General features: G+C 39.8%; 1 long non-coding RNA gene across 1 annotated transcript; it reads right to left on the bottom strand.

Annotated features, from left to right (window-relative positions):
* Nucleotides 1–18,835: 18,835 nt before the first annotated feature.
* LOC141602554 (uncharacterized) lies at nucleotides 18,836–22,475 on the bottom strand. Its single transcript, XR_012524520.1, has 3 exons — nucleotides 22,325–22,475; nucleotides 22,157–22,224; nucleotides 18,836–18,922 (listed from the first exon to the last, which is right to left on the bottom strand). It is a non-coding gene; the product is annotated as an uncharacterized LOC141602554 (long non-coding RNA).
* Between the last annotated feature and the right edge of the window lie 49,614 nt (nucleotides 22,476–72,089).

A 72,089-nucleotide genomic window follows, 5' to 3' on the forward strand; every position in this document is an offset into this window, starting at 1 on the left:
GTAATGGCCTTCTTAGCGCGGTTGTGACGGGCATCAGGGTAGTACTTATCAAGAAAAGCCACCTTCATTTCCTTCCAAGTTCTTATAGATCCCGGATCAAGATAAAAGAGACAATCTTTGGCCGAATCCAACAAAGAAAATGGGAAGGCCCATAATTTGAATTGATCCTCCGTCACCCCATTCGGAATAGCACCTTCACACATCATGTGAAATTCCTAAAGGTGACGGTTTGGGTCACCCCGCATGGCCATGGAACTTAGGCAAGTTATGGATAAAGAAGACTTTGAGTTCGAAATTTGCATTGGCTCCTAGAGGGGGGTAGGTGATACACAAGGGTTGCTCATCATAATTCCTTGCTCGTATCTCCCGGATGGTTCTCGTGTCATTCGCCATAGGGGGATACTCTACTTCAATCGGATTTACTTCAATAGGTTCTTCTAAAGGTGCTTCTAAGGGTGCTTCTTCTACTCGATGTTCTCTTTGTGCTCAACCACGAATATGCTCTAAAAGCGTCCTCTTCCACGGGGGTTGATGAAGGAAATGTAGATCTATATACATACTAACATACTCATATATGTTAAAATTAATTTGTCATAAAATTAAAGGTGGATTTTATGCATGCAAACTTTAATAAAAGAAGATAAAAAAAACATTTTCTCACCATAATAATTTCGGTCATATTGGGCACCAACAAGATCTCCTTCTTGTTAGTTCTTGAGCTTTCCAATAATGGATGAACATACAAAAATCCCAAAGTAGAGATTCTCCAATTAGTAGCACCCAAGGCAATCCCTTAATCCCACAAACTAACATGTACTAGATGTTTATATTGTGGTTTACCTTAAATTTGATTACTAATACTCATATATTACTTTGATAAAATTAGTAATCTTACATGAACAATTTGGATTAAAATCTCATCTTTTTGATGAAGATTAAAGAGAGAGAAGAGAGAATATTCATGAACACTTGCATGTTAATTGAATGGTAGTGTAAGAATAAAAGAAAAGAACCAACAACCCATAAAGAGAGGGAGTGTCACGGTTTTTGGAGCCTCAAATGGCATCATTTCTTTTCCTTTTACTCTTCTCAAAAATAGTAGGTGTGTAAGATGTGTAAGACTAGTTGTAGGTAGGCATCATTATGTTTATTTTATCAATTAAAATAAAACAACCAAAACCCACTAACACACCCTCCATTTTCGGTCCATTACTTAAAATGGACTACCATTTTATTTTGTCAATTTGTCATTTGTCACACAATATGTCACATGTAGTATGATACATGTTATTAATCAATTTAATGCATATTTATCACATAAATATCATTTCATGAATTAATTAAATTACATACAACAAATTGACAAGTGATACTTGATCACATAAATAAAATGGGTCATATAGTTATAATTCACAACTTCTTGTAATTATAATTAACCATTCATTCTTATCTTTATTGTTTCTCAAACAATAAATAATTTTAGCAACAAATCATTTTATTACTAAAATGAATCTTATTTAATCCCATTACAATAAGATATCAATATTCTCTCTCACAAATCGAATTGTTCAATTTTAAGGAATTAATTAATCTGTATCGGTATACAACTAATTAACCTTTTCAATTAAGGGAATCGTCCTTTAGGTGTGACCTCAAGGGATCAACTGATCACCACCGTCGCACGACAGTAATGTCAAACTCTAGCCAGCCAATCATTACCGATATGTGTGGACCAGTTGACTATATATGTAATGTATCATCCCTTCCGTATTCTTGAAATGAGATTTAATAATGATATTTAAATCATATGATCGCACTATTGTTGAGGACACATTTCCCAACAATCTCCCACTTGTCCTCGACAAGTGTGCGTCACCAATTCTCTTGTCCTATTACTATCTCCCACTCAATGCAAGGTGTCTTTCGGGTCGTACTTGCAAGTGATCATATCGAGAGTGGTTTCCTCGATCCGGAGAATAAGCGATTGACCGGATTTATCCACTCGGATACCTTCCGAGCGTGGCCACGCATTTCCGATTAATTACTCCTCGAGTGGCCCCGAGATATTGTTTTAACCCGACAAGGGGGGGACAATTCCTATCGCACTTATTCCCTTCGACTAGCCACACCATCATAACCCAAAATATGCCCATTTGACCCCATTTACGAAGGTCGTAGTAACACAAATCAAAGTTAATCGAAATCGTGCCATCTTAGGCGACAGTCTTTAGTCAAAAGAATTGACTCATTAGAATACTATAGTAGCTCTCGCCACGACCAGGCTTTATAAATTTGCCAGAACTCTATAAGCGGTCTCTGCCCGACAAAGTGTTCCTAACAGTACGCCTATGTGATCGACTAGTCATCTCACATGACTCTATGGCACTTGAACTTGCCATCAATCGCATCACACTCTAGTCACTTCGAGACGTCACCTCATACAAGTGACTATGGGCGAATACAATGCTAATCCGTGTTCACTTTAACGGGGTTCAATTGTCTCTACAACCCGTTTGGATGTAACAAAGTATAATAAAAGAGTTTTAAAGTAAAACTCGAACGACAAATGCGATTATCACATATGAATAGTCAATGCCTGATTACTATTTCATGTTCTATAATCTAATTTGATCTTGTACGTAGTTGTTCATTTCAATTCAATTGAAATGACATGACTCATCACGTTTAGCCTTTGAGAAGGCTTTGGTCAGTAGGTTTTATCAATTTCTTGTACCTTACTTAACCTCACTACATACTCATTTTCCTTTGTAATGTATACATTTGCATTACAAAACTTTCTGAGTACGTGTCGAGATCCAATCAAGACATAGGCCCTCTAGCCTAAGAATAGCTCCCACTGTTTTCACAGTGTGCGGGGCTCATCCTTCTTGCACATCTCATGATCGCAAGTGTACTCAATTTCCGTTATAAATATCTCTCATTGTTCTTTATTACCTAGAACGATTCTAGAAAATCTACTTCTTAATAAACATTGCCACAATGGTATCTTATCCATCCTAATGTGTTTTGATTATGGTTTTGTCGGAAACCATGTGCAATCTCAATTGTCAATTGTCGCTTGTGTAACACCCTTACACAATATTGCATCATAAACACTTTGCATCATAGCCTTAATGCTTCTGCAAGCACTTAAGGGTAATCTTTATAGCTTACTTGGTAAAGATTACTTAAATTCGATTTTGAAAACAATTCATCATACTCAAAGCATATGAAGTGTTATACATCATTTATTTTTAATTGATTCGGCAGCGGAAGCAAATGAAATCAATCAAATATATTCAATTTAATTGAACTAGTCATGAATCTTATCAACATAAGACTTCTTAATGACGCTAATATCATGTGGATTTATCTTCATAAATCCGGATATTCAAGATGTATTATAATACTCCAAAAGTCTTAAATCATTCTCAATGATCAATATGTCATCCACATATCGGACTAATTAAAAATTCCGTAACTCCCACTAAACTCCATGTATAAACACAACTTCTCGACTTATCGAGAAATGTTTTATCACATGATCAAAATGTTGATTCCAACTCATTGATGTCCTACTTAAGATTCTCTCTTAAGTTTCACATTATCTTAGGATTGCAAGAATCTATAAAACTCATGACATGTATTGAATACATTCCTTCTATTGAAGAAGTGGGTTTTAGATTCACTTGCCGTGTATTTTATAATAATGAAACACAATCCCTAAGAAGATCCAAATAGACTTAAGCATTTCAACTGGTGCAAAACCCTTTGCAACCAATCAAACCTTGAAATTTCTCTTTATTAGTGCAAAAACCCTTTGCAACTAATCAAGCCTTTAATATTGGATTTTCATGGCTCTAAGCCTTATATTGAGTTGCGACTTAAACACTCTTATGTAAGTCATTTGTTGATTACTTTCCATAAGCAATCAACTTGAATCAAACAATTTCTTTTGTAAGTTATAAGCTCTTTACTTTCTTAAAAGTAGCATGAATTCATCATTTTTAACAAGTGACGAATTTAACCTCCTAGGTTCAAAAAGAAACAATGTCTTACACAAAATGTCTCATGTAGCCAAGAAAGACCAGTTTCTTGCGACATAACATTCTCTGTGGCATTCTTTGTGGCTCTTGAATAATTTCTCCCACTCTGTCTTCTAGAAATAAACTTGTATTTTAGAAAGACAGCTTCACGAGCCGCAAACCCGTCGTACTCGTGATAATTGAAGAGGGAAAAATGAGCATTTGTTTCTTGTGAAAACTTACAAACATGGTACTTTTACCATTTCATATCTTATATGATTCGATTTAGTGGAAAAATAATTTAGACAAAACGATAAAATCCCCAAAAGGATCAAGTAACTCAAAGTAACTTGATCGAAGTCCAAACCTTATCGAATAGCGTTTGATTTCTTATCCATCCACACATTATTTCATAATGCGTGCTAAGAGAGATTAACTTGTGATACTATATCACATTTCCTTGGCTTATATCAAAGTCTTCACTTTGATAATCCCATCACGACTAAATCGTGATTCCTTGAACTCTTGAACTTCTTCAAAGATTTCTCTATTTACCTTATTAAGTGAACACACTAGCGTCAACTTAAATCGTTGGTAAAAGAGAATGATCAACCTATTATGGATCAATGATTTATAACCTCGATCTCCTTTTCAACCAAAAGGCACGAGACATCTTGCTTTGAATACAAGATACGCATATACCATTAACAATATAATGGTTTCAAGAGTACTCGTTAACTCTTTGCGTTCATTATTCCAAAATTTTAAGGTTTAATCTTGGGTTACCAACTTGAGTCTAGCATCATCTTCATGATATATTATTCTAGTTTGGTTTAGAATATAATCACCTTGATGATGGGCTAGCCATACATCAAATTATGGTGTATAGGGTCACAAAAGTGAAACCTCTTTTGTATCTATAACAAATTGTATTCTTATTTAGAGTTTATGTACTTAATAGTCACAATTAAGTACAACACCAAACCCGAAAACTAGATTTAGTACACAATGACTCTATCTCTTGACTTCATTGTTGCTAGTCGTCATATTCTAATCATCCTATGTATCAAACATAATGATGAAAACCACCACCGGTTTCTAATATTGACGAAGTAATACTAGCAAAATTTATGTTTAATCAAATAAACATTTAACGAAGAAGGTCCCATTAGATGTCCTACAACTAACTTGTTGATTCTTCAATAATTTGGGATAGTTTCCTTTCTTGTGTCCAACATTAAGGACAATGGAAACTTTATCGGTCGGAATTGATAGGTTTAGTATCGTTATTCTCAACAACTTTACCTTTAACATTACCTTGTATCAATTCCATTTACTTCTTGAACCTCGTCCTCATCTTAACAGTTTAAGAGAATGCTCCCACTTATTTCAATGAGTCTTTGCTTTGAGAAGCAAAATTGAATTCACGAAGATCACTCTTCATTTGTTCGTTTTAGTCTAAAAACTTTCATTGAAGTGGTTGCGTTATTTTGGTCAATTACGAATTCTGGACAAAACTAATTACCAAAACAATTTATCGCTTCAAGGTACTTAATTCATTTAAGTACATGAAAAACAATCCATTGTAAGTAGATGTGTTAGTCAAGAATCAAAAACCTGTTTGATAATGAATAACTTTAATCTATACTCTTTACAAGAGATCCTTAGCAATGGTTCATATGAGGTTTTATAAGCAAATTCAAATTTTGTCTTTAGTTACGATGTTTTAATGGAGATTTGTATCAAAATCGAAATGATATCGTATATGAATTGTGGTAAAGAAATAGAACAATATAATTACGGAATAGTGGAAACAAAACATTTATCGTTATATTAATACTTGTAAATAACAAGTAAAGCATTTACATAGTGACCTCTACCCAACTATGATAAATGATTCCAAGACCCAAATTCATATCGACTTAGGCACGGGGTAGCCGATGCAACCTTCATCAATATAACTCGGTAGATTAACTTTTTAATCGATTCTACTTTTAGAACTCTTGGTCGATAAAATTACTCTAATGTTTATCTATAGCCCAAAACACATCAACAAGGGCACGGGTAGCCGATGAAACCCTTATCAATAACTTTTGTTGAGTTCAATCCAAATTTCGAATAAATGTGTCCATTATCCAAACCCACATTAACTTAGGCACGGGGTAGCCGATGCAACCTTCATCAACATGAATTCGGTGGATAGACATTTATCACCCACTTCCCCTACGTAACAAGGTTTGTACCCCGGGGTAGCCGAGCGCACTCCCTCGCGAAATAGGTTTTCATGGTTTCTACTATTTGGTAAGGCTATGTCTCAATTAATTGTTTTAGCGAGAGGTCATGTCAATTTATTATCTATCACGTTTTAAGTGAACTAAAGCGGTGAACTACGATAATTCGAATTGACACGGTCGATAAACTCGATAAAATAAGGATGCATGTTTAGTTATGGCGATTTAGCGATGCATGTGACATAAAATAAAATGCAAGCATAAAATAAATAAATCCTAGTATGGCCTTTCCTAAAATAAAAAAACTATTTAACTATTACAAATTCGGAAACCAACTCCATTGGTCCCTTGAACTTCGGTTGTGGCACGCATCTCGAGGTAACACCGTCTTTATGTATCGCCATTCTTGAAGAAATCCGTCTTTGGGAACTCCGGAATGAATAAAATTACATAATAAATTACATAATTTCCTATTATACATTTGTAACTAAAATAAAATAAATCTATTAAATTACAAAACGGTGATACGAGATCACAATAAAAATTACAACCGAATTGATATTCCCATACATTTCGGGAAATACCAATTAAAAACTAAGGCCATACTAAGTAAAATTACATAATTCAAAATTACATAAATTAAAATTATGACAATCATAAAGAAAATGCAGCATTATAATATGTATAAACATGCTCAATTTTATGCTAAATCGCCTTTAATTAGCCAATATCGTATATTACTTGGTTTTTACGGATTTGCGTGATTTCAACATTTTATAATCACAAAAATTACATAAATTCATATTTATGCATAAGTTAATTACCCTAACCTCTTAGGACTCAAAATTTAGTCTTCACTAATAATTTGACCATAATTAACCCATATTTTATAAAATTGTTCATAAATGGACCAAAAATTACAAAAATAAGCTATAAACTTCAAATAAATCACAAAATTTCAAATTTAAATTCATGAACATTATGGAAAAATACCATGACACTCATAATGTTCAAAAACTTAGGTTAAAAATTTCGAAATTTTTCCGGAAAAACAATGTTGCGGTTTATCGGTTTTAACTAAAATAATCATAAAATCATGGAAAAAATATATTCATTAACTTTTCAATTTTAGATCTGAAAAAGATAATAAAATGCAACATTAGACGTTTTTCCCAAGTCATAGATTATGTTTTATTAATTTTTTCACTAATAATGTCACTATTTATGCTATTTTTCTTCAAAAATCCATAAATCATGAAAAATGACTTCTTTATAGTCAATTATTTTACACACATCTTGTAAAATTGCATGTGACAACATATTAGTTTTCTATGACCAGATTCGAAATTTAACTCATATTAACCTATTTTTCACTTAAATCCGAGTTTAATAATGAAAAATCCATTTTTCGAGCATAACAAGTCCAAAAATTATGAAAATTTACAGGTTATCTCAAAATAATATATATGACAACATATCCAAAAATCAATGGAAAATTCGAAGTATAGCTAATTTTAGACCAAAAATGACATTTTTACTCATAAAATCACATTTAAATGCCATTATAGTAAATTATGAACAATAAAAATCCGTAAAATTAACCAAAATATCCTAAAACATTTTAGGACCAGAAATATTAACATGCATGGATTAATTTCGTGATATCTCATAATAACACAAATTTTACAAGTTTTATTTGTTATTCTTATAACTCGGAAAAACTTTTAACCGATTTGCATGCAAACAACCGTGGCTCATGATACCGATTGAAGGAAATGTAGATCTATATACATACTAACATACTCATATATGTTAAAATTAATTTGTCATAAAATTAAAGGTGGATTTTATGCATGCAAACTTTAATAAAAGAAGATAAAAAAACATTTTCTCACCATAATAATTTCGGTCATATTGGGCACCAACAAGATCTCCTTCTTGTTAGTTCTTGAGCTTTCCAATAATGGATGAACATACAAAAATCCCAAAGTAGAGATTCTCCAATTAGTAGCACCCAAGACAATCCCTTAATCCCACAAACTAACATGTACTAGATGTTTATATTGTGGTTTACCTTAAATTTGATTACTAATACTCATATATTACTTTGATAAAATTAGTAATCTTACATGAACAATTTGGATTAAAATCTCATCTTTTTGATGAAGATTAAAGAGAGAGAATAGAGAATATTCATGAACACTTGCATGTTAATTGAATGGTAGTGTAAGAATAAAAGAAAAGAACCAACAACCCATAAAGAGAGGGAGTGTCACGGTTTTTGGAGCCTCAAATGGCATCATTTCTTTTCCTTTTACTCTTCTCAAAAATAGTAGGTGTGTAAGATGTGTAAGACTAGTTGTAGGTAGGCATCATTATGTTTATTTTATCAATTAAAATAAAACAACCAAAACCCACTAACACACCCTCCATTTTCGGTCCATTACTTAAAATGGACTACCATTTTATTTTGTCAATTTGTCATTTGTCACACAATATGTCACATGTAGTATGATACATGTTATTAATCAATTTAATGCATATTTATCACATAAATATCATTTCATGAATTAATTAAATTACATACAACAAATTGACAAGTGATACTTGATCACATAAATAAAATGGGTCATATAGTTATAATTCACAACTTCTTGTAATTATAATTAACCATTCATTCTTATCTTTATTGTTTCTCAAACAATAAATAATTTTAGCAACAAATCATTTTATTACTAAAATGAATCTTATTTAATCCCATTACAATAAGATATCAATATTCTCTCTCACAAATCGAATTGTTCAATTTTAAGGAATTAATTAATCTGTATCGGTATACAACTAATTAACCTTTTCAATTAAGGGAATCGTCCTTTAGGTGTGACCTCAAGGGATCAACTGATCACCACCGTCGCACGACAGTAATGTCAAACTCTAGCCAGCCAATCATTACCGATATGTGTGGACCAGACGACTATATATGTAATGTATCATCCCTTCCGTATTCTTGAAATGAGATTTAATAATGATATTTAAATCATATGATCGCACTATTGTTAAGGACACATTTCCCAACAGTTGATTCACCGTGTTGTGGAGAACTAAACATAAACCTTCGCACTACACACACAAGTTAGAACTTCCACTTACTTATCCAAAACAAGGAGAAGAGAAATAAAAACTAACATGCAATTTAACAATCTAACCTTTAGCTATGTTGCCCTTCCCCGGCAACGGCGCCAAAATTTGATAGCAATAAACTAGGTGTCGTAATATACTAGAATTAACCTATCAAATTAACAATTTATAAACCAAACTCAACTCTACACTATGCAATTAAGAATAGTAGTAAAGGGAAGTAAGGGTCGAACCCAAGAGAAGGGATTTAAGACTAAAAACTTGAATTAAGACTAATTAAGATGGACAAAGCACAAGACTATAAACAAACAATGGTTATCAACAATGAACAACAATACAGAGACATATATGGAGAATTGGCATGGAGAAAACAGGTAACAAAATCAAGGAGATGTGAGTTTTCCTATGAGACAAGGTAACAAACACTTGGTATGCAAGTAACAATTATAAGAGGTGAATACTTGGTATAATCCTACAAGTTCCAACTTTTCTCAAAGCAAGACTCTTTTCTCTCCATTTTCATTTACCCAACAACAATCCTCAAGCAAGTGATTACCACTATCTAAGCCAACAATGATAATCCTACTTAGACTACAAATTCTAACATTAAAACCATGTAGGAATTGTAACCACGAGCATGAAGAACAAAACCAAGAGGAAAGTAAATGGGATATCACAAAGATATGTTTAAACCAACAAACCCAATGATATAATCAATTTCTACTCACAAAGGTTGATACTTTAAACCAAGATATCAAAAATCATGAGATGCTTCAACAAGTTATCACAAAAGCAAGAAACTTTGCAATAAACAAGCAATAGATGAACATTAAAGAGGCAAGGGTAATTACTTCTCACAACAAAACATTCATCATGTCATTAAAACTTAGAAATTGAAATAAATGAAAGAGTAGAGATTAAGGAGTCAATACAATGATAAAGATGAAAGCTTGCAATGGATTACACCAAGTAGGGAAGTATTTAGCCTTCCATAGTCTTCATAAAACCCAAAAACAAAGAAAGATTACAACTTGAATGGAAAATAGTCTTCTAAATTATTACAAGATTAAAACCCTCAAAATGAGATTAGATGAGATGAAAGGATGGTAGGTGAATGCTTTAGGTCTTCAAACTCTCGGGTATTTATAGGGCTTCACGAAAACCTAGAAAGATTTCCACTTAAGAAGCCCAAAAAGAAGATTAGAAAACCCGCATAGCAGAGCTGCGCAGGCTGCGCAAACACTGTTCTTGTCTGCGCAATAGTGCGCACCTGCGCACCGTGTTTGCGCAGGCTGCGCACAGGCTCGCATTTTTGGACTTCTATTTTCCACGAGCTAGACCTCTTCAATTGCCTTCATTTCTTCTAGTCTTCATTCCTACTTCTCCCAACTGGTTTTCGGGTTACAAGTGATCCTCTTGTGCCTTGTCTTGACCTTTGAAAGGTGCTCTATTGCCGCTCGGGTTCCATGCATTAAGGATTGAGTGCCCAACCGAGTTAAAGTGCACAAGTTACCACCACATAACCCATTGCCAAATGTTAGGAAAAGTGTACCAAAAGACCCATATTAAAAGACACGAGGGTGATAAAATCACCCTCTTAGACCGACACAATACATTACTATCATGGACCCATTTTGGGTAATTAATTTCAAAGTCGACCCATTTCGTTAAATAATTAGTCAAAATCGCCTATTTTAGCAAAAAAATCCTTATAGTCCATAGACCAGGTATGTATTGGTTAGTCGATGTCTTACTCGGGTTGGTTTTTTTCCTTGTCAGATTTTATCGGCTTCGCCTCGGGTTATGTTGAATCAGACCGGGTCGGTTTCGTGTGCTGTGATTTTTTAATATTTTCGGGTGTTAGACAGGTCCAATATCGGGTGAGTCGGATCAGTTTTGTCGACTCGGTTAGGGTTTTGCCAGGTCTACATGGTATCCAATTCAACCACTAGCCATGCTACTTTGCAGTTACGTACAATCAATGCACTGCATTTTGTTTGATATTACAACTCGGGCTATAGCCCTAGTAGCCACAGCCTGATTCTGCCCTTGCATTAGCCCTGAGGCAACCCAAGTACACTGATAACAAATTATAGGTTCTTTCTCAATTTTTTTTCAGCGAACTATTATAAGTAGCTTTCACATGTATCTTGAACAAGACCCATCACGCTTGTACCTATCACTGACGAACCAAGCATTCATGGTGCCATGAGAAACCTTTTTTGATAGGCATAACCCCTGCAATCGGGTGTGGTTTAAGCTCTGTCTCCTTAGGGAGCATGTCAGATACAACTCCAATAATAGAGCAAGTAATGGCTTCCACTTCTTCAAAACCTTGCTTCAAAAAGAGAGACCTCCACAAGGAGCCTCCAAGCATTCTCCTCCAATGCCTCCTCAAAGTCCTTTTTCCTCTTCGTTACCATGTCCATGTGTCCACTTATCTCCCATGCTGCTGGCCTGGATTCACTTGGGTGACTAGAAGCTCAGAGCTTACCTCACCCAAGGCTTGTTTCCAGCGTAACACTGGATTCAACATTGACAGAGAGAGCATGTCCGTAGTTAGTCACGTGAAATAGACAAGAAACTGAGTATTCCGAAAGAATTATGGGAAAGCTAATTAATTTCAACAGTCATACCTTTGTGCGGTGTCAAATGGACAGTCAAGAATTTGGGTATGGATTATGTAACCGATACTTAATTACTTATCAATCCAATACTGCTACTAAAATAGACGACACCAAAGGAGGTTGACATGACAAAAATGAAGCAATATAAGTGTAGTTTCTTAAGCATTTATGGTGGTTTTAAACAATTCGAAGCTTTATTCTAAAAGCTTAATTACTTATCAATCCAATCTGCCTTTCAGAATCGGCAATGAGGAGATTCTAAGGAATGTTAGTGTCTTGGAGGACTCTCGAAGGCCAGACCCCTGACTGGATACTGCACGAGTTCAAATATATTCACCCCGTGAGTAATAGTAGTGAGTTTCTTGGTAGGCGCCTTCTCAATGGGAAATGGTGTAGCCAAGCTGTTAAAGAAAAAACAGAAATTATTTTCTTGGCCAAAGCAGTAATGGAATCCAAACAAGGGCCTACAAAGTACCTGGATATGGAGATGGTTGATGGTAGCAAATGCACCCAAGCTGTTGTAAAGACTTGGGGCTTCTACGGCCATGTAAAGAGCAAGCAAGAAGCTCTCAAGGCCAATCGTTTGAGGCAAGCACTTAAATATGCATGGGATTCAAGACAACATATGCATATTCAATAGAACTGACCTGTTAGATGAAATATAAAACCCGGCCAAGATTAGTCTTATACCATCTGTGTCTACAAGTAAAAACTTTGCTTTGTGTTGTTCGAGAAAAATAGAAAGATTTACATCCACAAGAAAAGCAAACCAGGAAGTCTACTCAAGTACAATAAGAAGAAATAATAGAGCAGCAAAAGTGAAATAATACCTTAGTTTTCACAGGCTGTGACATCATAGCAAAAGAGACCCTTTTCCATCCTATCCTCCAGGGGCGGATCGGGGTCGGGTGGGGGGGGGGGGGGGGGGCATGTGCCCTCACGTTAGGGGAGAGAAAAAAAAAACTGGAAAAATGAGAGAGAGACTGCGATAAACACAACCCAAACATTGATAAACACAAACACAAACAAAACAATAAGACAATAATCGACTTACCAGTTACCACAATACCACCTCGACGCCCCCACCTGCCGCCGGCCTCCTCCTTGGCTCATCTTTCCTCCCATTTGTCATGGCGCGCGTCACCGTCTGCCTGGACTCCTTCTGCCTCACGGCTCACTCCATCACTCGCGGTAGTCGACTAGTCGGTATGTGTTCTTATAATCTTATTAATTCGATTAATTTGTTGTTGCTTGTTTTGATTAATTCGATTAATTTGTTCTTATTAGTTATTAGTTTGATTAATACGATTAATTTGTTCCCCAAATTCAATTAATTTGTTCTTGTTAGTTTGATTAATTTGTTCCCCAAAACCTAGATCCCAAATTTGTTCTTATTAGTTTGTAAAATTATTCATCTATTTGTGTAATTATTGGCTTGGGTTAGTGTAGATTGATTATTTGGTTAATTATCTCATATTTCTCAAACCTAAAGGCCTAAATCACTCACTTACATACTATTACTTGTGTATTGCTAACAAGTATGAAGTATTGCTTGGTGTATCTTGAATATCTTGTTCGACTAATCAAACGAAACCCTTATAATCAATAATTATATCAAATGACGAATGGGAGATACTCTAGCCTAATCTTCGGCACCAATCTTACTGATGTCATTATTGTGAGCTGTCTGTTTGTGGCATGTTTACTATTTGCTTGATGTAAACTTTCTTTGACAAAATACCGAACAAGGCTGCTATGTTTGATATTGGAGCTGTCTGTTTGTGTGCGTGCGTGTGTGTGTAAATTTCTTTGTACGCGTGCTCTCATATGTACATTTGGTGCTACTGGTTCTGGGAGGTCAATTTTTATTATGGTCAATTTCTGTGTACACTATTTTTTTTGCTGCTAGTGGCTTGTAGCAGTAGGACAATTGTTTGATGTTGCACAGCAAGGCAATTTATGTGCCAAGTTTCCCATAGCTTAATCGCAATCGGAATATGCGGTTTTACCCCCATTAATTTCTCGATCTCATTTTAATGTATAAATGTTGTCCGCAATTTTTTATTTAGTGTGCCCCCCCCCCCCCCCCCGACCTCAAATCTTGGATACGCACTGCTATCCTCCCACCGTCCTAACAGAATACTTATGTAAGATGATTTCCAAAGCTTCATTCATAAATCAGCGAAGCATATAGATAAGCTTATTTTTTTCATTTTCCCAAGCAGAAGAGAGTCAAGAAATGCAACAGGGAGGTCTCTGGCACCAGCGGAAACATCAGTCTTCTCAGGAGCTATCTTGTTCACCGTCTTGTCCGCATACAACAGGAGTTTTGCTTAATGTATAAAATTCAACAAAAAAAAATTATCAACGAGCCATCGTAATTTGAAGTAGTAACACGTTCCCTTGAGCTAAGCATGCACCCATTGATAACCTTTTTCTACAAGCATTGAAGACATGACCATTCTTACCACAATAGTTGCAAATAATGTATTCGGGAAGACCAACGTATTTCCTTCTTCTAAAATCAGTTTTAGGCTTCTGGATGTAACAGTCTGCCTGACTGTTCCATTTGAAGCCCAAACCAGCAACATTGCTACATCTCTCGGTTTGACTCGTGAGAAAGTTTAACACAGTTTGACTTCCTTCCCATTTCTCAGTGATGTTTTTGGCATTCACAAGTTCATTAGTCAAGTCATTGACTCTGGAGAGAAGATGCAAATTCTTTTCTCTTTCCCTTTTGTGTTCATCATTGTTCACACTTTCTATAGACAACCTTTTCTCAACTATGAAGTCATGGGTGTGATTATTGAGTTTAAACACGAGATATCCGATCTTTTCTTTGGACTCCTCATACTTAGATGTCATCTCATCGAGATGTTTGTTTAGATCAACGAATTTTTTTCGGATCTTTGATGGGGGGTAGATCTAGAAGTGCTACACTCTGGCATACCCTTTTGAAGAAAGGTAAGCCTTTCATGAAGAACCTCTATTTCTTTCTTGAGACTAACTACCTCACCTTTTAGACACTCGTTTTCATTAACCAAACACTTAAGTTTCTCATTGGACTCGTCTAAATATTTGTTGGAAGCAACAGTCCCAGACACTGTTTCTCTTAGGTCTATAATCTCAACCACAAGGTCATAGACTTCATTTTCGAGAGCATCTTGGTCCTTTAAAAGATCATCATGTTCCTTGGTTAGTGAGGAAAATTGCATCACCAAGGTAGTGTTGACATTTTCAAGGTCAGAGACGTCCGTGGGGGTCATCTTAAGACGCTCTAATTCTTTAGTCAAATGTGTGTTCAACTTGGTGACTCTTTTAACTTCATCATAAGCCTCAGAGGTGACAGTGACGCTGTCTGTTGCTTTTAGTTCATTTTTAAGGTTAAAGTTCTCTTGGTCAAGAAGCTTACATACTTTCTCTTTGGAGTAAGTTCTAGCCTTGGCCTTTAGATGATTTACCTCATTGTCGGAATCGGATTCGGAATCATCGGGTTTAGCCATGAGGCATCTTAGGTGTTCATTTTTTGAAGTTTTTGAGACTTTGTCCTTAAGATGACTTGTAAGACACATTTTAGCCTCTAGCTCCTCCTCGACGAGTTCCTCATCTTCCTCGGAGTCGGACATTCCCCAAATAGCACTCATGACTCTATGTTTATAGTCTCTTTTAACTTTATCTCGTCTTTCCTTGGATTTGATCTCATCACACTTGGGACATTCCTTAATTTGGTGAGTTTTATCACCGCATTTAAAGCATCCCACGGTGGAATTAGGTCGTTTCTGAGGAAAGCGTTTTTTCGAGTGAATATTAGTGAACCTTTTGTTTCCTTGACCATTGACTATCCCGGCTAGATTCCTTGAGAACATAGCAAAGTCGTCTTCCTCCTCATCTTCTCCATCACTTGGAGAGGATGTGAGGGCGAGACTCTTTCCCTTTGAGGACTCACTAGAATGCTTGTCGAGATTAAACTCATGAGCCATTAGTGATCCCATTAGTTCATGAAGAGATAGGGTTGACAATTCTTTAGCTTCCTCTATGGCGGTAACTTTGGGTTGCCACTTAGAGGTTAGACTACGAAGGATTTTTCGAATGATGTCCTCGGACTCGAAATTCTTTCCTAGACTCTTTAGCTCATTAATAATACAAGAGAAACGAGAAGAAAAGCTATTTATGGACTCGTCCTTTGACATTCTAAATATCTCATATTGTTGCATGAGAAGGTCAATACGGTGTTTTCTAACTTGGGAAGTTCCCTCATAAGCGAGTACAAGAGAGTCCCAAATAGATTTTGCCGTGGGACATCCAGAGATTCGACTAACTTCCCCCTCACCAACACAACGTTGAAGAATCGACATTGCTTTGGAGTTCTTTTCGGCAGGTTTAAAGTCATTTTCATTGTAATCCTTTTCCTCTTTTGTTTTGGTGAAACCGTTTAATATATCGGTTTCCTCAATGACAAGAGGTCTATTTTGGATGATGGTCCAACATTGATAGTCTATACTTTTGATGTAATGTTCCATTTTGAGTTTCTACCATCCAAAATTCGCACCGGTAAAGACCGGGATCTTGGAGTGTTTCTCGGAATCCATTACCCACGAATCAAACTCTTAAGGCGATTAGCCTCGATCAAGAGCACGAGGCTCTGATACCAATTGAAGAGTTTATGGATTCAAGTACCTAAGAGGGGGAGGGGGTGAATTAGGTACTATTTAAAAATTTTAACTTAAACTTTATTGAATTAAAGTAAGTTGTTGGTTGTAAAGTGATAGAAGAATACTTCGAATAATATTGAGAGATTAAACGAGTATTACAATGGACGTTTGCTGAAGTACGAAGGTAACAATAGTTCTAACTATTGCTATTTGTCTCAGTTTATGGAGTACAGACTGCAGACCAAATGTGACAGTATGAGGAACTGTTACTTCAAGAGATAAGCAAAGGAAATGCAAACATACTAAAGAGCAGCGGAATAAACAAATAAAATCAAACACGAGATTTTTGAATTGGTTCGGCAAGAACTCAAGTGCCTACGTCCAATCTACTTTTTATCGATTAATTTTAGTGATCTACTCCGACTACTAAAAACCCGTACAATAAAAGGACCAACAACCTACTTCCGTTGTGACACAAGTTCAAGAACTACTCCGTCCTAGAACAAGGTAACTTGCAACCTACTCCGGTTGCCAAAGAGTTATAGACTACTCCGTCCTAAACTCTACACACTAACTTAGAACGTTATATGGATCAAGTTTCCACAAACTTATTCTTGACAAGAATTGATATGGACAACTTTTACAAGATCAAACGGTTCATAAGTGAGAGAGTTTAGTACTTTAAAGTAACAATGGCTATGATTGTAACACTTGAAGACTTTTTAAGACTTTGCAAAACAATGACTCGGTTTTAAAACTTTGAAAACAATTTTTGCAAACTTGAATGAATTCACAGGAAAAAAGTCTTTAGGAAATGAAGGGATGAGGCCGCCTTTTATAGGGAGAGCAAGCAAGGTAGGTGTTAGTGTTTTTGAAAGTCAAAGATCAACACATGTGATGTGGTTCAACACTTTCCAAAACTTGCACAAAAGAAGGTACTTCTATTTAGAGGCAAAGCAAGAAATGGAGTTTGTAATTATCCAAAAGGAGCCTTTGGTTTTTCAGAAAACAAAGGGTGGAAAACAAGTCATAAGGTGACAAGTTTTCACGAAAATGGCAAAAAGCAAACCTTGTTTTATAAAAGACCAAGAGTCAAATTGGCACAAAGAGGAAACAATTTGAATTAGTAATTAGCTAAACTCTTTTCTAGAAACCCAATTCTTTGAAGAGAAATCTGAAAGTTTGTTTATAAAATCCGAGTTGCTTTAAAAGAATAAAAAGGATTTTCGAAAAGTGAAAAATAACTTTCAAGTGTTACGGATCATAGTGACAGTCCAGGCTATTGTCACTTTTAAGGATAACAGTAGTCTTAACTATTACTATTGCTTTTAAGTACTCTACTCCCTAAATTGTACATTAGATGACACAAGTGACTCTATACTTTGGGTGACCAATGATTCAACACATCTTAATCCAAGCTTGATTTGATCATAAATCCTGAAAAGGTAAACTAAGATAACACACATTAAATAGGCATGTTATCATCAATCAAAGGAACCCAACCAATTCCCCCTTTGATGATGACAAGCCCTAAAACGAATGTAAGAAAAGAGAGACCATTTTCAAGATTAATCAAGCAAGATCATATGAGAGAAAGAACTATATTACTTTATGGAGCTAGAACTTATATCAAACTTACCAAGGCAAGTTTACATTGCCCCAAAAATAAGAGTAAAAGTTGTGAAGGTTAGGCCTAGTTATGAGATAACCGAATTGCATGGATATTAAGAACATGAGTTTACCTTTTCCCCTTCTTGACATCATCAAAATGGGCAGGGATGTCAATGTCATTCAAGAGTAAACATATAAGAAAACACGAAAAGACACACACAAACATGACAAGATAACAAGGTCAACATAAACATACAGTTTAAACATAGTCTAACCATAGTTCACCAAAGCTAAATAGAGTTTAACATACACTACCAACAAAGAAATTAAGAGTGATCATTTTAAACCCCCGCAATAACGCGGAAAATATAACTTATAAAATGCGGAATTTTAGGAAATTTTTGAAACTTTTAAAGTTTATAAAGCGCGGGTTCATAAAAATATAAAAGACAAATAAAGAATGCGGAAATAAAGATTAAATTATACAAACGCGATAGTCAAAGGTGAGGGAAAATATATCCCTCGAATGACAAAAGATAAAAGGTGAGTCTAAACAATCCTAATAAACCAACTACTAGTCCAAGGTTTAGTAGTTCTCGCTAGCCCACACGTCTTCCCCACGTAAGCATCTTCACAACCTGTCATTCATGTAAACATGAACGCCACAGTCAGTGGGGAGTAACTCAAGGTTCTCCCAGCCACAAAATGTCAAAACACAGATAAACAAGAACATATTAGAACATCATAGATATAACCATTTGATGCAAGCATTGAGACATGAGACTAACATTCAAAACATGCGTAGTAAATCGTATATAAGGCATATGATACATCCATGTGAGACAATCCAACCAAAACGTCATAAATGATAATACAACTATAAACACGATAGAATATCATATGTCACGGATTAACAAGATTACATAATAATACATGTGAATGGAAACCTTAGCCATGAACTTGAAAACCAAAAAACATACAATACACGAAATAGGACTACTAACATCACATAATAAGCAAAGCATCCGACTCAGAGGCTACCTTTAAAGCATGTCCGAGATACAAATCCTTAAGTACCTTGGCTCAGTGGTTACCTTTAAAACATGTCCAAGGCACGACCTCTAAAGTATATGGCTCAGCGGTTACCTTTAAAACATGTCCAAATACTACAAACAAGTGTCCGACTCAGAGGTTACCTTTAAAACATGTCTGAGACACAACAAACAAGTATCTGGCTCAGCGGTTACCTTTAAAACATGGCCAAATACAACAAACAAGTAAAACAAACAAGCACAACAAACAAGCACATAGAACGGGATTATTAATGTCACATTCATACTTATGGCTTGCATCTCACCATAAGTACGGATGGAAGCATCAATCCCGACGACCTTATCGCAACTAGAGGGCCTATGGCTCGCCCCTAGCATCCGATAGGACCGTGACTCAGGGACGGGATGATTAATGTCACATTCATACTTATGGTCTGCATCACCATGAGTACGGATGGGAACATCACTCCCGACGTTCATACCGCAACTAGAGGGCCTCAGGCTCACCCCTAGTATTCCGGTAGAACCAAGACTCTCACAACCGAACAATACTAGACATTATCTAGAATACGACTCACTACAACTAACTATGTACAGTAAATATCTCATACATGTATTATATTAATAAATATTCCACTTCATAATTTAACATGCCGGTTAAATAAAATATAATAAGCGATAATGAATAACTTACGTTACGTGAAATTTACGGAATAAAATGTGAAATCCAACAAGTGAAGCATACCAAGTCCAATCAAATAAACCACACAAAACCAATTAGTTTAACATAACTAGCCCGACTAATATAACATAACGAATCCAATGAAATAAACACCACAAGCCCAATATATGGATTATAGTGGACCATCCAAAAACACCCTAGTGAGTCCAATAACTAATCATGTAAAACCCATTAAACTAGTCATGTTAAGTCCAACCAACAAATAACATGTAGCCATCAAATAGAGATGACATAAATATATATATACATACTTGAGACGGTACTATGCCAAAACTAGCAACTAACACCCAACATGGTCTATCCAACGCGATTTAGCATGAGACGGAATTTAAATAATACGTATTAACCAACTTGGCGCCGCAAGCACCCATTTTGGGACAAAAGTTAAGACGAAAAAATAATTAAATAACGGGATTCCACAATTATAAATCATGAGAGAAAATATATGTAAAGAAACGATATCCTCAAATTGCGCTATATAAAATACAAGATGAAAATAACGTTTCAAATAAATTAGACTAGCGCCAAAACAATACAAATCCACGACTCAAGGGCTGACTGGGCAGCCCCTTAACCGACCCCAAAACCAGCCAAATGATAGGTAGTCTACATTATTTCCCTTCTGGAAAATCAATATCCGCCTGCCAAAAGTGAGTTAAAATGCATGTGAAGGCAAACAAAACCAAATCCCAAAAAAACTCCCCTAGGAGTGACACAAGTATACCATTTGTAACCACCGACAACAAGAGCAGCCAAAACGCAACAATTCCCTCCTGTCCAGCCGTCTTGGGACAGTTTTCTAGGCCAAACCAAGGCGGATTTCACCCAAACAAAAGACCCAATCCAAACATTTACATGTACTTGAGTCAATAGCAAGAAAGTTGGTTCAATTTAGCATAAAGAAACCCGTCAAAATAGCCCGCGAAAACTGCTCGACAAAGTCCATTTTTACGATTTATAAAGTTCTTTTGTGACCGTCTTAAGACGAAATTTTAAGCATGAAAAGGGTAAAATTTCTCACATACCACCAACCCATTACATACTTGGATATACAAAGGAGGCGGGAATCAACTATTTGGTTCAAATCATCCGTGGAATCGACTAAAAAACAGTCCACAAAAGTCACTCATCATCAACTTATATATACATGGTTTTTCTAGCAAATTCATGAGGCCGTCTTAAGACAAGTTTTTAAGCATGTTACAAGGCCGAATCCATCCAAACAAAAGACCATATTCATTCATGTATATGCACACAAGACGTGAGTAATCAAATTGACTCGAACCAACAACAATTTCAGCTCACAAATCGCGTCCAAAAACACTCAAAACAGTCCCCTGTTTCACTTTTCATTTACCAGTTTTGCGTCCGTCTTAAGACAAGTTTTTAAGCATGTTACAAGGTGGAAATTAACCATACAAAGGAACCATATCATACTTGAATATACACTTGAGACGGAAGTAAGAGAGTTGGCTCAAACCACCAACCAAACATTGACCAAAAACTGTGTATAAGACTGACTCACATCCCCCTTTTTCACATTTTTGAGCAGCTTCATTAAGTCATAATGGTGAGCAAGAACAGAGAAATGAGTATTTTGATTTTATCAAAATGAAGAATTCGTTTACTGGCATCCTTTAGTCATTTAGGCAACTTTCCATGGTAACATATAAAAACACGAGTTCACTTCAGTTGTAAATTGCACAAAGGGATGGGTATATGACTATGTGCTACAAGCTTATTGAACTATATATATATCAATCAATCAGAAAAAGAAAATAAACGCAGGCATCAGAAAAGGACAAGTTTTAAGACGGAATTAACCCGATAATTTCAAGAATTCAAGTGTTCCAATCTCGACCAAACAACACCATTCTACTGAGTAAACACGGTCCAAAACCAGCACAAATTGTGACGGAATTTCACATATAAAACCCAGGCACTAAAACAATTATTCTGACACATTCAACCATTAAAAGAGAAAAGCACAAAGGACCCAACTTTATCACACAAGAGTATATAAAACGACCCATAAGATGGAATTTCGACATTTTTGTCGAGTAACCTATCACCGTTACCTTAAACGCTCCTTATTCTTCGAATAAAAGGTCCAAAAGGCACGAGTCTCTCTCTGGGTCTTCAAATCCTTCATCAAAGAGCAAGAAAAACGGGATAAAGAAGCTAAAAGACGACACTTTTATAAGACGGCGAAAAACGAAACCACCACAAAAACGAGACTTTCTTACCTTGAAAGATGAAGGAGGAAGTAAGGAGGAGAATGGTACAGAAATTAAGAGGAATGGTGAAGAAATGGGGCCGGGATCTGTATTACAAGGTCACGAAAAATGGGTTTATGAGCTCTGTTTCGTTTAAATGAGTTGCTGCTGCATTGCTTTGTTTTTGTTGTTGTGATACAGGAAACACGCAAAAAGGAAGGGGTTTAGAGGGGTGGGATTGGTCAGCTCATGTAAGAGAGATTAAAATATTTTTAATTTAGTTAGGTGTTGTCGATAAGAGAGAAAGTAAGTAACGTGTTGTCGATACGGGATAAGTTGAGAATAGATTAGTCTCACAAATGAAAATGTGACGGTCTCAGCTAGACGGAAAATTTGCCTTAAACATACTACTATAATTTAAGACGGAAGTTTACTATTATTAATATTATTATTATTGTCGCTATTAATATTATCCGACTAAAATACGTATTTTTATATAAATTCAACTTTAAGATATTACTTTTATAGAAATTATGTTTAAAATACAATTAATAAATTTAAATAATCTAAAAATATAAAATAAAGTAATTAAAAGGTTAAATAAATTATAAATATCAAAATGAGAAATTCGCGGGTGTTACAATCATCCGGTAGAGAAACAAGAAAAGAGGCAAGGCAAAATAGGCAAGGGTTAAACGGGTAAAAGGGTTTAAGGAGAGGAGGCTTGGTCACCATTAGATTCATCACCCAAGGGGTCCTCATCCAACGGGTCAGCCACGCCATCATCACCATGCTCCTTAGTTGAGACAAGAGTGGAGATGATATCCACTTCACCACGAATCACATCCATAGTGGAGGCAAGAGCCGAGAGAGCCGCATCCTTTTGACTAGCATCTTGTTTCACCCAAGCACTCAAATCAGCAATGGCTTGAAAGATTTCCCGTATACTACCCATTCCAACTTGACTAGAAGATCCACCCTCTGGATCCGACTTGATTTTCACAGAAATTAATTCATCATTATCTACTTTGATAAGCATCTTTCCCAATTGACCGTCACTCATTATATCACACATGTCCAATGACCCCATTCTAGAGCTAACTAACACCCCATGTGCCTTAAGCACGATTGACAACCACATTCCGTAGGGGTGATGAAGCACACTAGTGGAGGGTTTACGGAGTTTGGCCGAGATAAGGTCAAAACGCTTGAACATTAACCCAATTAAATTAACCTTTTTGTGGGTGTAATACTACGGATTTTCTTAAGCTGTATACTCGACCGAGTAGAGCCTACTCGGCCGAGTAGTGTTAATTGCGTGGTCTATTTTGGTTCTGCCGAGGAATGCTCGGCCGAGTATGAAGAATAATCGACCGAGTAGAGGATACTCGGTCAAGTATACACTTTACTCGACCGAGTATCCGGTCTGGCGAGTATTATTTAGCGGTTTGATGCGAGAGTGTTTAGGGTTATTTTATATTCAAATTCAGTTTCTAAAACGTCATTTCAACCCTAATCATTTTACGATTACTCTAATCACTCTCTAATCATCCCCCTAATCTCATTGTGTGTGCATTTGTCATGGTCCTTGCGTATGATCTCTCATTCTACTGTTGGTAAGTTTTATTCCCCATGTCATTTATGTTCTTTTAAGGTTACTGTATGTATTGAATTGGGGAATAGGGGGGATTGTACAATGTGTAATTGTGCTATGTGGTTATTGTATAGGAGAAGACTTCATAGAAGAGCCTTTCTGATTGTTCGGTTTCCGTTCTGCTGTTGATTGCTAAGGTAGGGTTTCTCCTACTCAGTACTGTTAATTGATTGAGATTGCATATGTTCATAATTGTTGTTATCTGCTGATCATCGGAGGATGGGTGTTGTGGTGACGGTGTTGGTGTGGTTGTATTGTGACGGTTGTGGTCTTGTGACAGCTGTGATGCTGTGTGTCTGTGATTGTGGTGGAGTCACTTGGAGGGTGGCTTCACACCCTAGGTCACCCTCCGTGTAACCCGTCACGGGAGAGGATGTGCACATTAAGGGACAGGGATTGTCAGTCGCTTGTTGATGAGCTGGACTAGGTGGGATCGGCTGCGGTCACCCACTGGCGGTGAGGATTACCTGTTGCGATGGGTAATCTGGCAGGGCTACACACTTCGGTGTGTAGTCGGTTACTGTGTGAGATCGGGAGAGTGGAGGCGGAGGATGATCAGCTGGTTACCTCGTTTGTTTGTCTTATATTGATTGAGTAATACTGACCCCGTTGTTGTTTGTGGAATCTGCTGTGATCCATTCGGGGATGGTGATCAGGCTTGACAGGTATTGCTAGTGGTGAGCTTGGGGCAGTCATGGGAGCGTTGTCATCACCAGTCGTAGCATCACCGTCCGAGTCTTAGTTTTGATTTCATTAGTTGTCAGACATTGGAGTTGTTTTATTGAATCAGTTTTGGATTTTGGTTTGATGTAAACTTTAACACTTTATGGTATTTTAATAAATGTGCTCAGTTCAGACGATTTTGATATGTACTAACCTCGGGCAACCGAGATGGTAACACACTTTCATGGTAGGGTGGTCCTGGTAAGGTACCTTGGTATGAGGGGGTGTTACAAAGTGGTATCAGAGCCGAAGATTCCGGCACCTAAACAAATGAATCTAATGAACTTAGGGAGTCTAAATAAAATGAACCCGGGGAGTGTTATTTGGAGCTACCGCAAAGACTCGGGAGACGTTCCGGAGTCGCAATTTGGCCCTCATAAACTCGAGCCGGTCACATGGGGAAGTGTGTTGAGAGTTGTGTCATATATGTGCATGTATGTGAAGATACATGGTGATAATAAGTGATGGTTGGAAATTTATATGTGGAATTCGTAAGTATGGTGAATGGAAAAGTAGTAGAAGGGACGGGTATGTGAAATTTGGTGAATTGGATTTGGCATGTGAATGATTAGTATGATTGTGTGTTTATACGTGGCATTAAAGTTCCTGTTGTTACATGTTTGATGAGGGCATAGAAAGCATGATAGGGGACTGTATATTGTTTTAACCCGTCTTTGGTATGACTCGGTCGAGCAGGGCAGGCACTCGACCGAGTAGGGAGTACTCGGCCGAGTAACCAAGCACTCGACCGAGTTTTGTTTGACAGTGAGTAGCAATGGCTACTGTATGTGTTTACTCGACTGAGTAAGTAGGTGTACCCGACCGAGTAGTGATTACTCGGCCGAGTGATGTTTGTACTCGACCGACTATGCATTCTGGGTATTTGATGTTGGCTACTGGAGTCGAATACTCGACCGAGTAGTCCTTACTCGACCGAGTATTGTCTTATACTCGGCCGAGTGTTTCTTTGGAGGAGGATTGATACATTTTGAGCCGTAGGCTTTTGTGCTTACATTTCCTTGTTTCTTATCAGCTCGAAATGCCGCCCAAAAGAACCCCCGCACAGATCCAAGCTTCTGAGATGTCCCTTGATGAGGTTGCTTGTATGATTGAGCAACAAGAGGCTCTCCTTGAAGCTCTTAAAAATTTGGGGAAGGGGAATGAGAAGCCGATGGATGCTACTCAGCTCAGCATCATCATTGCTCGCTTCAACCCTCCCACATATGAAGGGGCGGGGGAACCAAAGCTGCTCGAGAAGTGGCACCGTGAGATTGAAAGTCTCATGGAAATGGTTAAGTGTCCCGAAGACAAGATCGTTGAGCAGGTAGTATACTACCTGAGAGGTGAAGCCGGTGTGTGGTGGCAAAACGTCAAGGAAGATGCCAGAGCCTATTACCAGGCTGGGGGTTTGGGAGCTATCCCGTGGTCAGGGTTGAAGAGCGCTATGAGAGAGCAGTTTGTGCCGGAGCATATCCGACACAAGATGAGATCCGTGTTTGATTCCTTCACCATGTCAGAGGAGATGGCAGTCACTGAGTAATATCATCGATTCCTAGAGCTATCTCGCTATGTTGAGGACATGCAGTTGGGACAGAGGGGTTTGGCTCTTCATTTTGAGAAGGGTTTATCTGCCAAGATCGTGAGCCGTATGCCAGCTGTGGTTGCTACTGACCTTAAGGAAGTGTACCTAAGAGCGGGCCAAGCTGAGAGAATGGTAGATCTCTCAAGAGAGATCAATGAGAGGACTGTTGCTGAAAAGAGGAAGGCTGACAGTGGAAGCAACAGTCAGTCGGGCAACCAGAAGGGAAACTTCAACCATGCAAAGGCTTTTTCTGGTGGAGCTGGTTTCTCAGGGGGATCTCGTGGCTGGGGAAAGACTGGAGGTCGGAGTCTGAGTGATAATTCCAGCCTCACATGCTTCAACTGTGGTGGAGTAGGCCACAGAAGACGGGAATGCACGAGTTACAGGCTCGGCACTAGTTCAGAAGCTCAGCAGGGGAATTTCTCTCAGGGGCCAACTCAGAGTTTTTCTAGTAACCGATCGGGTGCATCATGGGGCAACAGAGGTGGACAAGGCAACCAGGGCAGTTATAACCGCAGTGGTGGTGGGTCATATCAGCGTCAGAACAACAGCACCACCCAAGATTCAGAAGCCAAGCCAAGTACCTCCAATGCTTCGGTTCAGGGTGGAGGACAGAAAACAGTGGGAAACTTTTCATGATGGACAAACAGGAAGCGCAAAATGATGCTCATGTAGTTACCGGTACCTTTCTTGTTCATAATGTACCATCCTTTGTTTTGTTTGATTCGGGGGCTACACATTCTTTTGTGTCTAAGAGTCATGCCTTGTCCATGGGTTTGGGGAAGTTTGAGGTTGTAAAGGATGATGTGTTCATACCTTCAGAGGAGTCTTTGTCATGTCTCAAGTTGTATAAGGGAGTGTCTATGGTCGTTGGAGGGGTAGATTTACCGGTAGACCTGTTAAAGTTTCCTATGGATGGGTTTGAGGTGATTGTCGGGATAGATTGGCTGGGTAAGTATGATGCCAAGATAGATTGCCGACAAAAGAGGGTGTCCTTAAAGGGTCCTAAGGGTGTTAGGGTGTCCTATAGAGGGTTTGTGGTAAAACCTAAGTGTAAGTTCATAGCTGTGATGACTTTAAAGTCATGTTTGAGGAAGAAGTGCCCCTTGATTCTCTGTCATGTGAGAGATCGCCGAGTAGAGCCGCAGACAGCTGCTGAGATACCTGTGGTGGGAGAGGTTGACGATGTCTTTCCTAAGGAGATACCGAGTTTTCCGCGCAAGAGGGACGTTGATTTCAGTGTGGAGCTTAAACCGGGAACAGGTCCGATATCCAAAGCACCTTACCGTATGGCACCTAAAGAGTTAGCAGAGTTGAAGAAGCAGATACATGAGTTGCTAAGCAAGGGTTATATCAGGCCTAGTGTGTCACCGTGGGGAGCCCCAGTTCTTTTTGTGAAGAAGAAAGATGGGAATATGAGACTGTGCATTGATTACAGAGAGCTCAATCGTGTCACAGTGAAGAACAAGTATCCTTTGCCTAGGATTGATGACCTGTTTGATCAGCTAAGTGGAGCAGGTGTGTTCTCCAAGATTGATCTGAGGTCGGGCTATCACCAGCTGAGGATAGCAGATGAGGATATTCCTAAGACAGCGTTCTGATCTCGATATGGTCATTATGAGTACGTGGTGATGCCTTTTGGGTTGACCAATGCACCAACAGCTTTCATGGACTTGATGAACCGGATCTTTACACCGTTCTTGGACAGGTTTGTTGTTGTTTTCATCGACGACATCTTAGTATATTCTAAGACTAAGGAAGAACATGAGGAGCACTTGAGGATAGTCTTGCAGACTCTGAGAGAGAATCAACTTTATGCCAAGCTATCTAAGTGCGAATTTTGGCTGGAGGAGGTGGCTTTTCTGGGTCATGTAATATCTAAGAAGGGGGTGTCTGTGGATCCTAGCAAAATTGAGGCTGTAACCAAGTGGGAATCACCGAAGAATGTTGCTGGGATTCGGAGTTTCTTAGGCCTTGCTGGCTACTACATGAGATTTGTGAAAGACTTCTCTACCATAGCACGGCCTATGACATCCTTGATGAGGAAAGAGACCAGATTTGTTTGGGATGAGAGTTGTGAGACGGCGTTTCAGACCTTAAAGGAACGCTTGACCGCAGCTCCTGTTCTAGCTTTGCCAGAAGGATGTGAGAACTTTGAGGTATATACCAATGCTTCAAAGAATGGTCTTGGTTGTCTTTTGATGCAGGCAGGGAAAGTCATAGCTTATGCTTCGAGGCAGCTAAAGCCATACGAGGAGAATTACCTTACTCATGATTTGGAGCTGGGTGCAGTTGTTTTCGCTCTTAAGATTTGGAGGCACTACCTTCATGGAGCAACCTTTAAGGTGTTTTCTAATCATAAGAGCTTAAGATATATCTACACTCAGAAGGAGCTTAACATGCGACATAGACGGTGGATGGAGCTGATCGGAGATTATGATATGGAGATCATCTATCATGAGGGTAAGGTTAATGTTGTTGCAGATGCTTTGAGTAGGAAGAGCGTTCATTCGCTATGTACGGCCATGTCTTTGCTGAAGCTGAGGGATGAAGTGTCTAGGATGGGGATCTTTATGTTAAGGAAGAGAGATACCAACGGGGATTTGACGATCGAGCCAGAGTTATATGAGAACATCAAGAGTAAACACGAGCTTGATCCTAAGATTCAGGAATGGAAGTCAAGAGTAGAGAGTGGGACAGTTTCCAGGTTTTCTATGCATACAGATGGGAGTGTCTGTTTTGATGGGAGATGGTGTGTTTCTGAGGATGCAGAGTTGAGGAGAGTGATCTTGACGGAGGCTCATTGTACTCCTTATTCGGTTCACCCGGGTGGTGACAAGCTTTACAAAGACCTTAAGAAGACTTTCTTGTGGCCAAACATGAAGAAAGATGTAGCTGAGTTCTGTTGGAGTAAGTGTCCCCGACAATAATGCGATCACAATTGTCGAACATATTGATCACATATTTAAATCTCATAACAAGAATACGAAAGGGATGATACATTACATATATAGTCAAGTGGTCCACACATATCGGTAATGATTGGCTGGCTAGAGTTTGACATTACTGTCGATACAGATTAATTAAAGGACGATTCCCTTAATTGAAAAAGGTTAATTAATTGTATGTCGATACAGATTAATTAATTCCTTAAAATTGAAGAAATTATTATCATAAGAGAGAAAATGACATCTTATTATAATGTGATTAAATAAGATTTTATTTAGTAATTTAAGAAGTTATATTACTTAAATTAATCGGTGTTTGCGAAACACGCGAGATGAGAATGATAAGTTAGTTATAATTACAATATGTTATGAATTATACTAACTAGTATCTAAATGACCATTTTATGTGAAAGTAATTTTGAATTACTAGTCAATTTGTTAAATGTGATTTATTTAATTTTTAAATGATATTTAATTTGTTAAATATGCATTTTAAATTAAAACATGACATAAGACATGTCACATGTAACATGACATAAAATTGTACAATTGACAAAAATAAAATGGACTCCATATTGCACATGATAACCGAAAAATTGGTGGGCAATTTTAGAAGTTTTGTCTTATTCATTTGTCTTATTCATTTGTCTATGACATTTGATAGTGACTTGACTATGACAAAGGCTTACACTAATTAGTCTTGTGAAGACAAAAGGCAAAAAGAAAAAGGTCCAACCCCCCCCCCCCCCCCACCCACCAGTTTTATCTGATAACAATTGAGAGATTTTTCTCAATTTTTATTCATTCTCTCATGTTTTATGAAAAACACAACTCTCTCTCTCTCTCTTGTTCTTCATAAAATTAATTTTTATGAACCAAATTTATACAAATCAATCACTAATATTACTAGTAGTAGTATATGAGTTTTAGTAATCGATTTTAAGGGAAACCACATTACAAATATCTAGTACATATTATTTTGTGGGATTTTGGGATAGTCTTGGGTGCTACTTATTAGAGGGCTTCTATTTGAAGTCATGGATAATCATCCTAATGTATTTTCTAGCTCAAGAACAAATGAAGGAAGGAAAGCTTCATTTGTGCCAATTTGGACGAATTTTTGATGGTGAGAAAACGATTTTCTCATCTCTTGTTATTTAGTTTGCATGCATAAGATCTAGATTTAATTTCATGACTAAATTAAATATCACATATATGAATATGTTAAGTAATGGAATTAGTGTATCATAACAAGTTCGTGGCCAGATTTTGACCTGTCAGAGGGTCAAGGGTGAACAGAGGAGACCACAAGGTAAGATACAGTCTTTGGAAGTACCCGAGTAGAAGTGGGAGACAATTTCTATGGACTTCATTGTGGGATTGCCTAGGTCACAGCAAGGTAATAACATGATATGGGTGATTGTTGATCGGTTAATCAAGTCAGCTCACTTTGTTCGTATGAAAGATACCTGGTCTAAGATGCAGATGGCATTAGGTTACAGGAGGCATGTAGTACGGTTGCATGTTATACCCAAGGATATCGTTTCTGATCGTGATGCGAGGTTCATATCCAAGTTTTGGCAAGAACTGCAGGAGTTGATGGGTACAACCTTGAAGATGAGTACAGCTTTTCATCCGGCAACCGATGGTCAGACAGAACGAACCATCAAGACCTTAGAGGACATGTTGAGGGCATGTGTCATGGAGTTTGGGGGCAGCTGGGAAGACAGGCTTGACCTGATTGAGTTTTCATACAACAACAGTTATTATACGAGTATCGGGATGGCACCTTTTGAGGATTTGTATGGTCGGAAGTGCCGAAGTCCAGTTTTTTTGAAAGATAGTTCTGAGACTGTGGTTTTAGGGCCACAACTGGTCCAGGATATGGTTGAGCAGGTCCAGATGATTCGGCAAAAGATGAGAGCAGCTTAACACCGTCAGAGAAGTTATGCCGATTTGCATCGCAGAGACATTGAGTTCACGGTAGGTGACAAGGTCCTTTTGAAAGTGTCACCTATGCGAGGTTTAATGAGGTTTGGAAATAAAGGTAAGCTAAGTCAGAAGTTTATAGGTCCTTATGAGATTTTGGACCGGATAGGCGAGGTAGCCTACAGATTAGCTTTGCCACCAGATTTGGATAGAGTCCACAATGTTTTCCATGTTTCCCAGCTTCGGAAGTATGTGAGTGATCCATCGCATATCCTTGAGATGGAGAACATCGAGCTTGATGAGTCCTTGTCCTACGCCGAGGTTTCTAAAGAGATCCATGACCGCAAGGTTCGTAAGACAAGGCATGGTGTAGATACCTCATTTCTGCACCTCCCGCAAACCACCCGGTGATGATTGGGCCGCATGTTTGGTACGCGGAACAATTTCTGACAATTCGAAAGATTATCGTCAAGTGATTGCTCAAATATTAATGTCTACCTCTTAGTTGTCATCTACGTCCCGATACGGTCGTTTTGGCAGTAATTAGAGTACATTCGGAGTCCGGGCCTAAAACCGTCTCCATTTTATGATAACCGTTAAATCCCGAGTCAGAATGTTCTGGAATGTTCCGGATATTTCTGTTCCATATTTCATAAATTGTATCTTTTAGTAAACAATTTTCCGTAATATTCACGTAAGATATTAAGGAAAACCGAATTATTTCCGTCCTACCATAACTCAAACACAGAGATCTTTCTTCTGCAGGAGGAAACCCCTTGGGAACAGACGCAGCAGGTGTTGCGCCTCTTCCAAGAGATGCAGTGGCTGCTGCGCCTCTTCCCAGGCCCTTTTCCGCGTATTTCTCGTATCGTTTTCATATCTTTCCGAGATTCACTTCCAAAGAGTCTCCGAAACCCTAATTCCTCCACGTGATTAGTATAAATAGGAGCCTTCGTTCCTCATATTTCTCACGCGAGTGTCCGCCCTTCTCTTCTCCCTTTGCATTCTAGACTTTGTTCTTACTTTTGGCGTCTACGTGCTTGAACTTTCGACCACGTAAGCTCGGATCCTTCCGAGTACCAGCCTCCCCGTTTGCATGACCGACCAATTTGACCAACTCCACAATCAATCAACTTAATTTAATCGTTTTCCTCTTACGAGGGCACTTTCTTTGCATTCGCGTCGAGCATCACTAATCGATATCTTAGTCCTTCTCGTTTCGTCAACATGTAAGTCTGAGGGTGTAAATCTCTCTTTTATTTATTGTATTTTACCTTTTTGTATCATCAATTGTAAGGTTTATGTCAAAAATACCATTAAAAGCGATTTCTAAAACCATGCTTTAAAACCTCTTTTTACGGATTTCCAGTAGATAACCGTCGAGAAAGGACGCAGCAACTGATGCGCCTCTTCGAAGGAGCGCAGTTCCTGCTGCGCCTCTTCGTGAGGTTGCCACAGTTCCTGCTTCCTTTCTTCTTCGTTCGTCCTCTGTTATTCGACAAATTCTTGTTTTGTTTGTTTCGTTTGTTTGTCAATTCTTCATCACGATAGCATATAATTCACATGTATATTATAATCATCATCATTAATATGTTTTAATCGTCATTTAAATCCGACCTAAATCCCAAATAATCCAATATTTGCGGGTTTTCGTCATTAAGTTCAATTCCGGGTTTTAGAGATTCAATTCGTCAATATTGGGTTTCTGGAATTCGTCCTTGATATAGTTTTCATCTGCCTTTCGTTGTGTTTGTCGCATATTCGTCATTAATTCATCATATTTGACTTAATTAATTGATTTGTTCACTCATTAATATTTTTCACTTCTATCATTAATTCGTTTAATTCCGTCTTATTCATGATTTACCGTTTTTTATGACTCATTCATATGTAAATAACCTATTAATCACTTCCATCCGAGTAAATAATTTTAATCCATCATTAAATTTACCAATCGACATTAACGGCTTGCAATTACGGCTTCACAGCAAGAACTGAGCCAAGGAACAGACGCAGCGTCTGCTGCGCCTATTCAAAAGGACGCAGCTCTGCTGCGCCTGTTCCTGGCTGAGTTCTGTCTCTGAACTCCGTTTTTGCCTTGACTTAGTTTAATTAGTTTGCATATTAACTAACTAGTAATCGTATTATCACGCTGTTTCGTTCGTTAAATTATTTCTTTTATTCTTTATTCCTTTTCTCAAATTATCCGTTTTAAAGGTATTTTCGACATAAATCGCCTATCCCGTTGTAATTATTGTAATTTTCTTTATTGTAATTTTCTTTATTGTATTTGTCATATTTATTGTATCGTTTGTGTGCCTTCACATGTAATCAATTTAAATTCCTACTTTGACCCAATTGTATGCTAAATTAATTGTTCACCGACTTAGTTAATTTCTCACATGCTAGGATTAAAACTTAGATGTTGCATTGCATGTATATAGCCGACGATATATCGAGTATAAATGATGTCCCTATTCATTAGTAGAGGCCGCTATCGAGGCGGGCGGGATTAGGTGTTCGATCAAAAGAGCTTCCTAATACGTACCCTCACCCCTTACTCCAGATCTCCGTGAGCACCCGTGTTCATTGGCATCCGCGAGAGTCATTATAGACATAGAATGCTAAGGGTAACGATTGCTTAGTGTTCATGTCACTACTTTGTGTCTTGACATGACACGAGGTATTCGAACGGTTCCAATTTCCCATAAAAATTGGTGGCGACTCCACACAAAATGCAAACGCTTGTTTCTCTTTTCCAACCCAAGCGCCCCCGTGGGCGGCCCGCTGTCCACAGTTTGGCGACTCCGCTGGGGACAATACACTTACGTGTAAGGGTGAAACTTGAACAAGGTTAGGGAATAATTTGTACAAGACAATTGTCGGTTTTCATAACTCGGTCTTCCTAGACCGTTTTATTCGGCCTTCCTAGGCCCAACCCAACCCATTCGACCAATCGTCCCGTCTAAACGGTCCTAATTCTTATTTGGGCCTAAGGATGGATAGCGATTGACGTCATCCATACCATGATGCTTACTCTTGTTTGTATCAAGGGCCTTCACTACTTGAGGAAACGGACTAGGAATCGGCCTTACTCTTGTTCGGTACGAGCCTCTCCACAGACTTCGGGTTTGATGGTTCGGTATGCCAACCCACCCTTTAAACCAAAACCCTTTTAAATGCACTCAGCATCCCGTTATAATGCTTGTATAAATGTGTATACCTTACGTGATCACCACTTCTAAACAAAACCATGACGATTTTTCAAAAAAATCAAAACCCTTTTCTTAACCAAAATTTCGAAATAGGCCTTTGATTAGCGCAAAATCCGGTCAAAACTCTGTCCGTTGTCGTGTCAAAATTCGGGCCACAAGCCCATTTCAAAACCTCACTTCGAGTCCACTCCTACAACTACACTACAGTTGACTAGGACACACATTTTCAAAAACCTTGTCTTTCTTCAAAACTCACTCAACACAAGTGGCACACACCCACTTGACGAGTCAAAACATTTCTTCTTTTAGCAAGTGTGTTAGAATGGTCGATCGTGTTTTGATTCGTCGCCGATCTCTTATCCAGTTTTCAAGATGCCCGGATCAAGTGATGAAACAAACCTACACCAACTTCAAGATGGTAATGATCGAATCCTAGCCGTGCTAGCCCAAATGCAAGCTACCCAAGAACAAACCTATGACCGCCTTGAGCTCATCGAGGGCCGTATCTATGCCGTGGAGGGAAGGTTGCCTCCTCATGAAAGTGAAGTACTACGTGACTCTGACAACGAATCCAAGGATGAAAATCCTCTCATGGGGATGATTGTAGCTGAGAAAAGACTCCAATACCTAGAGGAGCAATTGATGTACCTTAAGGGGGATAACAAACCTACACCAACTTCAATATGACAGATATCCGTAAGTTCAAGGGACACAAGAAACCTTTGAACCACATCCGTGCCTTCAAGGATTACATGTCTATCAAAGGCATCAAACCCGAGATGTTCTTAAGGATCTTTTCTTCATCTCTTGACACCATCCCGAGGCAATGGTTCTACTCTTTAGATCACAAGAAGGTCGCTACTTGGGAAGATGCCGCAATCGAGTTCTCTAAACAATATGCGGATAATGCCGAGATCCAAGTAAACATGCGTACTCTAGAGGTTCTTACCCAAAATGACAAAGAAGGATTCACCGACTTCCTAAGTAGGTGGAGGAAGACTAGCACTCAACTAGTTGAACGCCAGGATGAGGCTACTCTTGTGGAGAAGTTTGTGGATAATCTCAAACCCATCTATGCCAATCATTTGAGATACCAAAACATCAAAACCTTCAAGGACTTAACCGTACTAGGAACAAGAATTGAAGACGACATCCGTAAAGGACTCCTGTCCAAAACGGTAGGTCGAGGATATCAAGGGTCCACAAGTCGTTCATACGGCTCCACTAGCAAGACCGATGAAGTTAACCTTCTCGAGCCATCCAAGAAAAATACCCCACCAAGGAAATTCACAAACCTTGGGGACACTTACTCCAACGCTCTAAAAAGGTTAATGAAGCAAGGTAAACTCCAACCCATTGGACCTACTCCCGAACCCGAAAGGAAGTCCAAGTTCTGGGACGAGAATTCGTACTGTGAATACCATAGGGGCAAGGGGCACGACACAGAAAAATGCTACAAGTTGAAAAACGTGCTTCAAGACATGATTGAAGATGGTCGACTACCAATACCGCCGGGAGGTAAACCCAACAACACTCAGAATCCTCTTGGAGTTCTAGTGATCACAAGTGAGGAATCTACCTTAGATTGCTCACACCTCATTTCTCCAGTCGAAAATGAAATTTATGCAATCGAGAATGAAGGGTTCTACTCAACTATCTCCCCTACCATTTCCGACTTCATCACATGGGCAAGGAGTGTAGACAGGCAAGTTTGGGAACTAGAAAACGTGGTGACAACTTTACGCAATCCCAACGCAATACCCGAAGAACACGTGCCACTAATATTCTCTCAAAATGCTACTATGCAAGAAATAGTCACCGTAGTTGATAAACTAGTCGATCAAATCATACGACTAGAAGATGATATCATGAGAATGAGAGAACTAGCTACAATCAATGGAGTTTGGGCCGACGATGATGAGGACGAGTATCTCATTGAAAATTCCCTAGTCAAAGAAATAGTCCAAAATGGTGAAGACCAAGATGTGGATCACCTAACTCGTTCGGGTCATCCATATCAAAGCACTACTCAAAATGGTCCAACCAACGTCATCACACCAAATGACAACGAAGATGACTCCACTGATCATTTGCTCAAGCAATTACAGAAGACAAAGGCTGATCTTTCAGTCTGGCAATTAATAGCAAGCTCATTCCCACATCGCCAAGCTTTACTGCAAGCTTTGGCCAAACTAAATGTAGCACATAACTCCACTCCTGAAGATGTAGTCAACTTGGTCTTCCAAGAATAACCGAAGCTAAGTAATCCTATTACTTTCTCGGACGAAGATTTGCCACCTTTTGGCGCTAGTCACAACCTTGCTCAATACATCACTGTCATTTGTCTAAAGAAGAATGTGCCAATGACCTTGGTGGATGATGGCTCTGCAGTCAACATCATACCCCTCAAAACGGCATACAAGCTAGGCATGAAAGAGTCGGATTGGACCCCTACCAATCAAGGTGTGCGTGCGTATGATGGTACACGACGAAAGGTGGTAGGACTTGTTAACCTAACCATAGCCACAGGGCCAATCGAACGAAAGGTTAACCTCAAAATAGTGGACATTGAAGCTTCCTTCAACATACTTCTGGGAAGGCCTTGGATTCACGCTTCCAAAGCGGTAACATCCACCCTTCATCAAAAGATCAAGATCCCACTAAATGATAAAGTAGTGACGATCACTTCGTCACCCATCAAGGCAATAATCGAAAAACAATCGAACAATCAAGTCCTTGCAGATCCTGTATACGAACTTGGGGGCTTCCAAAGTGTAAGTGTCATAGAAAGTGAGTTGGCACCCTTATACTATAATCCCTACTCCAACTTGGTGGTCAACCACATACTCAAATCCCAGGGATACTTCCCTGGAATGCCTTTGAACCCTATTCGGAAGAATACCTTCGCGCCATACAAGGAAGGCAACTCAACGAGGATACCCCTTGGACTAGGGTACAAACCCACGAAAGAAGAAGTTCTCGAAATGCTTGCCCAAGTCCAAAACCGCAAGCACGTAGGAATCCAAATGCGACCCTATCTCCCTACTTTAAATGGGTACTTTGTTCAAGAAGGAAGTCTAGAGCTCTTTCACGGATTTCCCGAACCTTGGCATTATCTCGAGAGGAAGCTAGCCGGAATCGAGATCTTTCACGATTGCTACTTTATCCCTCCAGAAACGGTTCCTACCGTCAAAACCCGTCAAGCACCTTGCTTAGACGAACAAGCTGTTAGCCTATTGTTTGGAGAAGATCGATTCGTTAGGGCCGCGAAGGATGAGATCATTACCATGATACTTCAAGACGATCGTTTCAACCCCACCGCGTTAATCACAGAAACCGACGCAAGACAGCAGAAAGGATGGAGAAAATCAATCAAATGGACCAACAATCAAGGAAGACTCTTCAAGCTCACCACTGGAGAAGGAGATATGTTCAAAGGAGAACCAGAAGACGATGAGTTCGAGTCGGAGTCTGAGTCAGAGTCGGAGTCTAGAGAAGTCATTAGAGAGTCTACTCCTGTCGTCATCCCCACTCACTTTGTTTCTCCTAGCTTAGCCTCGAGTAGTCACAGTAGTTCGGGAAATGCCCCAACCACTGTCCCTTTGCCGCCACTGACCATGGATCAGTTGGCTTCTTTGTTTCAACTCCACTCGAATTTTAATATGAATAAATCAGGTTCTGCTTACTCTTTGTGTTATCTTGAGTGCAATTTTGTTTACGATGATACTGAGGATGACCAAGACCCAGACTCAATCGAAATACCTCCTTACGTAGCCAAAGAAATACTACAGGAAGGGGAAGGGGGACTAGTAATAGAGGACACCGAACCCATCAATGTAGGAACCGAACTAGAACCCCAAGAACTTAGGATAGGGACTACCTTGACCTCTACCGAAAGGGCCGATTTCATAGACCTCCTAAATGAATTCAAAGACGTTTTTGCTTGGTCCTACAAAGACATGCCAGGGATCGACAGGGATATCGCCGAACATAGAATTCCGATTAAGCCAGGTTTCAAGCCTGTGAAACAGAAGCTTCGACGAATGAGAACAGAATGGGCTCTAAAGATTAAGGAAGAAGTTGACAAGCAATTCAAAGCCGGGTTCATCAAAGTTTCCGAGTATTCTGACTGGGTAGCTAACATAGTACCCGTACACAAAAAGGATGGGAGAATCCGTGTTTGTGTTGACTTTAGGGACTTAAACAAAGCAAGTCCAAAAGATGACTTCCCTCTACCTCATATCGACATATTGGTGGACAATACTGCTGACCACGCGTTACTATCCTTCATAGATGGGTATGCGGGTTATAACCAAATCAAGATGGCCATGGAAGATATGCATAAGACCGCATTCGTCACCCAATGGGGAACCTATTGTTATACGGTCATGCCGTTTGGATTAATCAACGCCGGAGCTACATATCAACGCACCGCAACTACACTCCTACATGACATGATGCACAAAGAAGTTGAGGTATACGTAGATGACATGATTGTCAAATCCAAGGAAAGAGAGGGACATATTGCGAACCTTCGCAAGTTCTTCGCAAGACTACGAAAGTACAACATGAGGCTCAATCCTCAGAAATGCACATTCGGGGTAACATCTGGCAAACTCCTGGGGTACGTCGTTAGCCAACGAGGTATAGAAATAGATCCTTCCAAAATCAAAGCTCTGATCGAAATGCCACAACCTCAAACAGAAAAAGAAGTCAGAGGATTCCTGGGAAAAGTGCAATACATAAGTCGATTCATATCGAAACTTACGATGATCTGTGAGCCTATCTTCAAGAAACTCAAGAAAATGGACCACACCATGTGGGATGATGATTGTCAAAAGGCGTTCGACCGAATCAAAGAGATATTGGCTAAACCACCAGTGCTCATGCCACCACAACGAGATCAACCTCTTGGTTTATATCTCACAGTAACCGAAACAGCCATGGGTGCCATGGGGATTATAAAAGGTTGACCTCAAATACGTACCACTGAAAGTTATAAAAGGTCGCGCCGTCGCCGAATTTTTCGCAGAAAATCCTATCAATGACGCACAAACAATAGATACTTGGTCATTTCCAGACGAGGATATACTATAAACTGATGTAGACTCCTGGGACCTGTACTTTGATGGAGCATCGAATTTAAGAGGATTCGGAATAGGAGTGTTGCTCATTTCTCCTGAAGGTGAGCATACACCAATTGCTGTCAAACTCGACTTCGAGGTGACAAACAATGCTGCAGAATACGAAGCTTGTCTCATTGGGCTACAAGCGGCAGTGAGCTTAGGCATCAAAAACCTTCGAGTACATGGGGATTTATCACTGATCATCAACCAAGTTACAGGATCGTGGAAAATCCGAAGCGAAAGCCTCGCACCTTGTCAGGCTAGAATAGACCAAGTCGCTCAATTCTTTGATCACGTAACCTACCTACACCTACCTCGAGAAGAAAATCAATTTGCAGACGCTCTTGCGAAACTTGCATCTTTGATCAATATGCCAGATCACATGATGGAAATGCCTCTGTGCATCGAACGACGATCAGAGCCGGCTTACGTCCACCAAATCACCGATGAAGAGGAAATCGCACAGGAACCCTGGTTCCAAGCAATCCTGAATTTTAAGCTTAATGGTACATATCCACCAGATATGGACAAGAGGGGACAACGTGCTATACGCCTACTAGCTTTCCAATACGTTCTCATGCAAGGAGAATTATACAAAAGAACACCTCTTGGTGTAGTCCTACGTTGCCTTGATCATTCACAGGCACGAAAGGTGATGGAAGAAGTCCACGACGGAGAATGCGGTCCTCACATGAGTGGGCCCATGATGGCAAAGAAAATCACACGTTTGGGATATTATTGGACCACAATGGAATCCGATTGCATCAAATACGTAAGACATTGCCACAATTGCCAAATCTTCGGGAATGTACAACATGTCCCTCCTTCATTGCTCTATACGATGACATCCCCTTGGCCATTTTCTGCATGGGGAATTGAAATAATTGGGAAGATAACCCCGGCCGGAACAGGAGGACACTGTTTCATTCTAGTAGCGATTGACTATTTCACCAAATGGGTAGAAGCGGCTTCCTACACTGGTCTTACAGCTAAAAATGTGGCAAAGTTCATACAAAACAACATCATCTGTCGGTATGGATGCCCACATGAGATCATTAGCGATAACAGATCACATTTCCAAGCTGCGACCGAGCAATTCCTAGCCAAATACATGATTAAGCATCACCACTCTTCGCCCTATAGACCACAAACTAACGGCGCGGTAGAGGCAGCAAACAAGAACGTTGTCACGATTCTCAAGAAAATGATTGACAACTATAGAGATTGGCCAAGCAAGATACCCTTTGCTTTGTGGGGGTATCGTACATCTGTCAGGACGCCCACTGGGGCTACTCCTTTCTATTTGACTTACGGCATGGAAGCTGTACAACCAGTCGAGCTAGAAATACCATCCTTGCGTATTTTACTCGAAAGTCAAATCCCGGAAGCCGATTGGAAAATGGATAGATATAAAGAACTCATCCTCCTGGACGAACGTAGGCTGCGCGCCTTGCAAAATGTCCAAACATATCAAGCACGTATCAAACGATCTTTCAACAAAAGGGTTAGGCCAAGAAACATAAAAGAAGGAGACTTAGTACTTAAATCGGTTAGAGCTCTTTTACCTGTTGACCCACGAGGAAAATTCAAACCTAATTGGGCCGGACCATTTCTAGTCAAATCCATACTCCCAGGGGGTGCGGTTAGAATCACAGACCTAGACGGGAATGAGTTTTCAAACCTAACAAACCTTGACCAACTGAAACGATACTATGCCTAGAATAGGAACAAAAACGCGCCTCGCGTAACCCCACGTGTCGCTCTTGTGGCACTAAATAAACGGCCCCTGGCCAAGCTGAAATAAGCTAATGTCACTGTGCTCTTGCATCTTGACAAGTTCGTCATCCTCATATCAACAAATAAACTAAATTCGCACCTTCAGAGTAAGCAAAAGCTCATGCTTCTTTTCTAAAATTCATTACAAGCTCTTGCTTAGAACAATTATTCTTTTACATTTACTCGAACTACGTGCAAGGGTTTGATTTCTCTTTTTAAGTGAATACGTAGGCAATCCTTCACGGGATTCAACCCATTATATCTAAAATGTAAATAGAAGGACATTTGTATTGCATTTGAAATTCGACAAGAATAATAAATAGAAAATCACAACGGTTTCATAACCATTTAACCTTTTTTATTTCATTCATTTTCTAATAATAATAGTACGCTACATAATAAAAATAGAATAGGTTAGGATTCTAAAAACCCCACCTTTTTATTACAACAATAATAATAATAATAATAATCAAATAATAATAAAGAGACTCGGGCTATTCCTCCATCTTCCCCTTGCCCTTGTCATTCTTGTCATATTTCTTGTCACGACCTCGAGCCGGACGCTCTTGCGCCACTTCAGACCTAATCACCAACGGTCTTTCTCGAGGCCTAGCTTTTCCATTCTTGCCAATCACCATTTCCGCGACAAGAGCAGTCTTTGGTTTCTTCGAAGGATGAACGACTTGAAACCCGGCTTCCTCTTCTCCCTCCGTCAGATGCTTCTCTTTCTCTTTCTCTACCTCGCGCATCTTGTAGTCAACGGCCTCGCGCTTCCTCAATTTCTCGCGCTCTTCCGGAGTAGTAGCCTTTCTCCATCTCAGATAAGAATCCGACACCCATAAAGCATTGGCGGAGAAACTCAAGAACCACATGTTTCTTTGAGCCCACTTAATGGCCCACTCTCTTCGGCTCTCTGTAGTAAGCGCCATAGCAGTCTGCGGGACGGTGTCAAGCCTCGGGATCGTCTGTTTCAGCCCAACTTGTCTCATCAGCCTTTCCGGGAAGATGCACACCATAAACTCCAATCCAGGAATGCGCACGGACCTAGTGGGATCCAAAGAAGACACTCCAGTGACGGACTTAAGGTGCCACCACGGCACGACCCACCTGATCAACGGGCCATCATCACTCTTCAGCTTGTTCTTCCAATAATCACAGACCCGAGTGAAGTCCACCATGTACAACCTCGTCCTCATCGCACTTGAGCGGGCATGATAGGAAAGCGCATGAACTGGGGGCTCGATCAATCGGAGCCGTTCCATAAGCCAAACCTACCAAAAGCGGGTATTAGACATCAAAAAAAAAAAGAAAAAAAACGAAACAAAAAAAAAAATAAACGAAACAAAAACGAAACAAAAAAAAAACGAAACAAAAAAAAAACGAAACAAAAAAAAAAGATGTCTTTTACCTGCAGAATGACGGGACTCCCCAAGAACGGCAGATCGCGGTTGCATTTCCTATTATCCAAGCCCAAAATAATCTCTCCTAAGCATAAGCAAGCTGGGCTCCTGCGCAGCTCCATCTGCTCAACAAGGCCCAGAAGACGGGGATCACCTCTCAAGTCTTCATCAACATGCCCTTGGAAGACATACACATGCAACAAGCAAAAGCTAAATGCCCTCCGCCTAGCAACATGAGAAACGGTGGGGTCGGCCCTTTTGATGAATCGATCTATGAAGTCCAACATTCTCACACCCTTTGAGGTAACTAGACGGTCCACCTCAAGTCTAGTCAATCCAAGCAAATCTCTAAATTTGCCCCTGTACCCTTGAGAAGTGGAAGGAATGGCGGGCAAGTGTTCGGGGTCCCATCCACCAATAGCAGCAATTTCTTCAGGAAAGGGGCAAATATCACGTCCAGGGAACGCAAAAACATGGTAGTTCGGGTCCCAATAGTCAAGACAAGCATCCAAGAACGGCTTAACAACCTTGATGAGTTTCAAACTCAACAACGATCCAAAATTATAAGAGCCCATATCATGCTTCTCCATATTTGAAAATTCGTTGGTCCATTCCTTCAAGCGGATCTCCAAAGTATTCATGATGAAAAAATTTATTTTGAGAATTTTATGTAATTAGACGAAGAAGAGACGGAAGATTTGTGTGAATAAAAGCTCCATCGACGTTTCCATTTATACTAATTGTTGTTTCCAAAAATCCGTCAGAATAGAACACTTTGGGAACAGGCGCAGTACCTGCTGCGCCTCTTCAAAGGGACGCAGCTCATGCTGCGCCTCTTCCTCAGCTTCACTTCTGTGATTTTCCGCGTTGGATCTTTCCTAATTCCATGACGAATAATTTCCTATTCCTACGGGTTATTATTTTGGTAAATACGGGAAGATTACCATGTTTCAAGTTTCCTAATTTCGCGGGCACGCATTTCGAGGCGACATCGACATTTTCGCCATTTTACCACATGTGCACATTTTCATTTTAGGAAATAAATTTCATTTTCATTTTTAGGAAATAAATTTCATTTTCATTTTTAGGAAATAAATTTCATTTTCGTTTTTAGGAAATAATTTTCATTTTAATTCGTTTATTTTAACGAATCTCAAAATGTATATATTAATTTCTATTTCTCAATTTCATTTCTACATTTCTAACTTATATATTTCCTTTTTTTCCTTTTTTAGGGGGTAACCCTCTCTACCGTCCGGTCATTTTCGGCAAAAATTTTGCATTTTTGCATTCTCTCGAGTCTCTCGTTTTGCGCTAATTAAGGCCATATGTATATACAACTGTATGCTTTGCATGTAAATTTCGGCAGCATGACGGCGTAAAACATCATCTACCAAACATGTTCGAAACTAACCTGCAGATACAAGCAACACAACCCAGCAGCAAAGGCACTCAGGCCGTCATATATATAACAAATGAAGGAAATGTACAAACTGGGGGCTCGAGCCCCAAACAAAGTCCAAAAATATTCAAAATCAATGTCCAAATGTACAAATGTGCAAAATACGACAAAAGCTACACAAAACTACTGCTGGGCGCCCTCCAACTCTGCAACTCTCGCCATAAGAACGGCGATCTCGGCGTCCCGAACCTCGAGCTCCCTCAACAAGCGAGCTGTCTCCTCTCAAGACTGGGTCAACTCTCGCTCCAGCTCGCGGTCACCCTGTAAACAAAAATTGGCTCATGTCAATCGATTCAAGCAAAATCAGAAAATCAAAAATCAAAAATGAACTAGGCGTAAGGTTCATACCTGACGATCTCGACCGCCGACAAGTGCCTCGACGGCAGTAGCTCGCAGCCGGTTGGCCACCCTCCACAACGCCACAAACCGAGACGGCGCAACCTGCATTTTCAAAAAGAAATTCTCAACAATTGAACAAACCCAATCAGATGTGTTCTTACACAAAGGTCATACAAGTTAGAGGCTCACCCTCCGAATCGAGATCTTGCCGATCGTCCGTGCCAAGATCCGTCACAGCTACGTCAAAGTCACGCAGCTCGGAGATCGTCGTCCTCCCGGTCGCGTCAGTGTACTCGAAGGTCTCGGGGTACTCTGGGGGCTCGATGCCCGCCGCCTCGACCTCCTGCAAAGACAAATGGTTCTCATTAATCGATGATCTTTCATCATAATTCTCAAAATCAAATCAAGAGGAAAAATAAAAGATACTCACCACTACCGGCCAGTACGCCAACCTCCCGTAAAGGAACGTCGAGTAGTCCTCGCCAGGAAGAAGAAGGGCGTCACCACTGGCACCAGCCAAGTCCGCCTCCCTCTCAGCCTCAGAAGGCTCCCTAAACATCGTCCTGGGAGGATCGACGGGAACCGTCAACACGTCCCACGAGCACTGACGAGCCAAGCGCTCGCCCAAGTACCACACAGGACCCATCGACGTCCTCAACAGCAGTCGGCTCGAGCTCCTGGGCCGAAGGACCTCAGCCACGAAAGGAGGCGCTCCAGCATACTCCGCCCAAGGTCGGGGCACCCACTGTGACAAGATAAGCAAGGATCATTCCTACGATCAATTAAAAGCAAATATAAGAAGCACGAGTGAATATAAGGGGGATACTCACGCTGTCCAGCTGAAGAGCGTTCACGTCCCGCCGGTAGACGTTGTGAGAAGAACGCTTGCTCTTCGTTCGGCACATCACCCAATCCCTCACCACGGGATAGGCCCTCTCCAGCGGCTCCGTCCTCTTGGGCGCGAGGCCCGGGAAGTAGGAGTACACCCATGCCTGCAAAGCAAAATAATCAATGACGATCTTTCGTGATTGGATAAAGAAAGGAATTTACTTTGGTCTAAAGGAAGGTTCATACCTCCAGCAGTAGTCCAGGCCCGACAGCACCAGGAGAAGTCCCCTTCTCCATCAACTCCGGACGAACCATGGCCCTCATGAAGCGGATGAGGACCGCAAAACCAGCAGTGACCCAGTCCCAACGTCCTAGGGAACTCAGGTTAGAAAGGAAGGGAAGAAGCTTCGTCGACAGCCTCTCGCCCTTGTCTCCGAGGTAAATCGAAGACAGAAACCACCAGAGCCACAGACGAGCCCTCGCTCACCAGACAGGGGAGGAGGAGCGGTCTCCCTCCCGTCAATCGTCACCGGCGCCGGGGTCTTCCCGCAAAGTAATCTCGAACGTAAGAACGGGTATCAACCCAAGATCAGAATGACCTTCGGCGACAAGTTCCAGCCGATCAATCTCCTCGCCTCGGCCGAGTCCGCCTTCATGGCAGTCTCCGGCCACTCCACCTCCTCGGTCCCGCACGGCAGACCAGAAATCATGCCGTAGTCCTCCAGAGTGACTCCCACCTCACCAAAAGGCATGTGAAATGTGGAAGTCATATCCCAGAGTCGGTCCAAGAAAGCACGGACCAGGCTAAGGTTAGCCCGCAACTTCCTCTTCGCGATGTCCCTCCAGACCTGCACCAAAGGACCGAACGCTCCACGCTCGATCATGGCCCTCTTCTCCGCCGACAGCCGCTCGTAGTGCTCCATCGCTGTCGTGTAACCCGAGAACGACCTGATGTTCCCGGCCTCCTATTGTGATTTGAAACAAAAGCTATCTTTAGTTTTGAATAAAGTTTGAAAGAAATTTGAGCAAATGAATGAAAGAGGATGAGTAATGAGTGGTGAATTCCTATTTACCAAACTCTTCACCGTCCTGTAGGACAGGTGGCCCTCTGCAGCCCACACCAGGTGCCTGCTCTCCCAAGTCTCAGCCCACGCGGGGAGCCCCTCTCAGGCTGACGACCTCCTCGTCCGACGTTGGCCCGTCTCGGGGCCTCCTCCTCCTCGACGACCTCCTCCTCGTGAGTCTCGTCCCCAGCAGCCATTACCGCAGCGGTGAAGGCCTGCTCTAAAGCCTCCTCGACAGTAGCAGCGTCGATCTCCATGGGAGCTCTCTCAGAAGTAGAAGCCTCATCACCTGCAACATTAAAGCAAATTTAGGCCGCGTCACGTGACGACAAGCCTTGGTTAAGAGATTTTCGAGCCTTCAAAGCCCTGAAACCGCTCTTTTCCCGCCATCCTTGGCCATATTCCCACCAACCCGATCACTCATGTGGTAATTTGGGTCAAGTCAAGTCTAGTTTGAAGCCTAGTTCCGGGTTTGAGTCGAAGTTTCGGCAGCATTTCGTTATAATGGCGATTATGCCCCAGAAAAGTGTCCTGAAAAAGCCGTCACAAACCAAAATTCCGAGATGGTAGAAAGTTTACCCATCATTCAAGGATCCCAAGTATCAAGTTTCACCGCAAATGGGCCATCCTAAGGCTATTTTCGAAGCGATTTACGGTTTAGCTGTAAAACCGTCTCAAAATTCACTCCAAGGCTCAAAACTTGATGAAAATTCGAGACGAATACATGGTTATGTTCCTAATATTACCTATTATCCATTTCTAATGTCAATTTCACAAGGCAAATGCGTTTGGGGGAAAAGCCCCAAATTTTCGATCAAATGGGTCATAAACCCTAGGTTTTTCGGCTCAAAATTGGACAAATATAGTCGATTAATGCAAGATTGAGACAGTTACCTCGATTAGTCATGATTAATGCAAGCTTTTGGATCAAACCTTGGCGGAAATGGTGAAGATTTGAGAGAGAAATGAGTGATTTGTGTTTCGAATAATAATGAACAAAGCCTCCTGATTTTCGCGTTTTTACGCAGAAAAACCAATTTGGGGAATAGACGCAGCAGGCGCTGCGCCTCTTCCAAGAGACGCAGCTCTTGCTGCGCCTCTTCCTTTTGTTCCCTCCATACGGATTTTCAAAAATTCGTTATGAGTTCGTTATTTGTGGGCCCATCTTTGGTACGCCTCTTCCCCGATGCTATTTTTATTCTTTTGGTCCGTTTGACGATTTTTTTTCGTTCCGGCCCGCATTTCCAAGCCAGCAGCAGACTGTCGCACATCATTTATTCCTTCCGAGACCTTTTTTGTCGCAACGAGCATGTATTCCTTCACAGAATTCGACACACCTTCATTATGTCTCCAGCGAGAGTAAGCGGATATACTTTCCCTCTCATGACAAGAAAAATAACTCCCAATCATGTCTCCAGCGAGAGTAAGCGGACGTACTGTCCCTCTCAAGACATGAGGATTGACATCTACCCAAGCAGATTTCCCTTCAGCAGTTCCCGCCTGTGTCCTGCTACTCGCAATTATTTCCCGAAGACTACCCAAGCAGCTTTCTCTCAGCAGTTCCCGCCTGTGTCCTGCTACTCACAATATTTCTTGTTTTCCCGCGGAGTGTGACAAAGGTGTCGTTCTCCAGAAGTTCCCAAACTCAAAGCCTTCTTTCTTAGGTTCGTAAACTCGAAATTAGGATTTTTTTAACTATAGGATCCCAATCCCTTGTAGGTTCATAAGCCTTCAAATTCCCAAACCAATAGAGTTCCTATACCCAACCTTCAGTTATCCCTTAAGTCGAACTTACTTTAGGCCTCCTTCCCGTCAATGCTTTCCTTTAGGGCCCCACACCCTAGCACGAATCCTTACATAACGTTTAGGTCTTAACCATAGCTCCCATGCTTAACCTTAGCTCCTACGCACCTCCGGAAGCATCTCGAGAAAGAAGTCTCAGGTATGGTCTCTTCTTATGGCTGGCGAGCTTCCTTACGTAGTCTAATGGACTTTAAACGACCCTCCCCGATAGTCGACAGACTCTAAAATGTTCCCGATGACAGGTCCTTGGTTCAGACCCCTTGAGCCGCCTCTCGTCGCCATAGTCGTCAGGTTGTAATCTTCGATTGACCTGATGGCTATACTTTGACTTTCGCCTTGTCCAAGCCTCAGTCAAAGTGGGGGCTCTATAGATACCTCATTTCTGCACCTCCCGCAAACCACCCGGTGATGATTGGGCCGCATGTTTGGTACGCGGACCGATTTGTGACAATTCGTAAGATTATTGTCAAGTGATTGCTCAAATATTAATGTCTACCTCTTAGTTGTCATCTACGTCCCGATACGGTCGTTTTGGCAGTAATTAGAGTACATTCGGAGTCCGGGCCTAAAACCGTCTCCATTTTCTGATAACCGTTAAATCCCGAGTCAAAATGTTCTGGAATGTTCCGGATATTTCTGTTCCATATTTCATAAATTTTATCTTTTAGTAAACAATTTCCCGTAATATTCACGTAAGATATTAAGGAAAACCGAATTATTTCCGTCCTACCATAACTCAAACACGGAGATCTTTCTTCTGCAGGAGGAAACCCCTTGGGAACAGACGCAGCAGGTGTTGCGCCTCTTTCAAGAGACGCAGTGGCTGCTGCGCCTCTTCCCAGGCCCTTTTCTGCGTATTTCTCGTATCTTTTTCATATCTTTCCGAGATTCACTTCCAAAGAGTCTCCGAAACCCTAATTCCTCCACGTGATTAGTATAAATAGGAGCCTTCGTTCCTCATATTTCTCACGCGAGTGTCCGCCCTTCTCTTCTCCCTTTGCATTCTAGACTTTGTTCTTACTTTTGGCGTCTACGTGCTTGAACTTTCGACCACGTAAGCTCGGATCCTTCCGAGTACCAGCCTCCCCGTTTGCATGACCGACCAATTTGACCAACTCCACAATCAATCAACTTAATTTAATCGTTTTCCTCTTACGAGGGCACTTTCTTTGCATTCGCGTCGAGCATCACTAATCGATATCTTCGTCCTTCTCGTTTCGTCAACATGTAAGTCTGAGGGTGTAAATCTCTCTTTTATTTATTGTATTTTACCTTTTTGTATCATCAATTGTAAGGTTTATGTCGAAAATACCATTAAAACCGATTTCTAAAACCATGCTTTAAAACCTCTTTTTACGGATTTGTAGTAGATAACCGTCGAGAAAGGACGCAGCAACTACTGCGCCTCTTCGAAGGAGCGCAGTTCCTGCTGCGCCTCTTCGTGAGGCTGCCGCAGTTCCTGCTTCCTTTCTTCTTCGTTCGTCCTCTGTTATTCGTCAAATTCTTGTTTTGTTTATTTCGTTTGTTTGTCAATTCTTCATCACGATAGCATATAATTCACATGTATATTATAATCATCATCATTAATATGTTTTAATCGTCATTTAAATCCGACCTAAATCCCAAATAATCTAATATTTGCGGGTTTTCGTCATTAAGTTCAATTCCGGGTTTTAGAGATTCAATTCGTCAATATTGGGTTTCTGGAATTCGTCCTTGATATAGTTTTCATCTGCCTTTCGTTGTGTTCGTCGCATATTCGTCATTAATTCATCATATTTAACTTAATTAATTGATTTGTTCACTCATTAATATTTTTCACTTCTATCATTAATTCGTTTAATTCCGTCTTATTTCTGATTTACCGTTTTTATGACTCATTCATATGTAAATAACCTATTAATCACTTCCATCCGAGTAAATAATTTTAATCCATCATTAAATTTACCAATCGACATTAACGGCTTGGAATTACGGCTTCACAGCCAGAACTGAGCCAAGGAACAGACGCAGCGTCTGCTGCGCCTATTACAAAGGACGCAGCTCTGCTGTGCATGTTCCTGGCTGAGTTCTGTCTCTGAACTCCGTTTTTGCCTTGACTTAGTTTAATTAGTTTACATATTAACTAACTAGTAATCGTATTATCACGTTGTTTCGTTCGTTAAATTATTTCTTTTATTCTTTATTCCTTTTCTCAAATTATCCGTTTTAAAGGTATTTTCGACATAAATCGCCTATCCCGTTGTAATTATTGTAATTTTCTTTATTGTAATTTTCTTTATTGTATTTGTCACATTTATTGTATCGTTTGTGTGCCTTCACATGTAATCAATTTAAATTCCTACTTTGACCCAATTGTATGCTAAATTAATTGTTCACCGACTTAGTTAATTTCTCACATGCTAGGATTAAAACTTGGATGTTGCATTGCATGCATATAGCCGACGATATATCGAGTATAAATGATGTCCCTAATCATTAGTAGAGGCTGCTATCGAGGCGGGCGGGATTAGGTGTTCGATCAAAAGAGCTTCCTAATACGTACCCTCACCCCTTACTCCAGATCTCCGTGAGCACCCGTGTTCATTGGTATCCGCGAGAGTCATTCTAGACATAGAATGCTAAGGGTAACGATTGCTTAGTGTTCATGTCACTACTTTGTGTCTTAACATGACACGAGGTATTCGAACGGTTCCAATTTCCCATAAAAATTGGTGGCGACTCCATACAAAATGCAAACGCTTGTTTCTCTTTTCCAACCCAAGCGCCCCCGTGGGCGGCCCGCTGTCCACAGTCCTTATGAGATTTTGGACCGGATAGGCGAGGTAGCCTACAGATTAGCTTTGCCACCAGATTTGGATAGAGTCCACAATGTTTTCCATGTTTCCCAGCTTCGGAAGTATGTTCCATCGCATATCCTTGAGATGGAGAACATCGAGCTTGATGAGTCCTTGTCCTACGCCGAGGTTTCTAAAGAGATCCTTGACCGCAAGGTTCGTAAGACAAGGCATGGTGAGACGGTCTTACTCAAGGTACTTTGGTCTAATCACAATGTGGAAGAGGCCACATGGGAACCAGAGGAAGCTATGCGAGAACATTTTCCTAACCTTTTTGATCAGGTACGTTTGGTTACGGGGAGGTAACCATTGTCTTTTTAGGGGGGTAGGAGATGGTCGCGTGTGTGTTTTGTTTTATTTTAAGTCGGGTTAGTGAGTCGTGAGGTGTCTTGTGTGGTTCTTTGGCGTTGATAAATGTTTGTTTGTGTAGTCTTTTTGCGTTGTGTAGTGTCTTGTTTTAGGTTGGAGTGTGAACTTCGGGACGAATTTCTTTTTAAGGGGGGAAGACTGTAATACTACGGATTTTCTTAAGCTGTATACTCGACCGAGTAGAGCCTACTCGGCCGAGTAGTGCTAATTGCGTGGTCTGTTTTGGTTCTGCCGAGGAATACTCGGCCGAGTATGAAGAATACTCGACCGAGTAGAGGATACTCGGCCGAGTATACACTTTACTCGACCGAGTATCCGGTCTGGCGAGTATTATTTAGCGGTTTGATGCGAGAGTGTTTAGGGTTATTTTATATTCAAGTCAGTTTCTAAAACGGCATTTCAACCCTAATCATTTTACGATTACTCTAATCACTCTTTAATCATCCCCCTAATCTCATTGTGTGTACATTCGTCGTGGTCCTTGCGTGTGATCTCTCATTCTACTGTTGGTAAGTTTTATTCCCCATGTCATTTATGTTCTTTTAGGGTTATTGTATGTATTGAATTGGGGAATAGGGGGGATTGTACAATGTGTAATTGTGCTATGTGGTTATTGTATAGGAGAAGACTTCATAGAAGAGCCTTTCTGATTGTTCGGTTTCCGTTCTGCTGTTGATTGCTAAGGTAGGGTTTCTCCTACTCAGTACTGTTAATTCATTGAGATTGCATATGTTCATAATTGTTGTTATCTGCTGATCATCGGAGGATGGGTGTTGTGGTGACGGTGTTGGTGTGGTTGTATTGTGACGGTTGTGGTGTTGTGACAGTTGTGTGTCTGTGTGTCTGTGATTGTGGTGGAGTCACTTGTAGGAGTGGCTTCACACCCTAGTTCGCCCTCCGTGGAACCCGTCACGAGAGGGGATGTGCACATTAAGGGACAGGGATTGTCGATCGCTCGTTGATGAGCTGGACCAGGTGGGATCGACTACGGTCACCCACTGGCGGCGAGGATTAATTGTTGCGATGGGTAATCTGGCAGGGCTACACACTTCGGTGTGTAGTCGGTTACTGTGTGAGATCGGGAGACTGGAGGTGGAGGATGATCAGCTGGTTACCTCGTTTGTTTGTCTTATATTGATTGAGTAATACTCACCCCGTTGTTGTTTGTGGAATCTGTTGTGACCCATTCGGGGATGGTGAGCAGGCTTAACAGGTATTGCTAGTGGTGAGCTTGGGGCAGTCATGGGAGCGTTGTCATCACCAGTCGTAGCATCACCGTCCGAGTCTTAGTTTTGATTTCGTTAGTTGTCAGACATTGGAGTTGTTTTATTGAATCAGTTTTGGATTTTGGTTTGATGTAAACTTTAACACTTTATGGTATTTTAATAAATGTGCTCAGTTCAGACGCTTTTGATATGTACTAACCTCGGGCAACCGAGATGGTAACACACTTTCATGGTGGGGTGGTCCTGGTAAGGCACCTTGGTATGAGGGGGTGTTACAGTGGGTCGTAATATGATATATGAGATATTGTTGGGCTATGTACAATTTTGCCCGGTCACCCGAAGGGTAAAGGGACCGACAAAGCATGTTAAAGATTAATCAGAGAGGAGGGGGTATGGAAGTATTACTAACAGGGCCACAAGTTACGGCTTTTGGACAGACAACTTTGGCAACAGCAGGGGTGAGGCATATGGTAAGGCAACCCAAGTTTCAGCAGGGAGATTGTCATAACCTCCGGTTGGGATTTTAAGAGCAGTAGCAAAATCAAATTGGAAAATTTTGAGTGGCTTACCATTAACCTTAGCAGTGAGAAAATCACCCGACTTATCCACTCGTACCGTTGCGAAAAACTGAACCACTTCACTGACAAACACGGGTTCACGAAGCTCCAATAGATTTTCCCACCCTTGAGCAGTAATCATGTCTCTTACATTGTGAAATGCGGGAGACTCAAACCAGGACTGTTGATAGACCCGAGGAGAGTGAATTGCTTTAAGTGACATCAATCGTTCACAATTTTTGTAGATTGAGGTGGGAAGTTCCAAGTTTTCAAGTTGTTGCCAAACACGAGCCATATCCCATTTGGAGGTGAGGGACACAGAATCTGATGGTGAAAGGTACACCAGTTTTTTCTTTGAGGGTTTTGATTTTTTGGTAGGATCGGAGGTTCAAGAGATGGTTCAACTGGGGGATCAATTGTCGGATTTAGAGTAGCAGATCCGGGGTCAACTTCACTTTGTTCGACACTTTCAGAAATTGGGGGTAAAGATGATGAAGTAGCTTTTTCTTTTCTCTTATTGACTTTCTTTGCCGGAGTCAGAGTGGGATCGACAGTCTCAGACGGATTTTCACTAATATTGGATGGAGAGATTTCCTCGTTTCCATCATCGACCATGGTGACTGTTTCAGTGGATGAGCTTGAGACGGCAGTATTCCTTTTACGACCACCTCGGGTTCGACGCCCAACCATGGTGGAGATCGGAACATCGTCAGATAGGACCGTGTTTGGGCGAATGACAGTGAGAGGAGTTGGGTGAGGGTTTACAAGTTCTGGGTTAGGAGATGTTGATGGATTTGTGGGTGGATTTTGATATCGAGGAAAGGCATAGGAGTCTTTTGGAGGTTGAGTGTCTTTGGAGGTAGGTGGTGGGTCAATTGATGTTGATGGATTGGTCATTTTTGAGGTTTTGATGGGGATGGATGTGTTGAAAGAATTTTTAACCATCTTGGGTAAAAGGGGTTATAAGGTAGGTGAGGGAGAGGAAGAGTGGAAGTGGGACGGTTTTTGTGGATTGTGGAGTTTGGACGAAGGGTTGTAGGTCGTATAAAGGCCCAATATAAATGAGGTAAGTGGGAGGTAGTTGGCCCAATAAATAGGATTGATCACTTCAAAATTAAAAGCAAGGTAGCATAATATAAACGTAAATTTAGATATGAGGTTGAGTTATTATCGACTCACGAGTATGGTATCAATTTTCGGTCAAAAGATGGTATGAATGCACATAGAACAAGCAATAACATATGCCCATTTTAGTTAATCATTTTGTGAAATTAGTAAGACTTATATTAGAAATCACAAGCAATTAATTAATCCAATTTCTAGTCTAAATTTCTCAAAATGTTCTCTAGCAAGTGGCTTAGTAAAAATGTCGGCAATTTGATTTTCGGTTTTGCAAAAAATAAGTCTAACATGTCCTTTCTCCACATGATCACGAATGAAGTGGTGACGGATGTCAATATGCTTGGTTTTAGAGTGTTGAATAGGATTTTTGGATATATTTATTGCACTCGTATTGTCACACATTATGGGAACGGAGTCATAAATGATACCAAAATCAATGAGTTGTTATCTTACCCAAAGGAGTTGAGAGAAACAATGTGCGGCACTAACATACTCACTTCGGCTGTTGAAAGAGCTACTGTATTTTGTTTCTTTGAGCCCCATGAAACCAAGCAAGGACCCAAGAATGTTGCAATTCCGGAGGTGCTCTTTCGATCTATCGTGCATCCCGCATAGTCCGCATCCGAAAAGCCTATGAGATCAAAAAGACAATGTAAAGGATACCATAAGTAGAGATCTTGTGTTCCAATTAAATACCGAATAATTCGTTTGACGGCTTTAAAGTGGGATTCTTTCGGATTTGCTTGGAACCTAGCACATAAACAAACACTAAAGAGAATGTCTGGACGACTTGCGGTTAAGTAGAGAAGTGACCGTATCATACCTCTATACACCTTTTCACTAACGTTCTTACCGAGTTCATCTTTGTACAACTTGGACCCGGCTACCATAGGTGTATCATGAGACCTACCATTTGTCATCCCAAATTTCTTAAGCATTTCTTTGATGTACTTTTGTTGATGGATCATAATTCCATCCTTTTATTGTTTGATTTGGAGCCCAAGGAAAAATCCTAGCTCACCCATCATGCTCATTTCAAACTCCGATTTCACTAGTTCCGAAAAATACACATAAAGGAGTTCATTTATTGCACCAAATATAATGTCGTCCACATATACTTGGACAACCAACAGTTCAGCTGACTGTGACTTTAAGAACAACGTTTTGTCAACGGAGCCTCTATTAAAACCGTTTTCAATAAGAAATTTGGACAATCTATCATACCAACACCTAGGTGCTTGTTTTAAACCGTAAAGGGCTTTGTCTAATTTGAAAACATGGTTAGGCAAATCATTGTCCTTAAATCCCGGTGGTTGATCCACAAAGACACCCTCTTCAAAATATCCATTTAAAAAAGCGGTTTTAACATTCATTTGGAAAAGTTTAATGCCTTTGTGAGCCGTAAAAGCTATAAGTAATCGTATGGCTTCAAGTCTAGCTACCGGTGCATAGGTTTCATCGTAATCAATACCCTCTTGTTGATTATAACCTTGCACCACTAGTCTAGCCTTGTTCCTTACAATTTCTCCCGAGTCATCAAGCTTATTGCGAAAGACCCATCTAGTACCAATGACGGTACGATTAGATGGTCTAGGGACTAAGTGCCATACCTCGTTTCTCTTGAATTGATTGAGTTCTTCTTACATTGCAAGCATCCAGTCAGCATCAGTCAGAGCGACTGTTACATTGGCAGGTTCGATTTGAGAAAGGAAGGCATTGTGGGTACAATATTCGTCAAGATAAGCAAGATTGTTGAGACATGATCTTGTTCGAATTCCAGAGTTGAGATCGCTTGTGAGATTTGAGAGTGGATGAGAGCTTTGATTTTTCCACTTCTTTGGAACAATGGCTTCTTGTTCCCCCTCAGAAGTATCAGTCTCAGTGATTGTTTCCTTTTGCTTAGAGTGGTCTTAATCAGCACTGTTTTGAGTTGATTCAATTCTGGAGGTGGAAGCAACAGTCGTTGGGTCTGTTGCATCCTAAGAGGAAGTAGCAGGTGTACCACGTGTTCTGTAATACTCCGTATTTATAAGTCTTGGGGTACTCTATCGAGTAAGCCTTACTCTGTCGACTAAGGGTAAGTTGCGAAATAAAATAGTTTCTGACCTGTTGGGTACTCGATCGAGTAGCTGGGGCACTCGATCGAGTAAGGGGGTACTCAATCGAGTACCTTGGGTACTCGATCGAGTGTCCGGTTTTACGGGGAGTTTTCTCGGGTTTTGTTAATTATGCGATTAAGGTATTTAAGTTTCACCGTCATTATTCTAAATCACTTTTACAAAACCTAAATTCTTGTTTAAGAGAGAAAGCAACCAAGTTCATCTTCTTAATCGTATTCTTAGCAATTCCCGGAGTTCAGACGGTCAGTTCTTGTCGTTGTTCGTACCGTTGAGTTCCTTGCGTCGAGGGTAAGATCTATGTACCCTTTCTATTGTATTTCCTTCGATTTGGTTAAACCCTAATTTAGAGATTGGGGGTTTTATATGTAGTATGTGATGTGGTAGTCTCTATGTGTTGTATGATAGGAGGAGGGTTCATAGAAGAGGCTTTTTGACTCAAAGAGAGAGACCGTCGATTGTGTGCATACCTGGGTAGGATTTCCTACTCGTATTAGTCCCATAATGGGATATTGGTTGATGTATTGTGTTTGGTTGTTTGATATAGTAATTGTATTGTGATTGTGGTTGTGATCGTTGTTGATGGTTCGCGAGGCGTGGCCTCTACCGAGTGGGGTCACTTGCGGGAGTGGCTTCACGCCCTAGTTTCGCCTTCCGTGGAACCCGCCACGAAGGGATGTGCACATTAATGGACAGGGTTTATCGCTCACTATGTGGAGCGGGGATTTGGTGGGTACGGCTGCGGTCCCCCACTGGCGGCTGGGTCCAAAGTGGGACGTCAAGTATTGAGATGATTGGAATCGGTGGTGTGTGTGTGTGTGTGTGACGGTTAAAGTGTCTGTTTATCTTATCATTGTTGTGTATATTGATTGTGTGATTAGTATCGACCCGGTGTTGTTTTGTAAACTGCGGTGATCCATTCGGGATGGTGAGCAGATATTGAGCAGGTATTGAGATGAGTACTGGGATAGCTGGGATGCCACGACATGATGATAGGAGTCTTCCGCTGTAGCCTTTAGTTTATTTACATTTCAGTTAGAACAGTCAGTTTGAGAACATGTATCGTACTTTTGGTTTGGTTTTAAGGATTGTAACTATTCGCTAAATTATTTATAATAAACGTTGTTTCTTTATTGTTGTTTGATTATCATTGCCTCGGGTAACCGAGATGGTAATGTCTTCATACCTGAGTGGTCCTGGTAAGGCACTTGGAGTATGAGGGTGTTACAAATGGTATCAGAGCGACGATCCTGAAACCTGTAACCAATGAACCTAATGAACATAGGGAGTCAATTAAAATGAACCCGGGGTAAAAGTTGTAGGAGCTAGTGCAAAGGCTTAGGAGACGTCCTAAAGTCGCAGGGGTCGCCCTACAACTTTGAACCGGTCACATGGGGGAAGTGTTTGTCGAGTCATATGTGTGTTTGGTTAACTTGTGTAAGAATGCGATGAAATGTGTTAATTGTTGGGTGTTGAAGTAGAAAGATGAGCATGTGAAAGAAAATGGTGATAGGTGGGAATTTGTTGATGAGATGATAACATGTTGGATGATTTACAATGTGGCATTTAATAACATGATGAAATGATCTCGTAGATAGTAGAAAAGATGCGTAGCATGTGTATTATGATATAATGTGATTTATAAGTTTAGCATGTTAGCATATGACGTAACATGCGGGTAGCTTTTATGTATTAGCATGACTCGATCGAGTGGGACTGACTCGATCAGGTGGATTTTTGACGATTTTGAGTCCAGAATCGTGTTTTTGGGCACTCGATCGAGTAACTAGGGGTACTCGATCGAGTAGGGGGTCACTCGATCGAGTAGCCTAGATACTCGATCGAGTAGGTAAGAGATCGGAAGGTCCGTTAGGGGTCGATGTTTGGGTACTCGATCGAGTATGTTGGGCACTCGATCGAGTAGCCGTTACTCGATCGAGTGTGTGTGGGAACTCGATCGAGTAGGTTCTGGGTGGCGTGTTTTCGTGTTTTGAAGTTTAGTACGTGTGTTCATATCTACCCTTTCTTATATATGTATAGTTTCAAGATGCCGCCCAAGAGGACTGCTTTGTATGCGAGAGCTGAGCTTATGACCGTGGATGACATCGTTAAAATGTTAGAGCACCAGAATGCTCTTACTGAGACCCTAAAGAAAGTGAATGAGGGTAATAATAAGGATAAGGAGAAGGAGGTTGACCATTCAAAAATCAGCCTATACATTGCGAGGTTTAACCCGAAAGAGTACAAGGGAGTTGGGGAGCCTAACCTTCTTGATAGTTGGTTGAGAGAGATGGAGAACATATTAGACTTGGTTCTTGTCCGATGAGATGAGAGTGGAACAGCTGCGTTCTATCCGAGGGAGGCGAGGCAAGTGGTGGGATTCGGTGAAAGTGAGTGTTAAGGAGATATATACAAACCAAGGCTTACCTGCTATACCTTGGGAGGAGTTTCGTAGGGCTGTGAGGAAGGAGTTTGTACCGGAACATGTGAGGAGTAAGTTGAGAGAAGAGTTTGATGGTTTTAAGATGATCGCCGAGATGTCCGTGTTTGAGTACTACAGTGTTCAATGAGAAGTCTAGGTATCGAGGATATGGGTTTGAGTGAGGAGAATCGGCATTGAGGTTTGAGAGGGGTTGACCCCTAAGATTATGGATAAGTTACCCGTGGGAATCCTTACAGATGTTAAGGAAGCTTATGAGAGGGCTGGGAGAGCTGAGAGGTTGGTAGAGATGGCTCAGGAGAGGTTAGGTGGTGAGAAGAGGAAGTCTGAGAGCGAGGGTGGTGGCCAATCGAATCACAAGAAAGGCAACCACAATCAGTCTAAGGGATTTTCTTCTGGGTCTGGGTTCAGTGCTGGGGCTTCCTTTGGGAATGGCCGTGGAAGTGTGAGTAATAGTTGGGGAGTGACCTGCTATAGTTGTGGTGGCGTAGGCCACAAGAGACATGAGTGCACAAGTGCACCGGGATCTTTCCAGAGACCTGCGTGAGCTTCGCGAGCAAATGACCGGGCTGGATCATGGCCAAACCGGGAAGTCGAGTTACCAGAGTGGAGGCAACCGCAACGGCGGTAATTCTTATCAGAAACCACCAGCGAACAACAACAACAATCAAGGGTCGGGTGCTAAGCCGACCACCTCAGCCAGTACTGTCCAGGGAGGTGGGCAGAAGACCAGTGGCAAGTTATTTATGATGGAGAAGAAAGAAGCCGAGGAAGATGCGCACGTTATCACCGGTACATTCTGTTGGGAAATGTGTCCTCAACAATAGTGCGATCACAAGATTTAAATATCATTATTAAATCTCATATAAAGAATACGTAAGGGATGATTCAATTATATAGTCAACTGATCAACATTAATCGGTAACGATTGGCTTGCTAGAGTTTGACGTTACTGTCGTGAGACGGTGGTGGTCAGTTGATCCCTTAAGGTCACACCTAAAGGATGACGCCCTTATCTATAAAGTTAATTAATTGTATGTCGATACAAGTTGATTAATTCCTTAAAAATGAACAATTTATTTTTATAAGAGGAAATATGTATCTTATGTTAATGTGATTAAATAAGATCACATTTAGTGGATTAATATGTTAATTCACTAAATTATGTTGAGGTTTTATAAATGTTTCAAGGTAGAGGTAATTAGTTATTTACATTTACAAGAGGTTGTAAATTTAACTAACTAGCTATTATGGGACCCATTATATGTTGATATAATGATAAAATATTACTCAATAAGTTGAGTGAATATATGTTTATTAATTTGTGTCATAATTGTTGTATGATCAAATTAATATTTAATTATGTAAGATAATTAAACATATGACTTATAAGCATTTGTGGGACAAATTTTATAAGACAAAAATGGACCATAATTAGTGCATATGCACCGATTTTTGGAGGTCATAGGACACTTGTCCTAAGTCTTCTATTTTGTCTAAAAAGCTTATGACAACCACAACACTTGTCATGATCACTCTACCATATAAGAGACTATCAATAAAGCATTTGTGAGAGAGTTTTTTAGAAGAAAATTTGGTCTTATTAAGACATAGGGGCCGGACCACTTTGGTGGTGATAAGAGCTTTTGTGCTTATTTTTCCCTCTCTCATATTCTCAAAAACACAACATGCAAAAACCTCTCTCTTGTTCATAGTTTTCTCTCTATCAAAATATGAGTTTTGATTCAATTTGTTCATAAAGATTACTAATATTATTAGTGTAATATATGAGTATTAGTAATCAATTTTAAGGTAAACTACTAAACAAATATCTAGCAAATATTATTTAGTGGGGATAAGGGATAATCTTGGGTGCAATCAAGAGGAGTGACTTCTATACTTGAGGTCTTTGGAGGATCATCCTAATACTCATCATAGCTCAAGAACAAGTGAAGGTAGGAGACCTTACTTGTGCCCATAAAACCGAAATCAACAATGTAAGGGACATTGTTTTCTTATAAATCTTATTTTGTTATGCATGCACTAGATCTAAAGAATAAATTAATTAACAAGTTAATTTGTTCATTTTTAGAGGAGTCTAATAATAGGTATATGAACCTAAGAAGTGGTATCAGAGCATAAGGATGTTGCATGCATAATCGGTTATTGTTTTTCCGAGTTAAAAGGTTAACATATAAAACTTAAAAATTTGTGATTTATAAGTATAAGTCACGAAATCACCATGCATGTTATATATTCTGGTCCTAAAATGTTTTTAGGTCATTTTTATGATTTATGGAAATTTATTGCTCATTTTAAGGATTTTTGGTCATTTTATTACATTTTTATGACTAAAATGGGAATTAAAATGCTAAAAATAGTTAAATTTCGTTTCTGACCTTGGAAATTTTATATGACCTCACATGCATATTTTACAAGTTGTATGTAAAAGGACGAGTTAATTTGATTAATTTTGCATGATTTATGATTTTTATGAGATAAAAATGGATTAAAAGAGGTAAAATGGTTAAAATTAGTTAAATTTCGAATTAAGCCATGATATTTTAATATGTTGTCACATGCAAGATTTACAGAGAGTATGTAAATTTCTAGATTTAAATATCTTATTTAGCATGATTTATGGATTTTTGAGTAAAAATGGCATAAATAGTGACTATTTTAGCAAAAATTAGCTAAAACGTATTGCATGGCTTGAGAAAATTATTTTAAGTTGCATTAATATCCCACTAATCAGATCTAAAGTTGTAAAAAATTATTGGTTTAATTTTCGTATACTTTATACATTTTATGAGATAAAATCGATAAAAATGCAACTATATTTTCTCAAAATTAATTCGAAAATTTTAACCATGTTTTTTGACATTATGAGTGTCATGGATTTATTCCAGAATGTTCAAAAATTTAAAATTCAAATTTTGAAACTTTTATGATTTAATTTGGATTTATTTCATATAAATAATGATTTTAAGGTCAAAAATGAGCATAAAATTAAATCAAGTTGAATTATTGTCAAAAATTTAGTGATGACTGATTTTTGAGTCCTAAAATGTGTTAGGATAATTAACTTGAGCTTAGATGTGATTTAAGTGTTAATTAGTGATTTTAAAAGGTTATTATCACGCATTTCCATGAAACCGGGTTATATGTACGACGTAAGTTAAATAGGGCGATTTGGCACATCATTTGGCATGATAGATACATATTATAATGCTGCATATTTCAATTGTTGAATGTCTTTTATTTATATAATTTTGAATTATGTAATTTTATCTTAGTATGGCCTTAGTTTTTATCAATATTACCCGTAATGAAAGGGAATATTGATTCGGTTGTAATTTAATGTGATCTCGTATCACTTTTATTTTATTTTTATTAGTTTTTCCATTTTACAAATGTATAATAGGAATAGCTTTGTATTTTTATTATTATTTGTAATCATGGAGCATCTTCAAAGACGGTGCAATTCGGAAAGGTGATCCGACAAAGACGGTGTCTTGGGAGGCGTGCCATTTGAAGAATCAAGGGACCAAAGGAGTTGGTTTCCGAATATGTAATAGATTATTTGATTTTCTATTTTTAGGAAGGCCATACTAGGAATTTTATTTATTGCTTTGCATTTCTTTTAATATGTTGCATGCATTGCCAAATCGCCATAACAATACATGCATATCATATCGAGTCATCGACCGTGTCAATTATAATTATCGTAGTTCACCGCTTTAGTTCACTTAAAACGTGATAGATAATAAATTGACAAGACCTCTCACATATTAAAAATTGAGATAAAGCCTTACCAAATAGTAGAAACTCATGAAGTACCAATTTCACAAGGGAGTTAATCCGGCTTCACCGTAATACAAACCTTGTTACGTTGGCGAAGTGGGGTAGTAAAAAGTTATTACATCGAAATTTGGATTGAGCTCAACGGAAGTATTGTTGACCGTAGTCGCATGTGTTCCGGGCTAAAGATGAGAATTAGAGTAATTTTTATCGACCGAGAGTTCTAAAAGTAGAATCGATTAAAGAGTTAATCCACCGAGTTATATTAATAAGGGATGAATCGGCTCACCGTGCCCGAGTTGATATGAATTTGGATCTCGCAATCATTTATGTAGTTGGGTGGAGGTCACTATATAAATGCAATGCTTGTAGTTAAATTTACGAGTATTATTAAAACGATAGATGTTAATTATTTCCTTTATATCCATTTTTGTAGTTAATTATACGCAATGAATTCATCAAATACTCCTACACCAATCACCGTTGAAACATGGCTCCAATCATACGATGAAAAATGCTCCGATTATGACAATGAAACGATTAGAGAATTACGCATTGGCATTGGTCAGGATGGAAATTTTTGCTTCTTTACCACCTCCACTCCACCCACTCCAATATTATTGCCCACCGCCTTAAAAAGAAAATCTTGTGAAGAAAATCTTACAAAACCTAAAGAATCCTTGTTTGAAGAAACAATGAGGAATATCAAATTGAGTGGGAGTTCTAGCAAGAGTGTCCTTGCAAATGAAAGGAGTTTTGGTATTAATAAAGGGAAGGCAAAAATGGGCGAGAAACCCAAATTATAAATTGGAAGTTGATAGTGAGACTACCACAAAACCAAGATGGGTATCCAATCCTACCATAAAATATCATTATTTTAATGTCATGGGCCAATGGAAGCATAAATTGCCCCAAGTATTTGGAAGATATCAAAGTTGGGCTTGTTACTCCAAGTGGGACTTGGAAATATGGAAAAGCTAAACAAGAGTGATATGAATCTCCGACAATGAAATGGAGCTCGGGTAGCCGCCACTTCAAGAGAAATTTATATACTTGTTTTTGCCGATAGCTTTGAGTTATGATTTACATAATTGTTATTATGTTCCCACTTAGTCTAAAACATTATTTCCATGTGAGACATGAAATGATCTATATTTTGTCCTCAAAGACAATTATTGTATTTTATTGAAAATAGACATGGATGTGAGCCATGTCACTTATCTTTATGATACACAAGTTTTAGACAGTTCCAACTCATGTAAAGATATCTACATAATACGCACCAAAAGACTCATAACAAGTAATCCAAATGATTTGTACATTTGATTTTTCAATTAGGTTACGTAAATGAGAAATGCATTAAAATGCTAGTGTCGACTAGAATTATTAGACCATTTGATTTTCAATCATATGGAATATGCGAATCTTGTCTCCTTTGCAATATAATTTGTACTTCCTTTAGTGGTAAAGGGACACAAGCAAGTGATTTGTTGAGACTAATACATGCCGATGTATGTGTTCTAATGAGCATCACCTCAAGGGGAATTTATGACTACTTCGTCACTTTTACCAATGATTCAAGTAGATAAGGGTATATTTACTTGATCAAATAAAAGGTGAAGCATTTGAGAGATTTGAGAAATTTCTAAAATGACGTAGAGAACCAATTGAATAAAGTTCTAAGCATTACGACCCAATCGTAGTGGCAAAGATCTAAGTAATAAATTTGATTTATTAAAGATGGATTATGACCTAGCGTCACTACCCATAAGATCAAACTAATATGAGTCGGTTTGAGTTGATGAACTCAATTTTGGGAATTTGCAATCCAAAACGGACAAGTAATTCTAATTGGATGGTCAACCATGAGATACATAGAATAGAGAGTCTATTAAACAGATGACATGGATAAGACTCGTATATTATCTAGCTGCCATGTTAGGATGGCCCATTGAAAGCTAATACATAGTCTAGATAAACTCCTAATACTCCGTTAAATATATATGTTTGTGACTCACAAAGCTATCTCTCATGAATATTGATATATTTCTGAGAGATAGAGTGGGAGTAGATTGAATCGTCACAAACATCTCTTATAGTTGAAATGTTACTTTGTGAAAGCAATTGAATTATAGAGTGGGAGTTGGTATTGAACTATTATCTATGAAGATAGTATGAGAGCATAGTTCAGTGGGAGTTTATCGCACATGTCTTATTGTTCAAAAATATTACTTTGTGAAAGTGATAGTATCATGACCTTGTTACATACGAGCCGAAGCATTACAATCCGAAAATTGTTGCTCATGAGTAGATTTACTTTAAAGTGAGGGTCTCTTTAAAGGGAAATAGAGCTTTAGAGTACACAAATGCATAAGATTTACATAAAGATGTTGATCAAGACAAATTGTGTTAGGAATTGCCGCATTTCATTTTAATGAAGAATGGCAAATAAAAATTCGCTTTTCTAAAATGGGAATTTAGAGAAGGAAGTGTTTCAAACACAAAACCTTAGATTAAGATCTAAGAATCCTAACATATTATGCGTAGCTATCTTAAGTGATCACAAGTTGGTTTTAAGCTAGCATTAAAGGATTATACTTTTCATTCATGTGATTATAGTGAATTGTTTCATTCACATGATTGAAGAATCATGATATACATGAAGTTAAGTGGGAGCTAGAATTGTTTTTCCATGTCTTATATGTTGATGACATATTAACTATTGAGAATAATGTACCAATGCTCTCTTCTGGCAAGAGTGATTGGGAGACTATGAAAGGGTGCAATATACGTTAGATTACCGAATCTATGTGAGAGTATATTGGCATAGAGTTGAGAGTCTTATGAGGATAAGGTTTTTCGTATCTGTTGTAACATCAACAAGGTTGAATGGCTTATTCATGATGATGAAAGTGGAATTACTATGATGGAATCATAGTCGTTCACTGAACCCATTAAGTTGTTGATTACATGAAATCGATTGCTAATGTTTCCGCCATTAGAACGATTATGTATGCCAACAGACGCATGTGCTGTGATGAAAAATATGCCTAGGGCATAATAAGTCAATAACAAGATAATTCCCATGATATGGTTTGTGAGAGCCTTATAGAACATCCTTGAGATTCTTGATAAGAATTAGGGAAGGAGTCGTTCACATGTTTGGATGATAAACTAAGTTAGGTGTTGATGGGATACACAAACTTTAGTTTCCAAACCAAAACGGATTTGTTGAAATCCTAGGATGTCTTATTGACAAAGGAGAAAGAAACTAAGAAAGGTGTTTTAAATTTCGCGCATTGCAAAATCGCAAAAGGAATCTAAGTAAATTGTGATAAAATGGTCAACATAGGGATTAAGGGTGAATCCCTCAACAAATGACTTTATCACAAGTTATGCGATAACAGTGGGAGCTTCTTTCAAGTTAAAGAGCTCAGGTCTAGTATGAAGTCTAGACATATACTTAGAGAAATTCATGTCATAAGAGATGACATTGAATGAAAGGAAATAGCAATTAATAAAGTTGGAATATATGGATATCGGGTATATCCACTTGCCAAGCTTGTATTGCATTTTAATTAGTGTTAATAATACACTAAAGATTATAGAATATGAAGTAGTAATAGTGTATTGACTATTCATATGTGATAATCACATTTATCGTTTGAGTTTTAACTCACCCGCTACTTTGTCGTATCCGAATGGGTTGTAGAGACAAATTGAACCCCATTAAAGTGAACTGGATTGACATGGTATTGGCCCCTAGTTACTTATATGAGGTGACGTCTCCAAGTGACTAGAGTGTGATGCGATTGATGGCAAGTTCAAGTGTCATAGAGTCATATGGGATGACTAGTCGATCACATAGGCAGACTGTATGGGACAATCGTCGGGGCGTGTGACCGCTTATAGAGTTACGGTAATTCATAAAGCCTGGTCGTGGCAAGAGCTACTATAGTATTCTTATGAGTCAATTCTTTTGACTAGAGACTATTCGCCCAAGTTGGCACAACTTCTGATTAGCTTTGATTTATACTCTACGATTTCGTAAATGGGGTCAAACTGGGTACATTTTGGGTTATGATGGACTGTGGCTGAACGAAGGGAATAGGGCGATAGGAATTGTCCACCCCTTGTCAGGGTTGTTTGAAATCTCAAGGCCACTCGAGGAGTAGTTAACTGGAAATGCGTGGCCACGCTCGGAAGGTATCTATGATAGATAAATCCGGTCAGACAGTTAATCTCCAGATCGAGAAAACCACTCAAGATATGATCAAATGTAAGTACGACCTGCAAGACACCTTGCATTGAGTGGGAGATTGTAATAGGACAAGAGAATTAGTGACGCACACTTGTCGAGGACAAGTGGGAGATTGTTGGGAAATGTGTCCTCAACAATAGTGCGATCACAAGATTTAAATATCATTATTAAATCTCATATAAAGAATACGTAAGGGATGATTCAATTATATAGTCAACTGATCAACATTAATCGGTAACGATTGGCTTGCTAGAGTTTGACGTTACTGTCGTGAGACGGTGGTGGTCAGTTGATCCCTTAAGGTCACACCTAAAGGATGACGCCCTTATCTATAAAGTTAATTAATTGTATGTCGATACAAGTTGATTAATTCCTTAAAAATGAACAATTTATTTTTATAAGAGGAAATATGTATCTTATGTTAATGTGATTAAATAAGATCACATTTAGTGGATTAATATGTTAATTCACTAAATTATGTTGAGGTTTTATAAATGTTTCAAGGTAGAGGTAATTAGTTATTTACATTTACAAAAGGTTGTAAATTTAACTAACTAGCTATTATGGGACCCATTATATGTTGATATAATGATAAAATATTACTCAATAAGTTGAGTGAATATATGTTTATTATTTTGTGTCATAATTGTTGTATGATCAAATTAATATTTAATTATGTAAGATAATTAAACATATGACTTATAAGCATTTGTGGGACAAATTTTATAAGACAAAAATGGACCATAATTAGTGCATATGCACCGATTTTTGGAGGTCATAGGACACTTGTCCTAAGTCTTCTATTTTGTCTAAAAAGCTTATGACAACCACAACACTTGTCATGATCACTCTACCATATAAGAGACTATCAATAAAGCATTTGTGAGAGAGTTTTTGAGAAGAAAAATTGGTCTTATTAAGACATAGGGGCCTGACCACTTTGGTGGTGATAAGAGCTTTTGTGCTTATTTTTCCCTCTCTCATATTCTCAAAAACACAACATGCAAAAACCTCTCTCTTGTTCATAGTTTTCTCTCTATCAAAATATGAGTTTTGATTCAATTTGTTCATAAAGATTACTAATATTATTAGTGTAATATATGAGTATTAGTAATCAATTTTAAGGTAAACTACTAAACAAATATCTAGCAAATATTATTTAGTGGGGATAAGGGATAATCTTGGGTGCAATCAAGAGGAGTGACTTCTATACTTGAGGTCTTTGGAGGATCATCCTAATACTCATCATAGCTCAAGAACAAGTGAAGGTAGGAGACCTTACTTGTGCCCATAAAACCGAAATCAACAATGTAAGGGACATTGTTTTCTTATAAATCTTATTTTGTTATGCATGCACTAGATCTAAAGAATAAATTAATTAACAAGTTAATTTGTTCATTTTTAGAGGAGTCTAATAATAGGTATATGAACCTAACACATTCCTTGTTAATGGTATTCCTACCTTTGTTTTGTTTGATTCGGGGGCTTCTCAGTCGTTTGTGTCTTCGAGTCATGTCAAACAGTTGGGTTTGAGAGTATATGAGTCTGTTAGTGAGCAAGTTTTCATACCTTCGGGTGAGTCTGTATCGTGTGGGAGATTGTTCAGGGATGTATCTTTGATAGTTGGGCAAGTTGATTTCCCTGTAGACTTGCTAGAGTTTCCTTTTAATGGTTTTGAGATGATAGTCGGGATGGATTGGTTAGGAAAGTATAAAGCTAAGATAGACTGTCATCAAAAGAAAGTGTCTTTAAGAGGTCCTAAGGGCGTTAGTGTGTCTTATCGTGGGTTTCTAGTCAAACCCAAAGTTAAGTTGATTGCAGCTGTTACATTGAAGTCTTATCTGAGGAAGGGATGTCCTTTGATCTTGTGCCATGTAAGAGATGACCGGATAGAGAGTCCGACAGTTGATGAGATACCAGTGGTGGGAGAGTTTGCAGATGTTTTTCCAGAGGAGATTCCGGGGTTGCCACCGAAGAGGGAGATAGATTTCACCGTTGAGTTGAAGCCAGGGACGGGGCCAATCTCTAAGGCACCGTACCGTATGGGTCCTAAGGAGATGGAGGAGCTTAGGAAGCAGTTGGATGATCTGATAGAGAAGGGATACATTAGACCAAGTGTATCACCGTGGGTAGCACCAGTTCTTTTCGTGAAGAAGAAAGATGGGAGTTTGAGGTTATGCATAGATTACAGGGAGCTGAACCGTGTGACGATAAAGAACAAGTATCCTTTGCCAAGGATATATGACCTGTTTGATCAGTTGAGCGGTGCAACAGTCTTTTCTAAGATTGATTTGAGGTCGGGGTACCATCAGGTGAAGATTAGAGAGGTGAACATATCAAAGACAGCTTTCACGTCGAGGTATGGCCATTATGAGTATGTGGTGATGCCGTTTGGGTTGTCTAATGCGCCGGCAGTGTTTTGGATTTGATGAACAGAATCTTCAGACAGTTCTTGGACCAGTTTGTAGTGGTGTTTATCGATGACATCTTAGTCTACTCTAAGACTAAGGAGGAGCATGAGGAGCATCTGTGGATCGTGTTGCAGACTTTGAGGGATCATGAGTTGTATGATAAGCTGTCCAAGTGTGAGTTTTGGTTAGAGAAAGTTGCTTTTCTGGGGCATGTGATCTCTAAAGATGGGGTAGCTGTGGATCCGGCGAAGATTGAGGCAGTGACAAAGTGGGAAGCACGAAGAATGTTCTTTGAGGTTAGGAGTTTCTTGGGTTTAGCTGGATACTACAGACGGTTCGTGAAGGATTTCTCCAAGATAGCTAGACCGATGACAGCGTTGATGAGGAAAGAGAACAGGTTTCGTTGAGATGAGAGTTGTGAGACGGCGTTCCAAACATTAAAGGAGCGTTTGACCACAGCTCATGTCTTAGCATTGCCTGAAGGGAGCGAGAACTTTGAGGTTTATACGGATGCCTCGAAGAATGGGCTGGGATGTGTGTTGATGCAGAATGGTAAAGTGATTGCCTATGCTTCTAGGCAATTGAAGCCTTATGAGGAGAACTACCCTACTCATGATCCGGAGTTGGGTGCGGTGGTGTTTACTCTCAAGATTTGGAGACATTACCTTTATGGAGCAATCTTTAAGGTATTTTCCGATCACAAGAGTCTCAAGTACATCTTCACGCAGAAGGAGTTGAACATGAGACAGAGGAGGTGGATGGAGCTGATTGGCGATTATGACATGGAAATCATCTAACATGAAGGGAAGGCCAATGTTGTTGCTGATGCTTTGAGTAGGAAGAGTGTACATTCTCTGTGTACGGCTCTATCCTTGATGAGGCCGAGGATGAGGTAGCGAGTTTTGGGATACATATGATGCGAAAGGTGATGTCATGGGTGATATGACAAAGACATCTTGAGTTTTATGATGATATTCGAGGTAAGCAGGCTTTGGATCCTAAGATAGTGGAGTGGAGAGTTGGGGTAGAGAAAGGGACAGTGTCCGGTTTTCTATTCATACGAGATGGTAGTTTGAGGTTTGATGGTAGGTGGTGTGTTCCTAATGATGAGGAGTTGAAAAAGACTATCATGACGGAGGCACATTGCACACCATATTCAGTTCATCCAGGAGGAGACAAGCTATACAAGGATTTGAAGAAAACGTTTTGGTGGCCTGGGATGAAGAAAGAGACAAATTGAGTTTGTGTCCCGTTGTTTGACATGCCGAGAGTTAAATGGGAACAGCGACGACCACAAGGTAAGATTCGGTCTTTAGAGGTACCTGAGTGGAAGTGGGAATCCATTTCCATGGATTTCATTGTGGGTTTGCCAAAGAGTCAACAAGGTAACAACATGATTTGGGTGATAGTGGATCGTCGACCAAGTCATCTCACTTTGTTCCAATGAAAGATACATGGACTAAGGCACAATTGGCTATGGCCTATCGAAAGAACGTGCTTAAGTTACATGGAGTCCCTAAGGACATAGTGTCCCTGACAGAGATGCGAGGTTTATATCGAGGTTTTGGAAGGAGTTGCAGGAATCGTTGGGAACAACTTTGAAGATGAGTAAGACATTTCATCCTGCGACAGACGGGCAGATCGAGAGAACAATGAAGACTCTTGAGGATATGTTGCGAGCTTGTGTGATGGATTTTGGTGGTAGCTGGGAGCAGAGGTTGGACTTGATAGAATTTTCTTACAATAATGAGTTATCACACAAAGTATAGGTATGGCACTTTGTTTGAGGCTTTGTATGGGAGGAGATGTAGGAGTCCAATCTGTTGGGACGATAGTCCGAGGCAAAGTGGTTTTAGGACCAGAGATGGTGCATGAGATGGTGGAACAGATTAAGATGATCAGGGAACGGATGAGAGCAGCTCAGGATCGACAAAAGAGTTATGCAGATCTACATCGCCGGGATATAGAGTTTCAAGTTGGGGACAAGGTTCTTTTGAAAGTGTCTCCTATGCGTGGGGTTATGAGATTTGGGAAGAAAGGCAAGCTAAGTCAGAAGTTTATAGGGCCTTATGAGATCTTAGAGCGAGTTGGGGAAGTTGCTTATCGTCTGGCTTTACCAGCTGCGTTAGAGAGAGTGCATAATGTGTTTCATGTATCGCAGCTGTGGAAGTATGTGAGTGACCCGTCACATGTGTTAGAGGAAGAGAGCTTAGAGCTAGATGAGTCCTTATCATATCTTGAGGTGCCTAAGCAGATTCTAGACCGAAAGGTTAGAAAGACTAGGAGTGGTGAGACAGTTTTGCTTAAGATCCTTTGGTCTAACCACGAGACCGAGGAAGCTACATGAGAGCCAGAGGAAGCTATGAAAGAGCGTTACCCTTTCCTTTTTGATCAGGTATGTATGGTTACGGGGACATAACCTTGTTTCTTTTAGGGGGGTAGGAGATGATCGCGAGCAGTTTTTAAGAGTTTTATACCCCTTTTATATGTTGTGTCGGTATGTTTGTCGGGATGGGTTGGGTTAGTATCATGTTTTATGTTGAAGTTTGTTGTGGTTGTTGAGTCGGGAATGTTATGGGAGTACCTTTGTTTAGTAGTGGTTTGAACTTCGGGGACGAAGTTCCTTTTAAGGAGGGAAGACTGTAATACTCCGTATTTATAAGTCTTGGGGTACTCTATCGAGTAAGCCTTACTCTGTCGAGTAAGGGTAAGTTGCGAAATAAAATAGTTTCTGACCTGTTGGGTACTCGATCGAGTAGCTGTGGCACTCGATCGAGTAAGGGGGTACTCGATCGAGTACTTTGG

Source organism: Silene latifolia, chromosome 9 (assembly GCF_048544455.1).
Source record: "Silene latifolia isolate original U9 population chromosome 9, ASM4854445v1, whole genome shotgun sequence".
Classification (NCBI taxonomy): Eukaryota; Viridiplantae; Streptophyta; class Magnoliopsida; order Caryophyllales; family Caryophyllaceae; genus Silene; species Silene latifolia.